General features: G+C 42.2%; 3 protein-coding genes across 6 annotated transcripts; 2 read left to right on the top strand and 1 right to left on the bottom strand.

Annotated features, from left to right (window-relative positions):
• Positions 1-18,410: 18,410 nt before the first annotated feature.
• LOC120105176 lies at positions 18,411-19,784 on the bottom strand. Its single transcript, XM_039117415.1, has 2 exons — positions 19,121-19,784; positions 18,411-19,012 (listed from the first exon to the last, which is right to left on the bottom strand). The coding sequence occupies exons 1-2, from the start codon at positions 19,782-19,784 to the stop codon at positions 18,411-18,413; spliced, it is 1,266 nt and encodes a 421-aa protein (XP_038973343.1).
• A 4,050-nt stretch (positions 19,785-23,834) lies between these two features.
• On the top strand, positions 23,835-62,905 carry LOC103713295 (NAD-dependent protein deacetylase SRT1). 4 transcript variants are annotated; one of them, XM_039117418.1, is made up of 14 exons: positions 23,835-24,241; positions 31,572-31,601; positions 31,733-31,825; positions 33,889-34,008; positions 36,455-36,555; positions 36,763-36,871; positions 44,254-44,333; positions 45,511-45,622; positions 49,972-50,025; positions 52,261-52,359; positions 57,588-57,668; positions 60,896-60,963; positions 61,075-61,177; positions 62,325-62,905. In XM_039117418.1, exons 1-14 carry the CDS (start codon positions 24,143-24,145, stop codon positions 62,616-62,618), a joined length of 1,443 nt encoding a protein of 480 aa, XP_038973346.1. In that variant the 5' UTR covers positions 23,835-24,142; the 3' UTR covers positions 62,619-62,905. The 4 variants fall into 4 exon arrangements, with proteins under 4 accessions (XP_038973346.1, XP_038973348.1, XP_038973347.1 ...); XM_039117420.1 differs by having other exon boundaries at positions 23,836-24,241; positions 45,544-45,622; XM_039117419.1 differs by having other exon boundaries at positions 23,836-24,241; positions 52,261-52,354; positions 57,586-57,668.
• A 3,081-nt stretch (positions 62,906-65,986) lies between these two features.
• On the top strand, positions 65,987-70,776 carry LOC120105175. The gene is made up of 2 exons (XM_039117414.1): positions 65,987-66,079; positions 69,723-70,776. Exons 1-2 carry the CDS (start codon positions 65,987-65,989, stop codon positions 70,512-70,514), a joined length of 885 nt encoding a protein of 294 aa, XP_038973342.1. The 3' UTR covers positions 70,515-70,776.
• The last annotated feature ends 1,129 nt before the right edge of the window (positions 70,777-71,905 follow it).

Below are 71,905 nucleotides of genomic sequence, written 5' to 3'. Positions count from 1 at the left end.
ACCCTGAGACGTCAGGATGCCCCAATATATTGGGATGCCCTGCCGCAACGGGATGCCCCGATTTGTCGGGATGGCCCGAGACGTCGGGCAATGAGTTAGCGGTCCTCTCTGACCGGACGAGCTCGGCTCGTGCTCCACCGGCTATGAGTTAGCGGTCCTCTCTGACCGGACGAGCTCGGCTCGTGCTCCTACCCTGACCACGGTCAGGATGCCCCGAGACGTCGGGATGCCTCGATCCGTCGGGATGCCCCGAGACGTCGGGATGCCCCGGCTATAGGGATGCCCGAGACGTCGGGATGAGTTAGCGGTCCTCTCTGACCGGACGAGCTCGGCTCGTGCTCCATCGGCTATGAGTTAGCGGTCCTCTCTGATCGGACGAGCTCGGCTCGTGCTCCATCGGCTATGAGTTAGCGGTCCTCTCTGACCGGACGAGCTCGGCTCGTGCTCCTACCCTGGCCACGGTCAGGATGCCCCGAGATGTCGGGATGCCCCAACTATAGGGATGCTCGAGACATCGAGATGAGTTAGCGGTCCTCTCTGACCGGACGAGCTCGGCTCGTGCTCCATCGGCTTCAGCCAACAAGTTCGGCCCGCTTTTCGTCATTGGATTTCTCTGTCGACGCCCTCCAAGAACGGAGTCCGAGCAGAGAAGCGTCTTCAGTCGCCTCGGCGCCAGGACGCACACGGTACAAGGTACCTATTTATTTAATGTCTTTACATTACCTATTATTGGATTTCTCTGTCGACGCCCTCCAAAAACGGAGTCCGAGCAGAGAAGCCTCTTCAGTCGCCTCGGCGCCAGGACGCACACGGTACAAGGTACCTATTTATTTAATGTCTTTACATTACCTATTATTGGATTTCTCTGTCGACGCCCTCCAAGAACGGAGTCCGAGCAGAGAAGCGTCTTCAGTCGCCTCGGCGCTAGGACGCACACGGTACAAGGTACCTATTTATTTAATGTCTTTACATTACCTATTATTGGATTTCTCTGTCGACGCCCTCCAAGAACGGAGTCCGAGCAGAGAAGCGTCTTCAGTCACCTCGGCGCCAGGACGCACACGGTACAAGGTACCCATGTATTTAATATTTCTACATCATTTTATCTATTTCTCTGCTGATGTCCTCAAAGAACGGACACCGAGCAGAGGAGCGTCTTCGATCGCCTCGGCGAAGGAGTGCTCATGACACCGACACATTATTGTACTAAGTCCGGTGAATCCCCGTCACGAGCTGACGAGTATTCAATCCATTTGTAAGAGAAGAATCCGGTTCGCCCCGGCAACCCGAGGCTCGGATTCGAAGTTCGCCGCATTAAGAAGTCTAAGTCCTAACGACCGCCCTAGGGCTTGGTCGAATTCTGGACTAGGCTCGGAAAAACTCTCCGAGCCCAAATCCTTGGTATAAGCACAAGCGATGCTATACCACTAGTCGAAGAACCGAGCAATGGAGCTCGGCAAGCCAAACTTAAACTCAAACCCTGTGGCGGGAAAAGCTGAGGCCCTAGAGCCCATATCCTCGGAACCTAAAACGGATCCGAGCAGAAAAACTTAGGCTACGACAGACGAGTTTCCAAAAAAGAAATGTATATTCATTTCAAAAAGGCCCGTAGGCTAAGTACAAAATCCGGGTTTGGCCCTTACAAGTATGGGAGGCCATCCCGGCTTTACAAGAAATAACAAAAATTACATTAAAGGCTCGAGCTCGACCACCTCGGCCTCGGCAGTACCAGGAGTGGTTGGCTCGGCTGCCGGGACCTCTTCGATGGCCTCGGCAGCAATAGGAGTAGCCTCGGGAGCGACCTCGGTCACTTCGGGGATAGCTACGGCCGCCTCCACCTCCGGAGTTTCTGCCTCTGCCTCCGCCCTCCCTGCTCCCGGCTGGAGCAGGTTAACATCAAAATCCAGGAGAAGTCGCCGCAACTGGTTGCGGAAATCCCGGAAGCCTTGGATTAGCCCGTTCACGCCCTCCTCAGCCATGAGTTCGCGAAACTCCTCCGACTCGCGGAAGAGCTTCACTGCGTTTTGGGCGTTCTCCCGGGCCTCTATCTCCCGGGCCTCGTGGTAAGTGGCTCTCCGCTCGAGGCCCCTCAGCTCCTGCTCGAGCTCCGAATGTCGGAGGCAGGCATTCCCCAACTCCTGCTCGCGGGAGGCCAACGCCTGCTCGGCCTTGGCCAATCGAGCCTCCGCGGCGCGCAGCTCGGACCTTACCAATGCGTGCGCGCCCTTCTCTTCATCGAGCTCGGCGGTCAGAGCTCGAATCCTTTCATCGGATGCTCCGACCTTCTCTTGGAGCACCCGTTTTTCGGCCTCAGAGGCCTGGTACTTCTCCTCGGAGGCTTGGTACTTCGCCTCGGCGGCCATGTACCTCTTCTGGGCCTCCTCGTAACTGCGCTCGCACCTCCGGGCCTTCCCCCGGTATTCGTTGACTAGGTACATCAGCATCTCCGTCTCATGCAAATACTGTAAAAGAGACGAAAAGGAAAACATAAGGCGCCGTTAGTAGAAAAACTATACAGATTACATAGGCGAAAAATCTTACTTACCCGGACGGAGTTGCAGTGCGTAGCGTCCATGAAAGCGTTGTAGCTCATGGACTGCATCATGGCCCGGTCGGCCGGGAGCAGCGCGAGCCGAAAAACTTCGCGCGCCACTTGCGGGTTTTCGAGGGCCGAATCGCCCTCGAACACCGACCAGGTGGGTGCGAAGGGCACCCGTTCTTCCGAGCTCAAAGGGCCCGGGAGGCCAGCGTCATCTGGCCTAGGTGGAGCCGACCCCGAGGCTCCTTGACTGCTCCCCGGCTGGGAGCTAAGGGACTGGGGTCGGGCGAGCGACCGATCTAACCGCCGCACAACTATAGCGGGGCGTGCAAGCACGGGACCCGCTGAACTCCTCCCCTGGTCGGCAACTGGAGCGTCCTACCGACCAGGGACCTGCGTCAAGGGTGCCGGGCATGGGGGCGCCATCGGGGCTCTGGAGCCCGAGCCCCCGGAGCCCGCGCCCTCTCTCCGATCAGCCTCAGGGCGCGCGGGCTGAGAAGGCCCCGCCTCGGAGTCAGCGGGGCGAGAAGGCCCCGCCTCGGAATGCGCAGGGCGGGAAGGACCCGCCTCGGCCACCACTGCCGCCGAGGGAGTCGAGGTTGCCGAGACCTTCTGCTTCTTTCTCGGCTCCGCAGGCTCCCCCGAGAGCTTGGCTGCCCTCTTCTGGAAGCGGGCGTAAAGGACTTCGCTCTTGGTCACCATTTTTGCGATGTCTGTAAAGATAAACAAAATTAGAACATTTGAACAATTAGGAAATAAAAAGTTGCTGCAACTATCCTTACCCTGAGGACGTGCCGAGCTCAGGCCCACGTTCACCAGGGCGTCCTCTCTAATGAGGCCGTTCAGCAAAATCCCGTCCCCAAGGCTGCGGATGGTGTCGAAGATCTCCTGCTCACGCGGAGAAAGCTGGGGGAGCCTGTTGATGGATTTAAGCTGGGCCGGCCTCCACCTGGGGTCAAACCCCCAGGACCGTTCAGAGCCCAGGAAGAAGAATTTCTCCTTCCAACCATGAATGGATGAGGGGGCACCATGAAAAAGTGGCCGACCCGCCCGGAGGGCGATGTAGAGCCACTCCCCGTCTTCCGGGTTCGACTTAAAAATAAAAAGTCGCCGGAAGACGTTGACAGAGGTAGGAATCCCCTGCAGTAAACACAGTGACAGGAAACCCATCACTGTCCTCCAAGCGTTTGGAGTGAGTTGCGCCGGAACCAACTGGCATACCGCCAGCAACTCATTCACAAAGCTGTGGAGAGGAAATCGGAGGCCGGCCCAGAGTGACTCCGAGTGCACTCCGATCCGGCCTACCGGAGGATCGGTTACCCGATCCCTTCGCCTGGCAGGTTCCAAACGGAACCCGTGAAGAGGAAAAAACCACTCTTCGGCCATCTCGACCTCCAGGACACTCATGGTGGACACTACTTCACTAGGCAAAGAGCCCATTGCAAGAGAGGGAAATCAAAAAGAAGGGGGACCTGGGAAAGATGCCGGAGAGAAGGGACTTCGGTCTGAGGAAGACTGGGAGAATAGGAAGCTGGAAGCAGAAAGCAATAGAGAGAGAACAGGGGGCCGGGGGAGAGTTTATATAGACCTCCCCAACGGCCCGGATCAGCGAAGAAAGCGCTGCGTCCTGGTTAGATGATAACACGTGTCGGTCTAAAAGACAGAACGACGTGATAGTCAACTTTAAAGACCACGCAATAGCACGTATCTAGTAGGATAGTGATTACGGGTATCGATCCACAGGGATTGGGGTACAGTTGTTTTTCTTTAAAAATAAAAATATTTGAAAAAGATGAATTTGTAAAGACTATTAAAATAAGCAATTTAATAAAAGAAAATGCGATTAAAGTGATATCAATTTAGGAGAACCTAGGGCAAGGAATTCACCGCTAACATCGGAACAAGGGTTATTTATATTTTATTTCATTCTTGGATTAACATGCAAATTGGCTACAAGCCTAATAAGCATTTAAATAAAAATTCACAAAAGTAATTTGGGCATAATCCATCTTCAGTAGGCATGAAATGTCTACCCTAATCTAAGGTGGCAGCACATCGCATCTTCCCTAAGCATGGACTATCTTATATTTACTTAGTGATCATGAAGAACAGTTGTACGAACATCATACTTAAAATCACAGAAATTAAATATGATTCAAAAGAAGATATCCATTAAAAACAATAAGTTCATACAACCCCAAGAATATAAAATAAAATATAAAATCCTTATCCCTTTGTTAGGGCTGCATCCAGCCCTTAAAGAGAAGATCAGCCCTGCATGGAGTTGGAGACGGCAGCAGCAGCACAGCAGCGGGCTCCCATCTCTCCCTCTTGCGATTCCCTTGAGAACGGCTCCTTCTTAGCTCTCAGGGGAAGTTATTCCCAAAATAACCAAGAAATCTTCTCTCTCTTTTTCTTTCTCTCATGTTTTTTAATTCTCCCGTGGGAACATAGCTGTGAACCCGAGCTCTTCTTCTTCCCGTCGTGAATTTGGCCTCTGAGGAGATGGGAGAAGCCTCCCCCCCCCGGTGGGGGGAGAAGGAATGGGATCAGCCCCCTCCCCTGGTGGGGAAGAGGAGGAATGCCCCCCTCTGATCAAAGTCTTCCCTTTATATAAGCGGCCCATCTCCCTCTCTCTCTTCCTTGTGGCCGTTCCGGATAAGGTTGTGGATGCTTATCTTACGGGAGGGAGCTTGGACTCGGTTGTATGATGGAATGATCTGGAAGTTGGGAGGAAGGAACTCGGGATGAGCGTGGGAGCTGTCCGTGAAGAAAGGGAACGGTTGGGTAGTTGGGATCTCTGTTCTTCCGTGGCGGATGCAGAGGATTGGAGTTTATCCGGGTTGTATTTGGACGTGGAGATCACATGGGATCCGGCTTTGGGATATAGATTAACGGGATGAAGGCTGGGATTCATCACAGATGATTCGGGAGGATATGGCTCATGAACGAGATGCACGGAGATTCGTGAAAGGAATTTGTTCGGGATGAGCTCAATGTTGGAAAAGAAAATTGGGCTCGACTCTAATTGGTTGGAAAGATCCAATTCATGGGGTGTATGCTATTTGGGTTCAGGGGTCATCCCAGATGAATTTGATTCGACCTGCATACATTAGATGGACCAATAAAATCAAGCAAAATCGAATTATTTTTAATAATGCAATGATGAAGGGGAACACGTTTTCTTTAGTTAAATTTATAAAATATGTGAATTAAAATAATGATAAGTGCTATGAATAAGATATTAATTTGTACATTATTTAGCACTTATCACACCCCCCAACCTACATTTTGCTAGTCCTCAAGCAAAATAAAAACTAACTCACTTTCGCAGGAATCGCGATTGCATTTACCGTATGCAATAAGGCTTTAAACCCCTAGGTGGCCCTAGTGGACGAGTTTTGTCTCGTGAGGGTTTCCGGCTCAGATACCCACAAACTGCTGTCGAAAGAATTTATTGTTTTATAAAATCTAATTTCAAATGCATTAATGCCAAGAATTTCAAAAGCACACAAAGTTTTAATTACTAAGTCAGCCCAAATCCTAAGTCAGTATGCAACTTAAGTTGAAGTCATTAAGTTTCCGTTAGGGAGTTGTAAGACTTCTTTATACTTGGGTGCTCGGTGACATCTGGACCATACACCAGCTAAGGCTTTAGATCCCCAAAATACTGCTAAAGCTAGTAGTTTCCAAGAATTGGTCAGATAAGACCTAATCACTGATTCAAAATCATTCTATCTTGCAGGATTTCGAGAGTTGTGGATGTTTACTTTAATACCTTATGGGCTTTATCTGTAATATTCCAGTTTACTCGAATTTTTACAACGATGGCTTTCACACTATCGTCTTTTTCAAGGTTAATATTATTTTCTCTTTTCTCTTTTTTTTTATTTTTTTTAATTATTTTTTATTATTTTTTATTATTTTTTTATTTTATATTTATTACGCACTTTTACTCTTGTAATGATTCCTCCATGTAACGAGCATTCAGTCAACACTCCCACGCCAGATGGCATAAGGTGTTGGGCATCAAGACTCCCCTACGGACCTATGCTCGGGTTCCTCATTACGAGCCCGCTGACCTTTGACGATAGGTAGCCCTTTTCGATGTACCTGACTAAATTCACCTTTTTTTTTTAAACAATAAATATGGGATAATAGTGAATTAGATAGGAATGATTCATCAGGACTCAAGGTTGCTACTAGACTTAGCAACATAATGTTGAACCTAATCCTTAGAAGTGCAGGCCATGTGTGTTGTGAAATTCCAAAGTAAAATTATCTTACAACTTGCTAAAAGAATTTTTAATGAAAAGAACTCAAATTGACTTATTCCTGACTAATCATTGGGCTTTTTAGATTTTATATACTTTGTGTATTTATCATTTCAGCACTAAAGCATAGAAATTAGGTTTTTTTTTTTTTGAAATTCACTTAAAAATGTGAAAATTTGAAATTCACTTTTTTTTTTGAAATTCACTTTTTTTTTGTGAGATTCACTTAAAAATGTGAAAATGCGAAAAAATCCTTCAAAAATTTGAATCCTATACCCCCCAACCTAGATCAGACATTGTCCTCAATGTTTTTTTAATATTATATTATTATTTTTATTTTTTTATTTATTTTTTTATTTATTTTTTTATTTTAGTTTGGACGAAAATATGATGCAAATGGAGGATAGAAGCATTTTACCGTAGTTGCATCAGTAATATGAGGATACCTGAAAAAAAACGACAAGAAAATATGCAAAAATAACCTACGAGAATTGGGTTGCCTCCCAACAAGCGCTAAGTTTAACGTCTTCAGCCAGACGCAGTGCATCCTTATCAAATCATACCGGGTATAGTTGATTCTAATGTTCTGATCTCAGCTCGAATATTCCTAAGGGTCCGTTCTATTTCAGGGTCAAAAGGTAATAGTTCAGGAGATCTGGAACGACACCCTAGCATGTACTAATACTTTTCAGATCAGTCACGTACAGTCAAGCATGCACTAAAAGAAAAATACATCAAATCCTTGTATTCGCCCTAAAATCACTAGACAGCTCCTAACTGGTTTGAAGATGGCACCTAAGCCTCCAATCCGGTCTAATGACTGAGTTGACCAGGTAAGCTCCCAGGTAAGTGGGGGGTCACGATGCGTTGCAAAGGTCCCACTTAAAAACCACTTGCCTCGAACAGATGAACTGTCTCCCTTGGGACAAAGCTTGCCTAGACATCAACTGAGCCACAGAGCGAAATTGGTGCAACTTTCGGTGATCTTCGTCCTATTGAGCTCGAATGTCCCTAGGGGCCAACGTCTAATTGATTTTAATTAAGGTGATAGCTATGTGCAAATTGGTTCACCTAATTTGGGCAAGAATCTGGTGATGAAATCCAGTTCTTATCTTGATGGGGTGATTGCCCTTACTAAGTGCGGATTAATTGGTGTATGTGTATCAAGCATGCATTCACACTTTTACTAAAATTAAAATCAAACAATCACCACAAAATTTCAAGCAAACTGGGAATCAATTTCAATAAGAAAGGTTCAGATGTTACCAAAGGGAATTTCCTCAGCAATTTTTTTATTTTTTTTTCTTTCGGCAAACCTCTACAGCAGTTCCCTTTTTGATCGTCCCAGATGTCCTCTTCGATTCCTGATCAAGAAAAATCAAAAATTAGTGAGAGAAAGGAGATAAGAAAAGTATCAAAAATAGAAAATATTTTTATTTTATTTTAGATATATATATTTTTTGAAAGTTTTTTTTTTGAAAGTTCTTTTTTTTTAATGAAAAGAAAAACAACTATGCTAACAATCCCCGGCAACGGCGCCAAAAATTGATAGTCAACTTTAAAGACCACGCAATAGCACGTATCTAGTAGGATAGTGATTACGGGTATCGATCCACAGGGATTGGGGTACAGTTGTTTTTCTTTAAAAATAAAAATATTTGAAAAAGATGAATTTGTAAAGACTATTAAAATAAGCAATTTAATAAAAGAAAATGCGATTAAAGTGATATCAATTTAGGAGAACCTAGGGCAAGGAATTCACCGCTAACATCGGAACAAGGGTTATTTATATTTTATTTCATTCTTGGATTAACATGCAAATTGGCTACAAGCCTAATAAGCATTTAAATAAAAATTCACAAAAGTAATTTGGGCATAATCCATCTTCAGTAGGCATGAAATGTCTACCCTAATCTAAGGTGGCAGCACATCGCATCTTCCCTAAGCATGGACTATCTTATATTTACTTAGTGATCATGAAGAACAGTTGTACGAACATCATACTTAAAATCACAGAAATTAAATATGATTCAAAAGAAGATATCCATTAAAAACAATAAGTTCATACAACCCCAAGAATATAAAATAAAATATAAAATCCTTATCCCTTTGTTAGGGCTGCATCCAGCCCTTAAAGAGAAGATCAGCCCTGCATGGAGTTGGAGACGGCAGCAGCAGCACAGCAGCGGGCTCCCATCTCTCCCTCTTGCGATTCCCTTGAGAACGGCTCCTTCTTAGCTCTCAGGGGAAGTTATTCCCAAAATAACCAAGAAATCTTCTCTCTCTTTTTCTTTCTCTCATGTTTTTTAATTCTCCCGTGGGAACATAGCTGTGAACCCGAGCTCTTCTTCTTCCCGTCGTGAATTTGGCCTCTGAGGAGATGGGAGAAGCCTCCCCCCCCGGTGGGGGGAGAAGGAATGGGATCAGCCCCCTCCCCTGGTGGGGAAGAGGAGGAATGCCCCCCTCTGATCAAAGTCTTCCCTTTATATAAGCGGCCCATCTCCCTCTCTCTCTTCCTTGTGGCCGTTCCGGATAAGGTTGTGGATGCTTATCTTACGGGAGGGAGCTTGGACTCGGTTGTATGATGGAATGATCTGGAAGTTGGGAGCAAGGAACTCGGGATGAGCGTGGGAGCTGTCCGTGAAGAAAGGGAACGGTTGGGTAGTTGGGATCTCTGTTCTTCCGTGGCGGATGCAGAGGATTGGAGTTTATCCGGGTTGTATTTGGACGTGGAGATCACATGGGATCCGGCTTTGGGATATAGATTAACGGGATGAAGGCTGGGATTCATCACAGATGATTCGGGAGGATATGGCTCATGAACGAGATGCACGGAGATTCGTGAAAGGAATTTGTTCGGGATGAGCTCAATGTTGGAAAAGAAATTGGGCTCGACTCTAATTGGTTGGAAAGATCCAATTCATGGGGTGCATGCTATTTGGGTTCAGGGGTCATCCCAGATGAATTTGATTCGACCTGCATACATTAGATGGACCAATAAAATCAAGCAAAATCGAATTATTTTTAATAATGCAATGATGAAGGGGAACACGTTTTCTTTAGTTAAATTTATAAAATATGTGAATTAAAATAATGATAAGTGCTATGAATAAGATATTAATTTGTACATTATTTAGCACTTATCACGACGCATTTAATTAGGGCTAGCGCTTCGAACGTCGAAGCGCCCCATCGGATCGTGCGGAAAGGCGTCCGCAATCGAAGATCGTGCGGCCCCATCATGAGCCCACGACGCGAGGACGCTTCGCAAAAGGTGTCCCAATAATGAGGCTTTTCGGGAAAGAAGAGACGCCGCCTATTAAAGGCACCTCGAAGCGTTCGATAACTCAAAATGCGCAACGAATTAAAATTTTCGGAACCCGTAATACCCCAACTAAAACTACTTCCCGCGCTCCAGCTGGAAGCCAACTGGAACTCGGAAGTCGGGGGGTAGTGTTGGGGGAAAAACCCCAAGTCATGCCATAACGGAGGCGCTCGGCCAAAGAGTGCCGACCGGAAAGGCGCCTGGCCAAAGAGCGCCGACCAGAGAGCTGCTCGGCCAAAGGATGCCGACCGAAAAGGCGCCTGGCCAAAGAGCGCCGACCAGAGAGCTGCTCGGCCAAAGGATGCCGACCAGGAAGGCGCTCGACTAGAGGGCGCCGACCAGAGTACGCGCCAAGAAGTGCCCAACCAAAATAAGCTGCTCGGTTAGAAAGTGCCGACCAAAGACAGCGCCGAGGCGCTCTGCTAGAAGGTGCTCGCCTAAAGGGCGCCGACCAGGAGTACTCAAAGCAGCCCCGCCACAGGGCGCCCCATTGGGCGACCAGCTCGGCTCGGCACCCTTGCCGAGCCGATGCCTTAACCAAATGTTCAACCTCCGCCTAAAGTCCAAGGGACTTGACAACTCCTACGGCTTGCGACCTGCCACTATCTCCAAGCCATCAAGGCATAAGATCTCCGCAGGCATTCGGCACGACCTGCCATTAATGCATGAGACTCCCTCAAGTCTCCGATGCACTCAGGCATTTAATGAACACGGCCCAAGACGATCTCCGGATCACTGGACCATCAGAGCGCATGGCTCTACCTGACCGCCGGTTCATTCGGTAATAAATGCACTTACCATCCACAGACCCCAGGCCCGCCACGGCCTGCGGTTCCACCACTCCAACAGGTCCGATCGACCGTGACAACTCCCTGGTTCCGGTCTGATTCGGCCCCGTTCTCCACTACGCCATAAATGGGCCAAATCGTGCCCAATTATTACGGACAGGGACAAATCCCCCGGTCACCTCCCAGGTAACGTAATCCCCTCCTATAAAAGGGAACCTGGGGAGAACTAAGGGGGGAGGACAACAAAAAACGGAAACAGACCCCCGGGACTGAACCCTCCGGGAAGCACAGACACAATTGATGACATCATTCCCTTCGTCTTCTTGATCTGATAAAATACTGTGTCTTCTCCATACACTTCCTCTCCCCCGCTCTCTCCACATACTTGCCCCCTCTGACTTAGGCATCGGAGGGCCGGCGCCGGGGAGCCCGGCCACCGGTTTTCCTTGCAGGACTTGCACACCCCCCGCGGCGGAGGACGCAGCCAGCCGGCGCACCGCCGTCCGCCTCCTGCAGCAGCGGAGCTCCTCCTTCTCCGGCTTCACGGCGGCCCCCGGGTCCAATTTCCAGCAACACTTACAAAAATAAAAGCTCATTTTGTCTCAAAGTTTTGAATAAGATTACAATATTGCATGCTTAGATACAATGTATTATGTTCCGCTCTAAAATCTTGGACCGTATAATATGCATATCGCATTAATTAAAAAAATAGATTACTCCTTATAAAAAGATAATTATTCTCAAATTTAAATGATTTTTAATTTTTCTAATTTTTTTAAACACACAAGAGTTTTTATTTACAACTCAAGCCTTGTTCACATATACTAAACCATAGCTGAAACAACATGAACTTGTGATAGATCCACCCACTGTGTCTACTTTCTCTCTTAATAAACATAATTCATCAACCAAAACAAGGAGTGTATTTATAAATTTGACTGCAAACAAACTATATCTATTATCCAATACTTCTTCCTCTTGTAAGTATAAAATGCCAACAATATATTTGATTCAAAATCTCATCATAGTTGTAGTATCTTTAAAAAAATGATGGGAGGTGATGTAACATCACACTTGTTGCTGGAATTTGGACCCGGGGGTGACCGCTAGGCCAGAAAGGGGGAGCTCCGGTTGGAATCGAGGATGAAGGGCGGCGGTCCGTCGTCGGGCGGCGTCCTCCTGGAGACCTGCAAGAAGCCGGTGGCCGGGCTGTCCGGCGCCGGCCCTCCGATGCTTAAGTCAGCAAGGTGTCGATATGAGGAAGAAGATGGAGACGGTGCGGGAGAGAGAGAGAGAGAGAGATAGAGCCAGCCCCCCCTTTTGGGTGGAGAAATTCTCCTTTTATAGGGAGGACCGGGTTACCTGTGGTGTGACAGAGCAGGTTGTCTGTTTGTACAATTGGTCATTAATGCTCGATCATGTAAGTCAATGCTATCATTGTACAAGATCAGGCCGAAGCCTTAAGCCGTCGAGGAGTCATGCCATCATTTGTAGGCTTGCGTATTTGCCGTAAGAGGCTCGATGTTCGTAGGTGATAGAGGCCATACGCTTTAATTGTTGAGTGAATCAGGTGTCTGCATAGCCCATACGCATTAATTGCTGCCAAACATAAGACGTAACCTTTCAACCATCTGGAGAGAAGGTAATCTCAAGCCATCAAGGGGGGTCTGCTCGGTCGACCTCCGTCCGAAGGGGTCTGCTCGGTCGACCCCCGCTCGGGGGGGTCTGCTCGGTCGACCCCCGCTCGGGGGGGGGGGGGGGTCTGCTCGGTCGACCTCCGCTCGGGGGGGTCTGCTCGGTCGACCCCGCTCGGGGGGGTCTGCTCGGTCGACCCCCGCTCGGGGGGGTCTGCTCACCGAAGTATGGCGATGTTTTTCTCCTTAACACTACCCCCCGACTTCCGAGCTCGAGCTGCTTGGGAGTTCGAGCGCGGGAAGTAGTTTCGGTTATGCTTTAAAAAAATTTCGAATTATCGCGCGTTTCCAGGTGCCTTAAATAGGCGGCGCCTCTTTCTCCGAAAACGTTTCATCAGGGTGCCCTTTCGTTTTTCGAAGCATCCTCGCGTCGTGGGCTCATGATGAGACTACACGATCCGACGCGACGCTTCTGTATTCGGGTGTCGGTTCGGAGTGAATGCGGCGCCTTTAGTTTTTAGGTTGACGCGTGTCACGATCTGAGCGGGGGGCAGCGCTCCGGTTTGCAGATCCAGACTGTCGGCGGGGGATATATATATATATACATCCCTCGTCGGTCGCCTCCCCCTGTTGCCTGCATCTCCCTCCTTCCTTCTTCTCAGTCCGAAGTAACCGATCTCCGGTGAACCTCTGTCAGGTCTTTTTCGTTCGTTCAGAGTTTTCTTTTCCTTCCTTTCTTCTTTTCCAATGGGTTCTGGTCCAGGCGAGCTTGGGTCTACCATGGGCGAGGTTGAAGTCGAGATGGTCGAGGAGTGGTTTTTTCCTCGGCGAGGGTTCCGTTTGGAGCCCGCCGGATTGGGGGATCGAGTAACGAACCCCCCAGTAGGCCGGATCGGAGTGTATCGGGAGGCACTCTAGGCCGGCCTACGGTTTCCTCTGCATGGGTTCGTGAACGAGTTGCTTACGGAGTACCAGCTAGTCCCGGCGCAACTTGCTCCGAACGCATGGAGGACAATCGTTGGGTTCCTGTCGCTGTGCCTGGCGTACGGGATCCCGACCTCCGTAAATGCCTTCCGGCGACTTTTTATGTTAAAGTCGAACCCGGGAGACGGAGAGTGGCTTTACGTCGCCCTTCAGGCGGGTCGGCCACTCTTCCACGGTGCCCCGTCGTCCATTCATGACTGGAAGAAGAAATTTTTCTTCTTGGGTTCTGAGCGGACGTGGGGGTTTGACCCCAGGTGGAGGCCGAGCCGGCTCAGGGCTGTCAACAAAATGCCAAGGCTTTCTACGCGCGAGCAGAAAATCCTCGACGCCATTCGCAGCCTCGGGGACGGTATTCTCCTAAGCGGCCTCATAAGCGAGGACGCTTTAGTGAATGTAGGCCTGAGCTCGGCGCGTCCTCAGGGTAAGGGCAATAGTAGGAAGCTTGTCTCCTTTTCTTTTTTTTTTTTAACGTTCTGGGTCTTATTCTGCTCGTCCTTGCAGATATCGCGAAGATGGTTACTAAGAGCGAAGTATTATACGCTCGGTTCCGGAAGAGGGCGGCTGAGCTCGGAGGGGAGCCGCTTGAGCCGAAGAAGAAAGCAAAGGTCCCCTCCCCTCGAGTCGGCTCTCCTGAGGCCGCTAGAAGGGGAGGGTCGAGCTCCGAGCCCGCAGGCTCGGAGGGGGCGGCGTTGGCACTTGCGTGTCCGGCGCCAATCTCTCAGATCCCTAGTCGGCCTCCCGCCCAACCTAAGGGGCCGGCACTCGAGCCAGGGAGCAGCCAAGGGGCCGCGAGGCCAGAGGCAGGTGGGTCCGGCTGTCCCGACCCGGCGGGGAATCAAGAGCGGCGGTTCTACGTCGTGGAGTGGACATTGTTCGAGGACGAGTCGGCCCTCGAAAACATTGAAACGGCGCGGCAACTTTTCCGCGTCGCGCTCCTCCCGGCCGACAGGGCGAGGATTCAGGCTATGAGCCAGAACCAGTTCTTGGACTCGGCCCGCTTCTCCGCAATTCGGGTAAGTTTTTGTTTAGTATTTCCTCGCACAGTTTTTTTTTTTTTGTCCTCCCTTGGCCTAACTTTTGCTTTGTTTGCAGCATCTCCATGAGAACGAGACCCTGATCGCCCTCAATACGGACTACCGAGATCGGGCTCGTCGGTGCTCGCAAGCATGGGAGGGGGCCAAGAAGAAGGCGGCGGAGGCCGAGAAAAAGGTGGCAGAGCTCGAGCTCCATAAGAAGGAGCTCTTGCTCAGAGTAGGCGCCACCGAAGACGAAGTCAAGCTCCTGTCGATGGCGCTTGATGAAGAGAAGGCGGCCCATGCTCTGACTAGATCAGAGCTGCGGGCCGCCGAGGCTCGCCTAGCCGAGGCGCGGTCCCTGCTCGTCGTCCGCGAGCAGGCAATAAGGAGCGCAGAGCTCAAGGCCGAGGAGCTCCAAACTCGGCTCGGAGCCCAGGAGAAGGAGGCCCAGGAGCGGGCTCGGAACGCCGTCCAGCTCTTCCGTGAATCGGAAGAGTTTTGGGAGTTGCTCGAGGAGGAAGCTGTAAACGGCCTTATTCAAGGGTTCACCGACTTCCGCAATCAACTGCGCCGGCTTTGCCCCGACTTCGATCTCAATCTGCTTCAGCCCGGAGCCGGAGTTGAGGGCCTCGAGACGGAGTCGGCCGAGGCGACCGGAGAGGTTGCTACGGAGGCCACCACGGAGGCCACTCGGGGAGCCACTCCCGAGGTCGTGTCTAGAGGCATTGAAGGCGGCGAGCCCGAGACCACTGCCGGAGGGACCGAAGCTGGGGCGTTGAAGTCGAGCCCGGGGAGATCTCGACCGGAGATGCCCCCACGGCCGCCTCTTAGTCGTGCTTTTTCTTTTCCTTTTTCTTTTGTAATGGAGTCGGCTTGTGTCTACCGCACGGCCGAGGCAATTTTGTACTTGGTCTTGGCTTTTGAATGAAAGTTTTTCAATTTTCGTTGACTATAGTACACTTTCTAACCATCGTTCCTCTAAGACTTTGTTGCTCGGACTTCCGGGCTGCTGAGGCGCTAGATCGAAAAGACGCCCGAGCCCGTCGAGCTCTTAGGTCTAGGTTGGAGTTTCACGGCCGCAAAGCTCAGGGCCTCGGCCGTGGGGCGCCTTGCTCTAATCATCGTATCAAGCAGCTAGCTTGCAGCCCGAATCAGACCCTCCGAGCTCGGGGTTACATTTCACCGAGCGGTCGAAAGACTGACCTATGGCTTAAGTAGGCGCGTTCAACTATATTTGTAATCGACTCGGCGGAGGACCCCGATATTGGCCGGAGTACTTCCAGTAAAAGCATCCGACACGAAAATGAACGAAACGTGTAATGAACAAGGTAGGCGCCAATCAAAACGTACCTTGTTGGGGCTGCACGCCCCGAGCCGCGAACTGTTCGTAGAGGGCGGCCCCGAGTTTAATCCAACGCACGGGGCCGTAGCCTTTTGAGCTTGCACATGGAGCTACCACTGGCTTCGGGGTGCCCGGATCAATGGTCGGCGAGGACCGAGCCGAGCCCGATAATCGGTGGAGATCGAGCCGAGCTCGATAGAGGACCGCATCTCGAGCTGTTGGATGACCACGAACATTTTCGGGGAGACCACGAGGGTGCTCCATCATCCCAAAGTATCGGGGCATCCCGACCGTAGTCGAGGTATTTGATGGAGATCGAGGTGAGCTCGATAGCTGATGGAGATCGAGCCGAGCTCGACGGTTGGTGGAGATCGAGCCGAGCTCGATGACCGATGGAGATCGAGCCGAGCTCGATGACCGATGGAGATCGAGCCGAGCTCGATGGTCGGTGGAGATCGAGCCGAGCTCGATAGCTAATGAAGATCGAGCCGAGCTCGATGACTGATGGAGATCGAGCCGAGCTCGATAGCTGATGGAGATCGAGCCGAGCTCGATGGTTGGTGGAGATCGAGCCGAGCTCGATAGCTGATGGAGATCGAGCCGAGCTCGATGACCGATGGAGATCGAGCCGAGCTCGATGGTCGGCGGAGACCGAGCCGAGCTCGATAGCTAATGGAGATCAAGCCGAGCTCGATGACTGATGGAGATCGAGCCGAGCTCGATGGTTGGTGGAGATCGAGCCGAGCTCGATACCTGATGGAGGTCGAGCCGAGCTCGAGGACTGATGAAGATCGAGCCGAGCTCAATGGTTGGTGGAGATCGAGCCGAGCTCGATAGCTAATGGAGATCGAGCCGAGCTCGATGGTCGGCGGAGATCGAGCCGAGCTCGATGGTCGGCGGAGATCGAGCCGAGCTCGATGGTCGGCGGAGATCGAGCCGAGCTCGATGGTCGGCGGAGATCGAGCCGAGCTCGATAGCTAATGGAGATCGAGCCGAGCTCGATGACTGATGGAGATCGAGCCGAGCTCGATAGCTGATGGAGATCGAGCCGAGCTCGATGGTTGGTGGAGATCGAGCCGAGCTCGATACCTGATGGAGGTCGAGCCGAGCTTGGCGGAGATCGAGCCGAGCTCGATAGCTAATGGAGATCGAGCCGAGCTCGATGACTGATGGAGATCGAGTCGAGCTCGATAGCTGATGGAGATCGAGCCGAGCTCGATGGTTGGTGGAGATCGAGCCGAGCTCGATACCTGATGAAGGTCGAGCCGAGCTCGATGACTGATGAAGATCGAGCCGAGCTCGATAGATGATGGAGATCGATGGAGATCGGCGTTCTGAATTTTGGCTGAGGCGCCCGGCTTTGCTTGGTTCTATTTGTGCCCAAGCAGGATCGTATATACGAGCTGGGCCGGGTCGTCTGGAAGTCAGCATGTAGACATCAGGAGAATTTTATCACAACTAAGCAATTGCGAATAAATCATTGTAGCAAGGTGAGACTTATAATTGATACGGAGGACCCTTTGGGACACTATTGGTAGTACACCCGGAGGTTTTCGGAACTCCAGCTGTGTGGAATGGGAGTCCCGTCAAGAGATCTCAGCTTGTATGCTCCAGGTCGCTGGACGCGCGCGATCTGGTAGGGTCCCTCCCAGTTCGGGGCCAGCTTCCCTCGCTCGGTTGGTTGGGATGCTTCTGCCCTCCTAAGGACAAGGTCCCCCGCTTTGAAGGATTTAACCTTGACCCTGGCGTTGTAGTATTGCGCCATCTTTTGCTGGTATCTTGCCATGCGAACTCGGGCAGCTTCCCTGGTCTCCTCGATTAGGTCCAGATTATTCTGAGCTGCGAGGAGCTGGAGCTAGCGTCAAAATGCTCCACCCTTGGAGAGGGAAGCCCGATCTCCAGGGAGATGACGGCTTCTGTCCCGTACGTCAGATTGAAAGGAGTTTCGCCGGTGGGTACGCGGAACGTGGTCCGGTAAGCCCACAGGATGTTGTACAGGTCTTCGACCCACTGCCCCTTGGACTGGTCGAGTCTGGCCTTGAGCCCCTGCAAAATAGTACGATTTGTTACCTCGGTTTCTCCATTTGTTTGTGGATGCGCGACCGAGGTGAAGCGGTGATCGATGCCAAGCTCGGAGCAGAATTTTCTGAAACGGGCGTTGTCGAACTGACGACTGTTGTCTGATATGAGGACGCGGGGGAATCCGAATCTGCAAATTATCGACTTCCAGATGAAGTCTCGCATCTTCTGCTCGGTGATCCGGGCAAGCGGCTCGGCCTCCACCCATTTAGTGAAATAATCGATGGAGACGACTAGGAATTTCCTTTGCCCGGTCGCCAGGGAGAACGGCCCCAAGATGTCGATTCCCCATTGGGCAAACGGCCAGGGGGAACTGATCGAGGTCAGCAGGGCCGAGGGCCGGCGTTGGACATTGGCGTTCCTCTGGCATCGGTCACACCTTCGGACGAAATCCAGAGTATCTTTCTGGAGTGTTGGCCAGTAGTAGCCTTAGCGCAAAATCTTGTGCGCTAACGCTCGTCCCCCCAGATGATTCCCGCAGATCCCCTCGTGGACCTCGCGCATCGCATAGTCCACCTCTGTCGGGCGAAGGCACCTGAGGAGGGGAGAGGTAAAGGATCTTCGATAGAGCTTACCCTCGTGCAATATGTACCGGGCAGCCAAGCGCTTCACCCGGCGGGCCTCATGCTCATCGCTGGGGAGGGCTTCATCCTGCAAGTAGTTGACGAGCTCATCCATCCAGCTCGGCTCAACTTCGATGCAAAGGGCCGGCTCGGGCTCCTCTGTGCTGGATTTTTGAAGATACTCCAGCGCTGCTGCCTTCGGAAGCTCGCTCATGCGGAAAGACGCCAGCTTTGATAGTTGATCTGCTCTGAGGTTCTCCGTTCTGGCGATGTGTTGGATGTGGAAGGAGTTCAGAGTCGAGGTGAGATCCCGCACTTTCCGAAGATATTCTTGCATCGTGGGCTCTTTGGCTTCGAAATCACCCAAGATCTGGTTCACGACCAACTGGGAGTCGCTGAAGGCCCTTAGGTCCTTCACTCTTAGCTCCTTGGCCAACTTGAGCCCGGCGACAAGTGCTTCGTACTCTGCTGCATTGTTGGAGGCGGAGAATTCGAAGCGCAGGGCCTGCTCGGCGACCACTCCATCTGGACTGGTGAGGATGAGGCCCGCTCTGCTACCCCCCGAGTTCGAAGAACCATCAACATGCAGGGTCCATGTCGAGTTCGGAATCTGCTCCGCCGGCGCTAGCTCGGGCTCAGGCTCGTCCGGCACGGTGCACTCGACTATGAAGTCGGCGAGTGCCTGTGCCTTGATCGCCGGCCTGGGTCGATACTCGAGGTCGAACTCCCCAAGCTCGATGGCCCATTTGGTAACCCGACCGGCACGATCTGATCGCTGCAGGATCTGCTTCACCGGTTGGTCGGTCAGTACGGCCACAGTGTGAACTTGAAAATAGGGTCGGAGCCTCCGGGCTGAAACGACCAAGGCGTAGGCTGTCTTCTCGAGCTTGGTGTATCGGGTCTCAGCATCCCTCAAGACCCGACTTGTGTAATATACCGGCTTTTGGAGCTTGCTCTCCTCCCAGACCAGGACCGAGCTCACAGCTATAGGAGAGACGGCTAAATACAAGTAGAGGAGCTCGCCCTGTTGAGGCTTCGTGAGTAGCGGAGGAGAGGCAAGAAGACGCTTGAGCTCCTCAAAAGCCTGCTGACATTGGGCCGACCATAGAAAGTCTTTTGGCTTCTTGAGAGCCGCAAAGAACGGGAGGCAGCGCTCGACCGATCGGAAGACGAATCTTTCGAGGGCTGCGACCCGGCCCGTAAGCCGCTGCACTTCCTTCACTGTCCTTGGCGGCGTCATCTCCTAGAGCGCTCGGATCTTCTCGGGGTTGGCCTCGATTCCCCGCTGTGTGATTACGAAGCCAAGGAACTTGCCCGAGGTGACTCCGAACGCATATTTGGCCGGATTGAGCTTCATTCGGTACTTTCGGAGTATGGAGAATGCTTCGCTGAGGTCGGCCACATGGTTTTGCGCCATTTTGCTCTTCACCAGCATGCCGTCTACATAGACCTCCATGTTTCGACCTATCTGATCTTTGAAGATTTGGCTGACCAGCCTCTGATAAGTTGCTCCAGCATTCTTTAAGCCGAAGGGCATCACCTTGTAGCAGTAGGTAGCCCGCCGGTGATGAAGGCCGTCTTTTCCTCGTCCTCCGGTGCCATCCGGATCTGGTTGTATCCGGAGAAGGCGTCCATAAATGTCAACAGCTCGTGTCCCGAGGTGGAGTCCACGAGCTGATCAATGCTGGGGAGTGAAAAGCTGTCCTTCGGGCAGGCCTTGTTCAGGTCGGTGTAGTCCACGCACATGCGCCATTTTCCGCTGGCTTTTTTGACGAGGACCACATTGGCGAGCCACTCCGGATAGGATATCTCCCGGATGAAGCCGGCCTTGAGGAGTTTGTCGACTTCCTCGGCGATCGCTCGTTGTCGTTCTGGAGCGGTGCTTCGCTTCTTTTGCCGCACGGGCTTGCAGGGCTTCACCTGAAGCCGGTGGACCGCGACCTCAGGGTCTATCCCTGGCATATCTGCAGGCGACCAGGCGAAGACATCCATGTTGCTTTGCAGGAAGCTGATGAGGTGATCCCTCTCGCGGGTGTCAAGGCCGGAGCCGACCTGCACAGTTAGTTCGGGGGAATTTTCTTGCAGGGGAATTTGAACGAGCAGCTCGCCAGGCTCTACCCTATTCTTCTGAGGGCCGACCCGTGCCTCTAGGGTTTCGGCCGAGGACTTGTCTGTTGTTGAAATCGACGCCTCGGCCGGCTGCCTTGCCTCATGGGTCGCATGTAGCACCGTCTGGCTACCGTTTGTTCCCCACGAACTTCGCCGACTCCTTGGCTGGTGGGAAATCGCATGAGCAAGTGGCGGGTCGAGACTATGGCTCGGAGAGCGTTGAGCCCTGGTCGCCCGAGGATGGCATTATAAGCTGAGGGCAGGTGCACCACGAGGAAATCCATCTTCACGGTGCTCTCCGGGGGGCGAGTCCGACCGTGACTAGGAGGTCGACCTCGCCCTCTACTGGGACCGAGTCCCCAGTGAAGCCGACCAGCGGGGCGTTCATCCTCCGCAGCTGCTTTTCCGTCATCCCCATTCTGGAATAGGCATCAAAGTACAAAACGTTCGCCGAGCTTTCATTATCAATCAAAACACGTTTTACATCAAATTTGTTCACAACCATAGAGACGACCACAGCATCGTCATGGGGAGTTTCAACTCCCTTTAGGTCCTCATCTGAGAATGAGATGGCCTCCGAGGCGCGCAAGCGCTTCGGGGTGGTTCCTCCCTCTAGAGCTCCTCCAACCGAGGCCCCGCCTCGGATGGTGTTGATGGTGCCGGCGATGGGCCTGTTGGCATTTGGATCTTTGGGCTGTGGGGGATTCTCCGCTGGCCTTCCTGCGGGCCGGTTCCGCACGAACCGGTCGAGCACTCCTCGGCGAATGAGTGCTTCAATCTCGTCCCGGAGCTGGAAGCATTCCTCCGTGTCATGGCCGTGGTCCCGGTGGAAGCGGCAGTACTTTCGGAGGTTACGCCAGGCCCCGGGATCCCGCCTTGGGGGCGGGGGTCGGAAGTAGTCCCGGCCCTCGATCTCCATAAGGATCTCGGTCCGGGGAGCAGTGAGGGGAGTGTAATTTTCGTACCTCCCGTTGGGTGTGCGGGGCCGTATTGGTGGCCTCAGGCGAGAAGGGGACCTTTGCCGAGGCGGTCCTTGCAGCCGGGGTAGGTGCTTCAGGCGAGGCGGGCGCTCGGCTCGACGCGGGGACGGGCTTCTGGGGCGGCCACGGTCCTCACGACGCCTTTTCTGTTTCTTAGATGTCTGCTCGACCCCGCTCCGCCTGGAAGCCATCGCTTCCTCGGCTTTTGCGTACTTTCGCGCCCGAACCAACATCTCTGTGAGGTCAGTGGGGAAGTTCTTCTCGATGGAGAAGAGGAATCTATAAGACCGGGCTCCAGTCTTCAGTGCCGACATGGCAATTGACTGGTCAAGCTCCCGGACTTCCCATGTTGCAGCAATGAAACGGTCCAGGTATTCCCTGAGAGATTCTCCCTCCTTTTGTTTTATGTCGAGGAGGGAGTCGGAGGTCCGCCGCTGAGGTCGGCTGGCAGCAAAAGTGCTGGCGAACTGCCTGCCGAGCTGTTCGAAGGAGGAGACGGTGCTAAGCTTTAGCCCAGTAAACCAGAGCCGGGCTGCTCCTCGGAGTGTTGCTGGAAAGACTTTACAAAGAGAGCCTCCGAGGCTCCCTGTAGGGCCATTAAGGCCCGATAGCTTTCCAGGTGGTCGAGGGGGTCGGTCCTGCCGTTGTAGGGCTCCACCTGAGGCATCTTGAATCTTGGCGGGACCGGCTCATCTTCAATTTGCTGGGAGAAGGGGGACCTCGTGGTGAACTCGAAGTCACCATTGCGTCCCGCTTTCCTGCCGGGTTACCTGTGGTGTGATAGAGCAGGTTGTCTGTTTGTACAATTGGTCATTAATGCTCGATCATGTAAGTCAATGCTATCATTGTACAAGATCAGGCTGAAGCCTTAAGCCGTCGAGGAGTCATGCCATCATTTGTAGGCATGCGTATTTGCCGTAAGAGGCTCGATGTCCGTAGGTGATGGAGGCCATACGTTTTAATTGTTGAGTGAATCAAGTGTCTGCACAGCCCATACGCATTAATTGCTGCCAAACATAAGATGTAACCTTTCAACCGTCTGGAGAGAAGGTAATCTCAAGCCATCAAGGGGGGTCTGCTCGGTCGACCTCCGTCCGAAGGGGTCTGCTTGGTCGACCCCCGCTCGGGGGGGTCTGCTCACCGAAGTATGGCGATGTTTTTCCCCTTAACAACACTCATATATAAAAAAAAAATCAGTTGTATTTCTATCCACCTATCCCTAATTGGATGACAATTAATGCAATAAGAATATACTTCATCTAAACAGGCCAACAAGAAATACCGATTGTTGATGCCACTTCAATTGTCTCTGGAGAGTCAACATTTATCTCTAATCATCCAGCATGAATTCCAATATGGCTCGGAAAGCCCATGCAATCAATTATAATTTACCGTTCTTTCAAGCCAATAAGTTTACTAATTCTCATCCAACATATTGGCCGCGGAGAAGTGACCTCTCCCCTTTCTCCAACAACTCAAATCAAAAAGGATATTCAATAATAATGATATTAGCTTCTGAACCAACTTTCAATCAAATCAAAAACTATTACATAGTTCAGAAAATTCTCCTAAATTGAGCGGTCTCCTCATAAATAAGGTGTAAGCCAAGCCATGATGCACCTTGTCTGCATGCTACATCCTTAAATGGAGAAACTATTTCTTACACTGTGTATTAATCACAGTTGCTTAATTTTATAGCGATGCACCGAGATACATGCTTGATAAATAAGAAACATGAAAACAAACAGTGTAGAAAAATTTTTTTCTATAAAAAAATTTATAAAAGATTAAAAAATAAAAATATATTATCTATCATGCAAGCAGCTAATAGCAACTGTTAGTTTTTATGGACCCTATCCGTCAAGAATGTAATTAAGTTTTCACAAAAGAGATCGAAAACAGAGCTTCCAAATATATATTTAAAGAGGCCAATAGAGCTGTCGACTGGGTGGCTGCCTATGCGGCTAATCATTCAGTGTATATCTTATGGTTAGAAGAGGAGGAGTTGCTTCAGGCACTATGTAAGTTCGTAATTTTTGATTTTATTAGATGTATTTATGCAAATATTGTATGAGGAACCACCAAAGCCGAAAAAAAAAAAAAGAAAAAAAAAAAAAAGAGAAAAAGAAGAAAAAAAAGAAAGAGAGACCGGTAAAAAGTCCCCACCCCTCCCCGACGACGCAACGCCGCCCATTCACAAATGCCGTCATATCTCCCCTCCCCTCCCCTCCAAGAAACGACAAGAAAACCTTCTAGAAGAAGTTTTTGTGGAAAAAGGCTCTGAACGGGGCTTGAGCGGACCGGATCCAACCCGTTTCCGTTGTATGAATTCGCCAGCCGGAGTCTTCCGGTTTTCCGGGCGGACAGAGCCTAAGTGAGAGGAAGAAACGGAAGACCTTCGCCTCTCTCGTCCCTTTTCCGAGCTTTCCCTTGGGAGAAGAATCCAAACCCTAGAGAGAGAAGGGTTTAGCGAGATTTTTGAGTAGAGAGGAGAAGGGGGGAGAGAGCCATGTCTTTGGGTTACGCGGAGAAGCTGTCGTACAGAGAAGATGTGGGTACTGTGGGGATGTCGGAGATCTTCGACCCACCGGATGTTCTGCAGCAAAAGGTGGTGTTCTTGACCCTCCCATTGCTCCAACCTTCTTGATGGATTTCAGTGCTTTTTATGCTGTTTCTTTCTTTTTGTGATTGTCTTCTCATTGGGCTTTGTCCGAAGAATGGACGAGTGTTAATGGTGTTAATGGTTTGGCATTGATGTTTGCTTGGCGAAAATTGGACGAGTTCTAAAATGGTTTTGATCCAAGAAAGACTCAAACTCGTTACAGTTGATTTGAGGAGAAACAGTTTTTGGCGTTGTTGCGAGGATTCTGTGCTGGGTGGATTGCTTGAAGGAAGATTGTTATGAGGATTGAAAAGAGAGAGAAGGGTTTTCAACTAGGTGCTTTTTTTTTTACCGTGGATTATTGGATGGTTGTATAGGAAAATTAGGGATTTTACCATGATTGGCTCTGTGGTTTTTGATTTGAAAGTTTGTTTGGCGTGGAGTAGTTGTTTTGTTTTGGACCAACCTTCTATAGGCCTCTAACTTGAAAAAAATGGTTACAAAAAGGCTGAGCTATACATTTTTCTTGTCTAGCTGTCCTCTTTTGAATTGTAATCCTGATAAATCAGATTGTGATATGGTTAGTCGAAGCATGGTATTACCTAAATACCTTTGGAGGTCATGTTCATACTGAGGGGGATCGAGGTCCATTATCGCAAAGTAGGAGTTTTTATGGCTGAAGAGTGATTAAAAGAAGAAATTAAATAGGGATTTCATTGTTACAGATACAATATCAGCCTATTAGGCAAAGCCTTGTGAAGAATCACTAGTTTATTCCTTTATGGCTTGCTGCTTTATAATAAATGATTTATGCAGATGAAAGATGCCAGAATTAAAGGATTCATGGGTTCAATGTTGTTGCTGGAATCTGGGTAAGGCTGTGAAAAGAGAGATGTGGTGATACCACTGCCAAAGAAACTAGAGTTGCAAAGATTTTCTTTCTATTATCAAGGGTTATGTAGCTGTTGTAAAATGCTGTTAATTAGGAGATGTCATTGTTGCCTTGATAACAATGAAGGCAAGGAGTAAAATCTTGATATTGGTACCATAGTGACAGCTGGCTGGTATGATACGTTTTGCATTGCACACCACACTGATGAAGAGAATTGATCCATACAATTTGATATGGCTGGTCCACCCAATTTAGGGACTGTTTCAATCTTCTTCTTTGTTCTTTTCCTCATGTCTTTGATGCTGTGTTTCTGCAAATATTGATTTGAGTGTGTCATCCTATTCAAAATGTGTGTCAAAGCTTCTGCATTGCCAGTTTATCATGCAACGTTACACGGCTTGCAGTTAAAGATACATAGAAAGCATAACCATGTCAAAAATAAACAGTTATTTTACTAGAAGCCAACCTTTTAGGGTTCAACCGAAAACCAAGTTTTTGTGATTTTAGTCTGAGGTTCATGCTCCAAGTCATGAATTCAGTGATTGCACATTAGTAAATCTTCCTTCAACATAATCCTTAAAATATTTTCCTCAATTTAACAATGATTTGATCTTGGATGTTTAAATAACTAAAATAAGGGATAGAGAGAATGTTTACCAAGCTAGTAGCTTGTACTATCCTGAAATATTCATAGATCTCAGCTTGAATTGTCCAAAATCAGGTTGTAGGGACCTCCACCATTCTCTTTTTGCTTGTTCCCTTTTCAAAATGGTGGAGAAGGGGGTAAAGAAACCCCTTAAACTGGCACTCTTTTGTGGTTCAGAGCTAGTTTGGGATTAATTGACCTTAATATAGTTGACAAGGTGGTTTGGTCCTGATTTGTCATGACTGGGGCTGATTGGTCTGTCACGTACCAGCTCAAGGCTTGTAAGACCATTATTTGATTCCAAGGTGCCGAACATCCAATGACAACATGTCAACATGCGGGAGGGAATGAAAGTAGTTGGCGAAAGCTTTTCAAGCATGGTTTGCTGTACCACCCCGTATAATACCGGGAGAAAATTGGTACAAAACTTAATTTCAAGCGGGTACAAGCTCCATACCGTCCTGTACCGCCCTGCACCTAGGCCCATACCGGTCCGTACCGAGGCATACCAATCTGTATTGAGGCATACTGAGATAAGAATCGAGAAAAATGGTTAGAGAGCTATTTTTGTACAGGGGTGTACCGTACCATAGTGAACTGATAAGATTTCGATACAGTACCCGATACCGAGATTGCAAACCTTGCTTTCAAGTTTTAACAAAGTCCATGTTGGTATTCAGAACAATGTGGTCAAAGAATATACAATAAGAACTACGTAGTTTGTCTTCTAGTGATTTTACTAGGTTGATAATGGGATGATCTTTTGTAATTTAGTAAGGGGCTTTAAGGGAATTTTGGGGATTGATGAACTAATGCGTTCCAAAAAGAGATCTTGGTTTGGTGAATTTTTCTATTGAAGTGTAATAGACTGATTGGTGATTGCATTTTTGCACATTTGAGATACATGATGTGCAGAATCTTGTCTGTTTAATGGCTATCTTCAAAACTAATTAAATTTGTATATCTTCATCTCACTCTTTGCTTTCTTCCTTCTTAGTTTGGATTTTCTAGGCATAGGAACCTCTAAGGTTGCTCTTTGATTCATGAGCTTAAACCATAACTGATAGGTAATGGCTTTTTTAAAAGTACCCCCACAAAAAAACCCTCAATTTATTAATCTAAATTCCTAGGTGACAGGTCCAGTTGAGGACCGGATATCATATACAATACCCATGCCAGTTAAGGTTTTGCATGATGCACATCACCTCAACATTTGATATCTGTTGGTAGGACAATATATTGAAGCATATAAAAGGATATGGATGTGTGCTATTCTTTCAAGCAGAGACTAAATTTTGTGTTTTATATTTTCTAATAATAGAAATTGAGGATCGTAAATTTTGCTAGACATTTTCACTTATAATGAAAATTTTTAAGCATATGTTGCATGAGTCTTTATAATTTGTCGTACAAACTAATATTAAATGATTTTATTCAATATGAACCAATTGTTAAGCACATGTTGCATGGCTTCTTATATTTTTTTTGTACAAACTAATGTTATTCAGTATGAACGTTTTAAAAACAGCACAGATGAGCTCAAAATTCACGATAAAAAAACTGTAGGCAAATATGGAAGTATGTTTATAAACTAATAACCTTTATAGAAATGTTAAAATTGTCTAACTTCATGTGGAAAGAGTACTCTTAATGAACAGAAATATTAAGGTAATTAATGCACATATCCATTCAGCCATTTAAGCATCTATTTATATTTAATACTGAAATAAAGTTAAAAATAAATGTACTCTATAAGTAATATTTAATGAGCGATAATGCTGCCATTATGTCTTCATTAGCATGTAATTTGAATTGGTCTATCGTAATTATTATTAATTTTATTTTAGAAGTTTTGAATTTCATGGCACTGTGTTGATGGAGGTACAGAGAGGTTGAGTCAACTTCTTGTAGCTTTTAGTCTAGAATTTGGACTTGATCTTATTCACTTCTTCCATCTGATTGTTTCATTTTCTTAAAGGTTGTTCTGCATCTCAGGAGCTAGATTTGGTATTTTGAAATATTCGCTATTGTTACCAATTGGATTTATATAAAGTAACATGCCTGTTTTTTGTAATCTGGGTCTTACTTTAGGATCCAAGTTTAACATTGTTTTCTTATTCAGCTACTTGTTGGTTAAGTTGCATGAATTATGAGACTAAAATAACCCCCTTTTCTGGTACTGTAGAATAACCCTTCTTTGATTTGAATATCCTGATCTCCTTTTTTTTTTTTGTTTCTAACCAAAGAGGATTATTGAAATCTAATGGCATACTTTTTGCTACTTTTGAACTTAGTGATTGATATGCAAAACTTCTTCATTTGTAATACTTAGGATTAATATTTTCTTGTAATATCTTCAAGAAAAGGGAGTGCGAAATTGGATCTGATATGCATTCTATAATTGCTAAACATGAGAGAGAGAGAGAGAGAGAGAGAGAGAGAGAGAGAGAGAGAGAGAGAGAGAGAGAGAGAGAAGCTTCTAATCTCGAAGAGGAGCAACACTGCTGATGTCCTTCTTGGCCTTCTATTTTGATTATTTTCTAGGCTTTGATGTCAAGAAGGAAATAGAAAAGAATGAAGAAGAACGGAAAAGAGAATTAAAGAAAAAGAAGGGATTTCTGACTATCTAAATTTAAATATAGGAATGCAAATTGAGTACCTAAAGACAGTTATGATTTTAAATTATTCTTAACTCAACCTGGTTAAATTTCATTGAATTTGGAAACAGGCTAACCCCATCTATGCCCACTCTAAGTAAATAATATATTTAAACCCAATCACATAATCAAGTTGAATTTGCAAAAGCTAAGGCTATGTTTGTTATAGAAAAATGTTAGCTTAAAATAAATAGGGTAGCTTGCTCCTAACACTTTTTACTCCGGAATAAATTACCCCACCATGTAGGGTGGAGTAGTTTATTCTAGGTTAAGTGAAAAAGTGGCTATGCTTACTTTCCACAATATTTTTATCTTAGAAAAGCTATTTTTCTAGCATTTAGTTGGTTAAAGAGGAATCAGTTGTGCAAAAGGGCCTTATTTATAGCCTAATTGGCAATGCAATCATAAATCTTTAATTTGCTTTTCTTGGACATGACATTTGGATGACATTTTGTTTGTGCTACCATGGTTACTTAGGTGATGGAGTGAAAATTCATTTAATTTCAAATCGAAGCAGTTATACTTATTCATTTTCAGTGTGCAACGTTTCTTAAACTAAGGATACATATGACTAATTTCTTAGGAGGCAATTCTTTGATTTGAAGTCATTATAAATTCAATTTGATAGAACCATACAATTACATGTCTTAGTATAATTTTAAACAAGCAAATAACTGTCTTAAGTTTAACTCTATGTTAATGATTTTTCAATGCAATAATATATAATGTGATATTAACTTCATTTTGCTTAACCAACATTGGCCTATATATGTACATATATAAAGTCCATATGCATGCAAATATGATTTATATACTAAATAATTATTTGTAGATATATACCAAAGGATTTGTCACATGCATGGCACTGCGATATACTAGTGAACTAGAAATGTCATACACATACCGTTGGTAATGCTGGAAGCTTATACTCTATGATCTGCACATTGGCTGTACTCTATGCTCATAAATGTGTTATATTTTACTCTATGCTAATGATTTTTTAATGCGGCAATATATAATGTGATATTATCTTTATTTTGCTTAACCAACATTGGCTTATGTATGTACATATGTATGTATTATGTTTGTTTTTATGCATGTATGTATGTATGTATGTACATATGCATGTAAATATGATTAATATACTAAATAATTATTCGCCGATATATTCCAAAGGATTCGTCACATGCGTGACATGTGCAATATATGAGCGAACTAGAAATGTCATAAACATACCGTTGGTACTTGGTAGTGTTGGAAGTTTATACTCTGATCTGCCTTGATTTTATCATTGGTTCCTGTGTAGAACAATAATCTTATTTCATGCTGTGTTCATACTAGTCATCAAACCTTCACATTGTTAAAAAAAAAAATAAAACTTCTAGATTTTCTCTGTAGAAATATAGCTGCTTAGGAGATGGTCATGAAGGTTTCTAGCTCTGGAAGAGGAGGCCAGGAGGGTAAAGCTTTCTCTGATATATATTTGTTCATACTAGTGTATATCACTTTGATACAAACAAATACACACCAATATAGGTTGGTATAAATGGTATAGAGGCATGCACCCTTGTATCATGTCTATAAACTTTTGGCATGGCATGTATCATAGATGTGCCATGTTATAGACAGGAACTTTAGTCCTTTCCAATAAGTTGGATGTTCTGCTTACTGATGGGCCTCTTAATTTTTCTGACAGGTTTCTTTTTTGCCTATAGTTGCCTCAGCTAAGAATACGAGACTGTTTCATCGATGTTGAGAGTTGACATTAGATTGATAGTTGCTCTCAAGACACTTAGACTTCTATGGTTCATAACTTGATGAATAAGATAGAACAGTTACAGATGGGATGAGCCTTGTTAACTAAGGTTAAAATCTTTAGACTGGTTATAATGCCTCGCACTTTGGAATGAGTTTAGGCAAAGCTAAGAAGGTATATAATTTGGAAACTAATTAAGGTTCGCTGTCTCAGTACTAGACTCCGTATCGGTGCCACACCAGCACTATGTCGGTACGGTATGGTATGTGGTCTTTTCGGCATATCGAATATCTGTACGCCACCTATACTGGGTATCGGTACTGAACTGGTACGGTATAATACGTTCCATACTGCCCAGTTTGGGCCGGTACGGCGAACCATAAAACCAATCCTTTCAAGTACCATAGAGCTTATCCTTTTAACTATAAAGATTGTCTAATTATGGTGTTCCTTTTAATCACTCTATTCCTCTTAAAGGGAGGAGCTCATTGTGATATTTGAATTTAAGAAATTCTAGCTTTATGCAGTGAGGTAGGCATGAATACTTGTTGATTGATAACTTGATAAACAGTTGTTAATGTGGACTTATTGAGTGCAAGTTGGTTGGGCAGTGCTGGAATCAATGCAAAGCCAACAAAAATTAGCCCAATCCATACCTAGATTTTAAATTCATGAGTTAGTTATGGGTTGCACCATCCTTTAGAGATTGTCACAGCAGCAAGATGAAGATGGATAACACCGCAATCATGTCATTTGCTGGTACTTGTCATTAGACAATGTCATGTTGATATGCTACAATGAGCTAAAGGAATATGGGAAGGAACCGTGGAAGTTTAGACAGTCCTTAAGTTTTGGGAGAGCTTTTTCTGGCCCAAGCTAATGTGCCCAAAGTTCAATTGATATCCACCTGAGTAGCGGGCTGGATTTCTTTGGGGTGTCCTTGCTGGAGGTATTCTGGCCAGATATGTTCTCGGCGGAAAGCTGATCTCTTTGTTCATAGCGTGGGCATTGTTGTTCATAGCTTGCTGGTCATCTTATTTGTCCTTGGGTTAATGCTTTTATGCTCCTATTTTGTTTTATTTTAATTTGACTATTTTAATGAAAATTATGATGGTACTGCAGCAATGGCTCATCTCTGTTCTATAAATGTTATGATCATCATTGTAAATAATTCATTTTTCCAAATTTCCTTTTTGGTTGACATCCCAATAGCATTTCTCTCTCTCTCAATTATTCTCAGCATAGAACTGACCTTGTGTGCTGGAGTTATTATTGTCCAGACTTAGCTTTATATTTATTAGGTGAACCTTTTCATCCTTACATAGATCCTGATATCTTCTGGCTTTATGACTTCTGATATCTTTTGGTTTGGTTTGTGATTGCAGATTGAAGAGCTTGCTATCTTGATACAAAAGGTAAAGAATTATAGTATTGCCACTATATGTGCCATTTGTTTATGTTCGAATTTGATCATTAAGATATTAGCATCATTATGTTGATAGCTGTTATCTAACTTTATTCAAAATTTCTGCATCCATGATTGCAGAGTAAACATCTGGTAGCATTTACAGGGGCAGGAATATCAACTTCTTGTGGCATACCTGATTTTCGAGGACCTAAGGGGGTCTGGACTCTTCAGGTAAATGGTAAATGCATTGTTAATGTATGCATAATGATCCAACCAACCAGCCTAATACAGCTTGAACTTTCGGTTATTCTTCCATTGTGCTAGTATCGTATTGGCTTGGCATTTGCGCAACACTTATTGTGCTATGCCAGTGTTTGGCATGTTTTGTATGTAGTCAATATCGTGCCAATGTTGCCTGTGCGTAAGGCATTGGTGTGTTATGTATTGTGTGGTATCTTGCATGCTCAGACACCCTAGGGGGAGTTTGGTATGAGGTGATCCATCTAGGATCAAGGGTGATTTGACAGGAGGTGATGAGATCACTATGTTTGGTTTCACCTTAGTAATCTTATATTACAGTGATTCTAGATCACTCCCACTTCTCAAATCACCGTCCAACCCACTGATTGGAAGCCCATCCTTGAGGACGGGTATCCAAATCACCTCAGCTTGGTGATCTTGGTTTAAATTATGTTGACCAAAATGCCCTTCATACTTGCCATCGTAAATCTTTTCCTTAGTTGAGTCCCAGTCATATTTCATATTTTTTCCAAGCTTTAGAGTTAAGCATACCTAGTAATTTAAAGCCTCGGAACTGGAAATTACATGAAATCAATACTTATTGCTTGTTTTGCTACTATTATCTAAGTCATAATGAAGTGGTTATGATATTCATCCTCAATCTACTTACCTGTTTATTACAGATTTATTCACTTTTTAAGATTATTTTTAGAGAACAAGATGCAAATTGCAAATTGCTTCACCCCATGGAAATACCTGAGGTCCTGAACCATCTTACAAGTCAGTTTTATAGATGTGTCTAGTAACCTACATATTAGCATGGTTTGCAGTTTCACTTGGAGCTCCAAAACTGAAATCATAATGTATTGGTTTTGGTCAGAACTGATTTGAAATTGGGCCTAGTTTTGGAAATTCACGGAAACTAATGGGGCTGACTTCATTATATGTATGATTTACTATACCATTTCTTTTTTCCCGGCATTTCTCTATTTCCTTTGGGAAGAACTTTTAGTATACCTAGATTTGTAAGTTTTCAGAAGATATTTGGAATCATTGCAACATTAGGTCCAATGAGATTCAAATGAAAGTCTATTATTATGGCATAGGCTTGCCTATTTCCACTAGGAATTTAGGCTGTTCGTTTTAGATTGCTGCAGAGAATAAAAAATGATAAACTATACCTAAACATGCTTTTTTTTAAACATATTTTTTTGAATGTTTCTATGTAAAACCACAAAATCAGTCCCAGATGACATATTGTACTTTGGAATGATGTCTTCTTAGGTTAGTTTAATTTTCTTCACTTCTATATTTTGCTAATATTAATTAGGTATTTTTTAAATAATTTTCAATCAAAATTGCTGAATCTAAAGAAAAACCACTAAAACTGCTGAAACTGAATGATTTGGTTTGGCTAAACTGAGTTTTGAAGCCTTGATGTTCAGCCCCTCGCGGCAATGGACCTTACTTCCGGACCTTACTTCAGCCCCTCGCGGCACTGGATCTTTGAGTAGATAATTGTGAGCAGCCATTGTGTTATTCCAGACCTTACTTCTCCATTAGAAGATGCACGATTCTCTCCATTTTGTGGGAACAGTCTAAAATGATCTTCATCATTTTTCCGCATTTCCAGACAGCCATTCACAGGACTGAATTCTCTTTCACTATGTGGCAAAAAACTACTTGTAATTGTCATTCTGATAGTTATGCGAGTTTTTTGGCAGCTAAGACTTTTCTCAATCTTACTTCGACACAAAGTGCTGGACCTTTATTGTCCAATAAAAAGGTTTGCTTCTTAAGGATAAACAGATGAATGTGGCGTTAATGCTTGGTACAGAGAAAGAATGCTTAACAATCTTTAGCAGATGCTGGAGTGGTAATCAAGTGACAGTTGCAATTACTTATCATTCTTAACATGGCCTGACCTTGATGTTGTGATTTTTTCTTTTTGAGAGTTCTGCTATATTTGTCAACAAATTAATTTTTAACATAATTTTGGTAAATCTATGGATTTATTCTGTATGATTTACTAATGCTCTGATTTTGAGCTGCAGCGTTCTGGCAAGGGTGTGCCTGAAGCATCTCTACCATTCCATCGTGCATTGCCAAGCTTGTCTCATATGGCATTAGTTGAATTGGAAAGAGCTGGCATCTTAAAGTTTGTTATCAGCCAGGTATGCTAATATGTCGCTTGTTTGAAATGTCTTCTAATGTTCAAAATTTCAAATCATATATCTTTAATCTTCTTTCTTGGTCAACATTTAAGATAAATCATGCAATGGTCTTGTTATTAAGAAGAAAATCTTTTCCTTCTATCTGGGAGTGAAGTCATCGGTGCATTCCTTAGCACTTATTTGAAGTGGCGGTATTGGTAAATAATGCTTTACAGGTTGGTGCAACGGAAATTGATGTGAACTGGAAGTTAGAGATTCGATGACTGTATTGATGTGGCCAACTAGTTGACTATTAACATGTGTTTTGAATTTATATTATCATGCCTTTTGATGCTGCAGTGAATATTTAAGATAGTCCATGCTGTAGTTTTGCTATTGCCGACTAAATCTTTCCCGCCAACTTGGGTGACAAGTTGCACATCCGTGCTGCTTACAGGCTATATTTGCTGATTTTTTTTTGGCTGAAGTTAACTATCAGACGTTGGGTTAGTGGAACTGGATGTGATCTGGATGGCAGAGAGCTGATGTGCAGCTGGATCTGTTAAATCAAAACACGAAAGAAATGTTTCTTGGATCAGATCTACAACAGAAGGAAACATCCTGTCAGATCATGGCGCAAATGAAGGAGATTATTGGTTGAAACTAAAAAAAGGAATCCAAATTTCAGTTCCAAAACTAATGGATCATCTTACTCAAGTTGGAGAAGTGTGACACGAATGGGTGAAGAACATTATCCTAAAGCTTTTAACTTACATATCCTTAGAAAAGAATGAAACTTGGAGGTGGACAAGAGGGTGAGGAGGGGGCAAAAGCAATGGAAAGAATTTGGTGGAATTTGTAGAGTCACCGAAACTTTTCTTTTACTTGACACACATAAAAAGAACCTGGACCAAATTCAGACCAAAGATGAGACAGCAAAAAGGAATGAAAAAGAAATTGAAGAGTTGGGAAGATTTGGAATAAATCGTATTATATAGAGGAAACGAAATAAAGCACACACTTTATTTACCATAGCATTATAGCCCTATAGATGTAATAAACCTTAAATATGTAATTCTCAAAGTTGTAAAAGGATTAAAGGGCAATGACTCTTTAAGTAAAAACCTGCTTAAATCCGTAACAAAATTGTATTCATTATTCAGTATAAAATACTTTGATGTGAAAATCTTTCTGGAAGATAAGCTATCTAGTATAAACTGAAATAATTCTGAAGTTCACATGGATAAATAGCTGAATAGCTGTTATCCTTCTAAAGACAAAATTGCAGACTTGCAAGATTGTCAATTACTTAATTGATGAAAACAACAATACTTGTTAAAAGAAAGACAATTGAATTTGATGCTTCACCATTGATCCTCCATAACAACTTCTGTAATGACCCAAGACCTCACTCAAAAAATCTAGCCAAAAGGTATTAACTGGGATCCATGGCGTGTTCAAGTACCTAAGATCTCCTCAACACAAAATGATCCATCAAAGGCTCTCATAAACTCTCCCTATTTCAACTCTGGTGAGGGCCAATTGTGGTGTTTGTGATTGGATGCTAAGACTTAAATATGGGGAGTTTGTGAGGATTTGCATGGGTGTGTTTTTTTCTGCATCGGTTGTGTGTTGGGGAGATATTGGGTACTTAAACAGGGCTGTGGATTCCAATTAATACTTTTTGGCTGGCCTTTTTTTGTGAGGTCTGGGCTTGTGACAATTCTGGACACTTTGACATGACATTCCATAGCACTCTGAAAATGGAATGTAATGCTTACATCAAACTTGAAATGTTAGTTCCTGGCATGACATTGGGGATTGATCCGTTAGAGGAAGTTCAGTGGAAGTGATTGCAATTCAACTTTAAATATTTTATATGCTAAAGAATTATTCTTGTGAAGTGTTTGGCCACTTTCTGTATCAGATTTTTTTTATTCTTTTTCTTTTTTGGTAATGTCTTTCTTCTTTTTCTTTCATGCTACATTTCATGAAGACACGCACATACGTACATACATACGTACATACATACTTACGTATATATGTATGTATGTCAAAACAAAAAGTGCTGCTGACCAGTCCATTTAGTCTAATAGGTGAGATATTGATATATTTGTAAGTTGTATTGTATGGAAATGTCTGAGTTTTGGGGGCTGAAACATCAGGAACTTAGGACAATTACACATTTGGCATATATCGCAAGTTCTTAGGAATGCTAATAGCCATATTAATCGCTCACGTACTTTAGATATTACCTTTTACTCCATTGGGAAAACTATGATAAAGAGTGCTACTATAGACACTGTATATTCTTGTTTGCTTGAAGGGCTCTTTTGGTTGTAATGTGTTTTTCCGTTTATTTTATACATTGGTTCTAAAGTTGTTGAGACCATTTTATGAACTTTATGTGTTAGGCATGTAAGCTTTCAATTTTGATGGCACTCTTATCTTTATGTGTGTTTTCCAGAATGTAGACAGCCTTCATCTTCGATCTGGTATACCAAGGGAAAAACTTGCTGAATTGCATGGAAATTCCTTCAGAGAAATTTGCCCTTCATGTGGTACCGAGTATGGCTTTTAACTTTGTTCTGTTCTATAAAATTATGCTTAGCATTTAATGGCTCTTTATGTCCTTTTTCATAACCTTTTTTGCCTTCTGCAAATCCTACGTTTCTATACTCATATGGTTGACATTCTTTATACTTGAGTGACTGAGTCAAACATGAAAAATTTGTTCTTCTCACTCTTTGATGCTACTATGTTCTATGACTGAAGGTACCTTAGAGATTTTGAGGTTGAGACTATTGGAATGAAAGAGACACCAAGACGTTGTGCTGACACAAAGTGTGGAGCCAAACTTAAGGACACGGTTCTTGATTGGGAGGTGACATGCTGTTGATCTAATTTGTTGCATTTCATTAGCCAACATGCATAATGTAGATGCATTTATTTTGCAATTTGGAATGATTCTTAATGAAAATGTCTTTTCAGGTTATTCTTGATAACTCCAACAGATCATTAGAATTTATATTATTTGAACAAATTTTTCTTCTAATTTAATTCAGAAGGTCATCTTAAAGTAATCAGTTAGTTATTTGAAATTGATTTTCAATAATATATGTTTCATATGCATGTAATTCAGCAAGAGAATTTTTTTTGTTACTCTATTATTTTGTTGAGATTTATGGAAGGAAATAATCAGCTTGATTGTTTTAACAATTATAGAATTGGTCTTTGACATGATTTTGAAGAACCAAATATTTCTTAAAATGTATGAATCTAAACATCTAATCGCATTACTTGACAATTTTTGTAGTACATCGAGATGACCATTTCTTGGATGTTTTGGAAGGAGTATCATGGAATTTATTTTTGACCATGCAAATGCCATCTTGGTTGGTCATTCCTTTAGAGTCAAAAACTTGTGGATTTTGCTCTTGGGATCTCAGAAGTTATTCATGTTCAGTGGGTTTTGTTAGTGCATGGGGATGTTTGGACATGGTATTACTTTTGAGAGCAAGGTTTTAAAAACCAATGTCGGGCCTGATACCCACTTTGCCTGGATTGTTATGGTAGTAGGCCATCTTGTACCAACACATGGCACAAGACTTCATAAAGGTCCCATATCGGGATGGCTAGAAATTGATTTTTTTTATTTTGCATGAAATTTTTGGTTTTCTTCACCTAAATATGAACTTGTTTTGCATCAGTATTCAAGAATTATTTTTAATGGATATGGATAATTAAGGGTTTATAATGGTATGGTCACTTGGTTTTCAATTAATTAACATCATTTATGAGTGAAGAATGGAAAATACAATGTAGTATTGTAAAAGGAAAATCATAGTAACTGATTTTGATAGTCTTAATCTCATGGAGAATGTTGATGCCTCTTGTATGCATCTGGGTCTTGCCGGTGGTTCGGCATGTTTATTGTCCCCATCCTTGTTGGTCATAAGATGTCGGATAATGGCCTATTGTGACTCCTAATGTCGTGGATGTGTAGATCTTGTACTTTTTAGAGCCTGACCATTCGTGCTTAGGATAATAGGAAGCAACATCATACTCTGATCCCTATCTATACTCGTAAGGTGCAGAGTCGGATCTCACAAGATATTATAAGTGGAAGAAACCAAATGGATTGTATGTGGATGGAGCATAATGCCCACTCTAACTATCTAGTGAGCCGAAAGATCCACCTTCAGTTTACGATGAGATCTGTTGTCGACTATAGCTATCTGATGCATAGACTGATGTGTCACTGATGTTGACTTTGTCTAATTTATGTAACAGCTCCTTTTTTCTCATGTTTGAGCTTTTCCATCAGCTTAGCTTCTAATGTGCCAGGTGCACATATAATCTTCTTCCCTTGAACGTAGCTTTTTGCAATTGAGCCTCCAACCTCTTTAGATATCTATCCCCATAACCTTGATCCTAGGTGCTTTGGCTGCATCACTCCTGGATCCTCTCCTTGTGCAGGATAGTGTCTTCTTTTTAGGTCTAGTTTGAGTCTAGGCTCTATGGTCCTTATCCTACATGGCATGTGTAAACTCTACCTCGCTAGTTAATGGACTAAGCCTTGAGCACCACCACCTCCTCCAAACTATCCATCATATCCACTTTGGTCTCCTAGACCCATCACTCGAACTATTATTATCATTAATGTTATTATCACGAGACGACCTAGGCAAGCTGAGATTTGATGGCTCTGGAGCCTCATTGTCATCTTCTCGGATTCGTGTGTTGTCTGGATCGATGACTAGTGAGTGCCCCTTAGACTTGCCTTTCTCACCATGCTGACTAGCCTTGAAGGCTCGTATGCCATGTTATGACCCGAACATCTAATGATCGAGTCGCTGATTAGAATCCTCATACTAGAATCCTCATACTCCATTCGAGTCTCTTCTATCGGGTCTAACTCATGGTGGGTGAGATATGCATCTCTACCCATTTGTCTACATGATGCACCCTCAACTCCTTTGCCATGGTTTTGTCCAGTCATGGAAGAGCCCTTGGCTCATTTAGCATCTACGTCTCTTGAGACAACTGATCCAACACCAATCCAAACATCGGATCTTCCTTGTTATGAATGAAGTCATCTACCAATGGGTCTTCCCGTTTCTTTTCCTTGCCCTGATTCAAATACTTCTGTATCAATCTCATCTTATAGTGTGTGAATACCAAGTTGTGCAGCCGCTTGCTCGTTAATCAATTTCACACTTTATTATGGATTAAGGACAGGCTGCAATGGGACTCGGATGGCAATCTTCCTTAAGATAGGTGCATGGGTGCCTCACTGCACCCAGCACTCCCTTGCTAGGATGACAAATCTCAGGGGCAATAAAATTTTATGATTTCCTATTAGAATAATTTCCTAAGGGTGCTTGGAGACATCCTACTTACTGATTGTTGAGCTCCATTTTCCACAAAACTTCGCATTTTTTGTGGAATATTTCCCCTGATCAGATACATAGGACTTCATGTTAATGCCATTTAAATGTGAAATATAGTGCATTTCTATGTATATTACCTCACTAATTACTTTTGCAGTGTAGCCATGATCTGGGGACATTCGCTGCATGAGTGCCTTGACTACTCAAAGCAGCTCCTTATTGAAGCCTAGCACTTCTTCCACTGGTACTTCGGATTCAACTTGTAGGTTACGTATAACAAAGTACAAAATTTGCAATAATCAAGATGTAAGAAAGATTAGTTAAAGTAAACACTTCACTTAAGATCATGTATATCTGCCAGGTGCAACTCCTTGTCCATCTGCGGTCCCATCTATCCTCATTCCTCAATAATCTGAATGTAAGGGGACGTTTCCTTATAGCCACTGCATCAATAATATGTTGCTTGGCATCCCGTATCTTTGGATAAAGAAAACCAATCCATGGAAACTTCTCATGGTCAACCATTCGCAACTCCCTATGCAAAGTCTCCACTGCATTTACAACATTTGCACATCAATCCTAGAATGCATTGTTCAACACGATCCCCTTGATTCTCATGCCATCAACAGAGTTACGTACTTGCTTGTCTTCCACTCATTGAATGTAAACATAGTTTTGAGACCGACTTTATTATTAAAGAGGCTCCTTAAAGCTAGGTAATATGTGGCAACTAAGTCACCCCTGGCCATGGTAGTTCCTCACCTACATGTTGCCTCATCAATGCAAGGACGCATGTGTGATTGTATATATACTTTGAGATAGCCTATCCGTACTCTACAACTAACTTAAATCGTGGTAGGTCCCCAATATCTTTTATCATCAGATCAATACAATGGGCTGCACATGTTGTCCAGTAAATATGTTGCATGTCCTTCATTATATTCTCACCTCCTTATTTGTACTAGGGACCATTATCTGTCACCACCTAGACGACATATTGTGACCCAGCATCCTCAAATATCTTCTTCATCAGACCCAGTATGTATTTAGAATTGTGGATTCAGTTAGATGCATCAATTGATGTCTAAAAGAAAGTATACTAGGAAGTAAATGATGCTCTTAGTCAACCTAGACCATCCTTCACACATCAGTGTCATGCCATATAATTGATATTGTTGCTTATATCTATTAATGCGCTTCTTCAAACCGTCAAGCAAGCTCTATCTTCAAATATAGCCTGTGTATCTCATACTGAGTGGGAGGCTCAATATCTGGACTTTGCTTCTAGACTTAGGTAATCATGTTTTGGAAGAAACCACTCATTGCAGCCTAAGTCGGTATTTGATAGTAATCAAACCTGTTGGCTATAATGACCCCTATCATCTGCTGCTTATCCTTCTTGATATAGTCATCTATTCGAAGATGTGTAGCTAATGGATTTGGGTGTGTCGCCCGATCGATGTCGTAATTCCTTCGCTTTCAGAATTGTACTAAATAGGTTTTTGATCCCGTAACAGTCACCTTTGGTTGATTGAGTCCGGCATAGCTATGTGCCTTCCCCTGAATATACCGGACCCACCACCTCTTGCATAATGTGAAGCCCCAAATTGTTTATGATGCCTCATGTTCTCTTCGTACTTCCATTGTGCTTGCTTAGAGGCCTGAATATCCTCCTACATCTCAGAAGCCTCCATATCATTTGGATCAAACTGCTCACTCCCACTACCTTCATATTCCTGCCATATTGACTATTGGCCTCAATTGCCCTACGGTCCTGCGAAGCCCGCTTATGTTTGGCCACTTACTTTGCTTCCTTTAGAATTTGCCCTCATTGCTTATTTAACGTCCTCGAACATGTTGGTACACTTTTGCACATCACTATAGCTATTTGCTAGATATTATTTGAATCAGGTGAGTCCCACCTCCTTTATTGTCCATGCCACAAGGATTATATTACCTAATGATGTCTCTCCGAGCCCATCCTTCTATGGCGCTATCTGGTATTGTGCTCGTTCTAACCTTTTTTGTTAGAAGCCATTGGCCAACCGAAAATTTGTGCTCCCTACTTATCATCCACTCAAATCAAGTTTCACAAGACATTTTTTTGATGCCCGTTTTACTTTGCTAGAATCTTATCATATATTATTCATGATTCATAAATAACTTTTGATTTTTTATTTTAAAAATAATTTTAAAATTATGTTTTTTTTTGTCGATGAACAAAATGCAAGGTAAGTAGTCTAGTGTTGTTCTCACTAATTAATGTTTGTTCCATGTTTTTAATAATTAAATCATTTTTTAATTTTAAAGTATTTTTTCTAACATGTTAATCAATAAAATACAAGATGGTAATTCCATGTCTGTTACAGTTAACTAATCTTTCTCAAATTTTTATTTATTCTCCATTAATAATAGTCTAAAAAGCATGAAATATCCAATAATTATTGAAATGCATGATAATATAATTTAAAAATTACATTGATACTTTAGGACATCTGGTAATAGTATTTCAGATTTTGAATAAATTTGGAAAATATTAAATTATTTTATTAAAAACTAATTAAATGATTATAAATTAAATAAATGATTATAAATTAATTAAATGCATCATGCTGCAATTTTTTCACACTAAATTCTCATATGTTTTATTTTTATTAATATTTTGATGGAAAATATGTAATTCATAAAAATATATTGCCAAAGAGAAAAAATAAATATCAACATGTTGTAGGCTACTCTCCACCCTACAACATATCCAAAATTGAAATAAAAGAATTTGACATAAGTTCCTCCTTTTTTTCTGATTTTCGCCTACTTTGGGAAAAAAGATCAAAGGGCCTCACCCAAATGAAGTGCCTTTCTCTTGTTAATCCGCTGGTGACCCCTCCCTAGGGAGAGCAAAAACCACTCTCCTTTCCCTTCATCCTCTCCTCTCCTTTCTCTCCTCTCTTTCTATCTTGGGGTCAAAAGTTTGTTACAAGATGCCTAAAGGCATCAGAGTACCCAACTGCCCCCCGCTTTTCCCACATTTCTCTTTAAAAAGAGATTAAATGGGGCATCTTCATTGGGATGCCTTGGTACCAGTAATGTTGGGTTCAGTACCATTTGGTACCAACCCGATTTAGTCTAGGCGATGGATACCAGCATCGTCCCAATTGTGTTGGCCACTACCGAGCTGTCCTGATGGGACACCTATCTTAGGCTCATTTTGGTGACCTAGGCCCTATCCCAGTAGGAATCCCAACAGAATGGTATGGTACTGGTGGTACCGTCCTATTCTGCAAACATATCTGAAGGAGATACTAAAAAGTTGTGACATTTGTTAATCTATTTCAAGGATGAAAGGTGTTAGATAATTTTATTACTCACTATTAATGAAGTAGCTCTACATTGGTGAAAAGGAAGCTATTAAGGGGTTCTTTTTAGATATTGAACATCATGGGTAACTTAAAAATATTCTGGTGGTGGACATGTTTTCATGACTTATGAATGCTTACGATTAAGCATTTGTATGTGATGTTTAAGTTTTAAGTTTACATGTTGTTACCATGAATATGTCAAATCTGATGATCAGAGGTGAAAGTGGAATGAGGTTTCAATCAGTTTGGTGCATGTCTTGCTATGCATAATGATGAACCCAAAATGCTACCCAAAATGTTTCTAATATAGTTCAACAACTAGCTGATAGACAACCTCATTTCTATCTTGTGTGGTTTCTTGTTGTAGACTCTTCACATCAAATGTTCCCCATGGTGATTGATCCCCTTTTGACAGCTCTATCATACAAGGTTTGACATTTCCATCTCCCACCCTGACCATATCAATTTAACTTTCTTCTGTCATAATGGTGTAGTAGTTTAATGAGGAGCTTTTGGTTGATGTTTTATCTTGAGGTGCAAGGTTCACATGTCTAGAAGTTTACTTAAATATCCATCAATGTGAATGGATGAATAAGTCAGTTTTTTTTAACCTCAGTCTAGTATTTGGGTCTCTTAGATACTGCAGGGTTAGTAAAATCTATCAACCAATGGACTTGACCAGCATACCAACAAGACGAGTCATTATTGAGCTAAATTAATGCAGCATGGGTCTAATGGTTAGATTTCATTCAAATTTCAGTAAGAGTAAAATTAGAAGCTCCAGAAAAGTTATTTTCCTTTCATGAATTGATATGTGATTTGCATGAGAATCTGAAGACATTACTATAAATTTTGGGAAGCTGTCAGCAGTTTCTTAATGGACTTATAATTTGATCTGGCTTCTTTGTTCTACTGGTACTTGATAATCTCTGGTCATGAATATTAATAACAAAACGATGCATTATTTCCTTTTCAGGTGACTCACTTCTATGGAAAACTGAGCTGATATTTATATATGAACAAATTTGTAGAACATGTATCATTTTTTGAGCATACTGAAAATCTTAAAAAATTTTGATCAAACCTGAACTATTTTATGTGCATTGCCTAAGGTTACTAGTTGATGATTAAAATATCTGAGTCTCTTCTCTAGGTTCAATTATATTAGGAGCTTTACAACATTCCACAAGCATTCCATGCTTCTTTAAAACTTTAGTGGTCAATTGATTTTCCTAAGAACATCATCTAACAACGGATTAAGATTTCTTGAGTTCATAGAATGAACTGGAGAACATGTGTCACTTTTGATATCTGGACATCAGATATGTGCAATTAATGCAGGCATTCAATCTTGCCCTCTTTAAGCTTCAAGAAATATGTGTATATGTGGATGTGCATTAGTTTCAGTCTATAGCTTCTAAACATGTTATACGACATATATTTTCTGTGTGCATGTCAGGTCTTTCCTGCCTCCCCACATGCGTCAAATATGAATATTCTTACACATGTTGCAGGATGCTTTGCCGCCAAAGGAGATGAATTTTGCAGAGAAGCATTGTAGAACAGCCGACATTGTGTTATGTCTGGGGACTAGGTAATGGTCACATTCGCACTGGAGCAACAATATTATCACTTATTTAGTGATCATTTCCTGGTATCTGTTTCCATCATTTGAATCATTGAATACAATCTAATTATTCTCCCTAAACATTATGTAAGGAAGTTTGCATTGAGAATTATCTGATAAACTCATAGTGAAGGCGGCTTAACTATTAATTTCCAAGGATTTCATGTTATCATCCATGTTATCATCCTTACTTCTATCTATGACCTTATGGACATGCGTTTCTCATAAAGAAGCATATAAACATGATAAAGTGCATGTGTACCAGTGATGGGAAACCAGCAAATGCATTATATAATTCAGAATCAAAATAATTCTGTTTGACAAAATGAAAAGGATTAGGTAGTAAAAGCTGATGGTTAAAAATGCTGGTGAAGCTCAAAAATTTCTTCATATAATAGTGAAGGAAAACACATTATATTGAGATGCTGGATGGAATCAAAAGAGATGACAATGTCAAACCAGAATTTGCCATTTTTGTCTTTTTATGTTGTCAAAAATAGCTCCAGTTGTGATGTACCTTCAAAATTTTTCTGTAAACATATTTTAACCTTTTCATTTATAACTGCCCTAGTATAATCTGTAAGACTACTCAGTATAAGCTAGTTGAAATATAACATTGCACAGTCTTTCATTCTTTTTTTGTCTCAAGGCAACATGGAGGTGTTCACCAGATTATGTGAAGTAGTTAATCCAAAAGGATATGGAGATAGCATATGAAACAAGCAGTACTCAACCCAACAGAAGATGGAGATACTGAAGCACCTTTTAATTGCACTTACTTAGAAGAACGCATGACCTGATTCAGAGTTTGAGATGGTTTCCAAGTTAGGGAAAAATATAACTCTAGTAGTTCTAGAGGAGCATATGCTCAATTACTGGCATACAAGATGTATTTTCTTAATGAAAAAGAAAAGAAAAATGATATTCTACCTTATCAATTATCAAGTGTGAATTGATTGGCCCGGCTGAAATATAGTCTTTGGAGAGCTCGCAAGATGCTTGACTTTCTGCTATCCTTATTCTATCTGGCCATTTTCATTTTTAAAAATATTTTCCTATGGCCTACACTCTTTATTATGCATAAGAAGTTTGCAGTCAGGTGTGACCCATGATGTCCTGCACTGCTGTTTTGATGCTTTCTCAGGCAACAGGGCCTTACGAAACCTACTCTGTGCAGTTTGCAGATCACTCCTGCTTGCAACTTGCCTCTAAAAACTATCCGCAGTGGGGGGAAAATTGTGATAGTAAATCTTCAGGTATATAAGCTAGCATTTCTGTATTTATGTATCAAATAGTATTAGGCCATTAATGCATTGCAGCAGTACTCTATATTGAAATATTTATGCATGAAGAATGCTGTATAAAATAAAATATTGAGATGTAAGGCTTACATTTAAAGATAAACTGATGTGCATATGACAGTATGCAGGGATAAGCTTCTTTGTTTTCATTGGTTGTCTCAAGACATTCCCATCTACATATCTTAATTTTACTTGCCTATGATTTTAACGCAACTTTTTCCATCATGATCATATTTTCTCCTTTACAACAATAGGATAGTTTTGTATGTTCAGGAATATTGTCTCAGTGGATAAGCATGTGAATAATCTGCGTGCCTCCACCATGTAATAAATCAAAGCATCTGTTTGCTGTGGTGCTGCAAATTGTCTATCAACTGATATTGAGGCGCTTCTGCAATAAGTACTTTAGAAGTGAGGTTGGCAGAAGCTTCCTTATGTCACTTTTTGGTTAACATGTTGCTGCAAGATTGGCAGAAAAGAAGTGACAAGTTGTGCTTTAGTTATGTTCAATCTTCAGTTAGTACTGACTTCTCCTAATTTGATCATTAACTAGTATTCTGCCTATAATTAGACTCTGCTATCTTAAAAATGAGATTTGTACAAAAGATGTAGTTACCTTGAACATGCAACTAGAAATATGTAATCTAAATTGTATCATATTCATCTTTGTAACCTGCAAATTCTTGACATAAAATGATATAGTAAAATACATAAAATAAAAGACTTTAAAGCACCATGTAAAAATAATATCTGAGGCCACTTTATGACAAGATGGATCCCCTAAGGAACCTGATAACTGGCTCTTATCCAACTTGACTAAAATCAGAAAATCCTATTTAAGAAACAAGTCTACTGCTTGGGCCCATGCTACTATTCCGTATACTGTAATATAAACTGTGCCATGAATATTAAACCTTGCAAAGGAAGCTCCATATACAAAATAGAACTTGTTACCATCATCATAGCCAACCATTCTTTCCCCAACTAACTGGGTTTGGCTTTATGGGTCTTCATTTGCCGAGCACTCCCATGTAGGCTGACTTCTAAAGTTTTAATGACTTAATTCAAACATCCACCACCATCAGGTCAGGTTGTGGTGTGTCACATAAAATAGGAGATGCCCTAGCATTCACAAGTATCAATTTTCATTCTGTTTGATATGCGTTTCACAATTGTCTCTGAATGTAATGTCAAACTTGACTTTTATCATCCTTTTATGACTTAATTTATACAAAATAAAACTCTCTAAATCTATAGAAAACTTGGGCTGTAAGTCAGTCTCTTTTTGTTCATTGATTTTGAATTTTTGATGCTCTAGATGCTGAGATTTGCCGTCTCAGTATCAGATCCCATACCGGTACCATGCTGAGACAATGTCGGTACACTCAATAAGGGGGTTAGTTTGGCATACCGGGGCTTGGTACGCCCCCGTACCGAGTCTTGGTTCGGTATTGGTATGGTACGAAACTTTTAATACGGGGTGGTACACAACTGGTGGGCGAACCTTGCTAGATACTCGTGTACTTCAATGCTTTGGACAGCTAGATATTGTTCTTGATCATCATCGAGCTTCGTCCAATGGGCAATTTAAGCTCTTGACTACATGATTCCATAATTGCAGGCGTTCCTATGCATACACAATCCAGGAAGCTGCTTTTTATAAACAGTTCCATCCACCTTCTCATGCTCGTCGTGCATCTAGTGCACGTGCATCCCTGATATTATGTACTTGATGAAGCTGCTTTTTGTGAATTTGTCAAGGCTATCCCAGTTTCTTGTCCAATTGCAACTTATAACACGAATTGTTCCTAGTCTTCTCGTTCTGCAGTGAATTCAAAATGTTAGTAATGTAACTATCATGCACTCGAATTCTATTGAAATGAAAAGGGCCAAGTTCTTCGATGAAAAGGCCTATGGAATCATCTGGGAGCAGTGGGACTACTCTGCATCTGTAGGTCATCAAAACATGTAGAAAAAAAATGTGTATTGATTTCTTACAAGGTGTAGCATAACTGAATCATCTTATAAGTTGTTTGATTTATATAAATAATCTCGTCGCCTATATCATGTGTTTATCTTTGAACTTTATTGGCAGCATTTTCTTTAGTAAACTTCAATGTTAAAGAAATTTGAGAGGCTACATTTCTAAACATGCTTGGATTTGACATGAGATGAAGCTTTGGCATGTAAATGTAAATATTCTATCACAGTGTTTCAAATTGCCTTTTTGCTTATTATTTGTGGCTTAGAGATGAGCACAATTCTCTATGCAGAACCTTGTTATCCTCTAGGCTAGATTCTTCAGGCAAAGGGAAATTTTGGAAGGTAATTTCCAGGATGGATGAGCTTAAAATCTGACCAGCAACTCAGCAAGGTAGGTCTCCGTACCGGCTGTCCTTACTAGGTTTCATTGCAGGCCCCTTCCTTGCCTGCAGTTTCCTCACCAAGGGATTTAATATTGATTCTTAGAGTTCTGACTCCAATTTTATAGCCATTTGTAGATATCTGGTCAGCCTTCCATGAAACATTCTCCATCTAGAGTTGAGTGCACATAGAAAATTTTGTCGGCAGAAGGCTAGAACAGGGGTGGTGATGATGGTCAAAAATCATAATTATATATACACACAAGTGATGATAGTCGCTTGTGTGTGTGTGTAGATTTATCCATGTATTTGTTTTCTCTGATACTGATTACGTTCGTTCATTTTCTTTTTTTAAGAGCACATTGATTTACAATGTCATGGGTTGATAGTTTTTTGAAGCTTCATCTTTAATTCTATTAAATACTGAATGTATTATATGCATTTGGTTTTAATTTTTGTACCTATTCTAGTTGCATCTCCTTTTTCTCCTCATTCGTTGATGTGGGCGCTCAAATGCTTGCACTAGTGACTGTTGTTCATTTGGCTTTTGTTAGATAGCTAAATGGTCCTCTCTCTCTCTCTCTCTCTCTCTCTCTCTCTCTCTCTCTCTCTCTCTGAGCGCTAAATGATCATTCACAAGCAAGAACACAATTTGACAAATAGGAAAGATGTTTTCACATAATGTGGACTAAGGTACGCCATCTCGATACCGGAGTCTGTATCGGTGCCACCCTGTTACTATGTTGGTACGCCCGGAACGGAGCTGGTTCAGTGTACTGAGTGCCCCCCTCTCCCCCACCCCCCGCACGCACGCGCGGCGTAGTGTGTACTAGTACTAAACCGGTATGGTAACGTATGCTACATACTGCTTGGTTCGGTATGGCATGGCATAACTTGATGTGGACTATTATGGTAAATCTCATTAGCACAGATTATAAGATGAGCTGATTTTGCATACTATCGGATCTACCCTTCTTTCCAAATCCTTTGAGCAAATCCTAGCTCTTTCTTCATCAAGGTTCTTATTTCTTTGTTTGCATTGTTGCAGATAATTTGATTATCTCAACTGCTTCTTTACCATCTCATCCTCACGCTGTGCACCTTTGTATTCCTCCATTACACTTGTTCCAAATTGCATTTGTAATTATACTAAACATGTTCCCTGACTTCATGCATGTAGGAGATTTAAGTGTTTGTAATTGCTTCGTCATCATTTTTACCTCACTCAACTAGTATCTTAGCCTCTTTACATGCATTTGTCATCATTTTTACCTCACTCAACTAGTATCTTAGCCTCTTTACATGCATTTGCCTTGATTCTGTCTTCCTATTTGTACTACATCCACCTCAGTTTCAATTTTAAGCCTTTTGTTATTCTCTGCCTTTGATGTGCAATCTTAAAAGGATTCAAAAGTAAATTTCATATTGCCAAAGATTGTGGTTCAAATAGAAGGGAATATTTACAAGATTGAAATTTTAATTACGTATTGTCAAAAATTGTGGTTCAAGATGAAGGGAACATTTGTGGATGAGTCGCAGAGTTTATCAAAGAGTTAAATAAAATTACGTAGGAAGTAGGGGAACTTTATGGAGGATATTGTTAGGAAATATAAGAAATTTGAAATATGGGGAAAGCTGCAAGCTGCTGTCAAATATACAAAGAATTTATCTTCAAGCAAAGTTTGATTAGAAGATGTCTTAAAGAATTTTAGCTGAGAGAACTTTACTAGCTTGCTTGCTCTATATTATTTTTCCTTTGAGTTGATTATCCTACATCCACTCAAGAAAATTAAAGGTTACAAGAAAAAATATATTCATTTCTGTGTTTAGTTCATCGACATTTTAATCCAAATTTTTTAAGCCCTAGATTAATGAGAAAATTGTATTTGTTAATGTAAAATTTCCCAACCAGTCTTAGGTATCGTATTTGAATTTTTGCAGCCAACGCCAAAGGACAAAAAGGCTAGTTTGGTTATCCATGGGCTAGTAGATAAGGTATGTAGTTTTATGATTATAAAGAATCTCTTTGGCTATCTTTTTCTCTGAGCTCTGTGTCTCTCCTAATGCAGGCTATTTATTGTTATTTTGTTTGGCAATTTTTATGCTTTTATAAGAGAATGCACTTTAGCAAGGTTTTAACTCCGTACTGTTTTTCCATTGGAACAGTACGATATCAATATGGTACTGATGTGGATGGTACATACTGAAACTGTCACCTTCAGAAAAATTGAAAACTTCTCGATATTGACAAGTATGGTCGGTACGATATTGCCTATATACATTGGTATGGACTGGTATAGATTAGTACAGTTGGTAACTACCAATACAGCTGTTTCAGCATCCCAACATTTATACCAATGCCAATTTAGCGCTGAAATGATACAATGCCGGTTGTACCATCCCATTTTGGCTGTTTTGGAAACCATGCACTTCAAAATATCATTTTGCTGCATTATATAGTTGAAAACATTTAAGTGCATGCTTGAGGAAGTCTACCTATGCTTACCCATATTTAAATGCTCATGTCAAAGAGTAAAAAAAATTAGATCATTCATCTGGTTTAATTAGTGTGCAATTGTAGATGGCAAAAGAATCCTTGAGTATGTTAATGCAAATTTTCGGATTGCCATAATCAGATAGAGCTAAAATAGGATTTCTGACCAACAAAGTCAATCTACAGTAGTTAGGTCGTTGTTTGAGAAACCAAATGCACCTCTCCTTTGTGGATATAACCATCTGCACTTAAAGCAAGTCAAGAGTAAACATAGCGGCTGCCAATTGTCAGTACTCATTATATGGCAATGCTTTTACTTAGAAAACAATTATTTAGTGCTTATCAGGTTTGCCTCATTGTTTGAAACATATTATGTTAAAACTTTAAATTGACAGAGATCTAACATGCTGTCACTATTCACTAATATGGAAGACATTAATCTCTATCATCTCCAGGTAGCTTGGGTGTCAGGAGCATATTGCAGTTGCTATATGAGTTTTTCTAAAGCATATATTAAAGGAGTATACCAGAACATAAAAGAAAAGATATAGTAAAAGAAAAGTTACAGGAAAATTCAGTAAATTTGCCATTCTGCAGCAAATGGCATTTTTCATGGGGCATTTATGCCTGGGAGTTGTACCATCGAATGGATATTTTATGCCTCCACAGTTCATTTAGTTTATGATGGATGAGTAGATTAACATCAGGAACAACTAAAACCGAGATTTGTAGATTGCTCAGCTTGGTGCATGCACCACCGAGCATATCAATATACTTTTTTTTTTACCACTCTGCTAGTGCACAGATTAGCTGGATTGCCTTTCCCAGATAAGACAAATTAAAGCAAAAGAATAAAAGATTCCTCCTACTAGTGCTCTTCTTCCTTCCCCTTCCTCTGCATGTGCCATGTATTCTTATCACTTCTCCCAGTACCATCTTTACCTCTTCCTCGCCCTCACCCTGCTTCCCTCTTCCTTCACTGCTAGCATTTTGCCTTCATCACCACTAACAAACCCCCGGGAGGTGGCCACCAAGGTTTTGGTAGTTGTAGTCAATGGGGGCACTTGGTGGTGCACTTGAGGGAGAACCATTGATGTCAGAGTTGTCAAACGTGGAGAACCGCACTGAAGGTGTCGAAGGTGGGTGCCGCACCTGAGGTGTCGAACGAATCTATCGATGGTAGGAAAGTAATTAGAAAAAGCTTTCCATTTCTTTTTGAGTTAAGTCAAACCGACATAGGAAATAATTCGCCATATCACTGCTCCCTCTTTTTTCTCTTCCCTCCTCCCAAATCTCCCACGATTGTTCCTGCTATTTTATCATTGTTCAACTACGCCAACTTACTTATTGCCACACTCCATATGTCGATCTGTCCCGTGGGTCCGTGCCAAGCTGAGTGGCTGCAAGATATTGGTTTTAGTTGTTTTTTATGTTGGTCTGCTCATCTAATGGTAGAGGAATGAGGAGGGCAAAATCGTCTGCCTGACAATATGGAATTTGCTGGCTTCAATGCGCCGTAAAAGATGCATTCACGTAAGAATGACATCTTGACTGAATTTCCCATATTTTCCCCTTTATTAATGCTACTTTATAAAGATTAGACTTTCAATTTTGTCCCTCTTTTCATTTATCCTACTATTAAAAAAGATGATCAACAGACATTGCTGAAATTTTCATTTTTATTTGGTTTTTTTTGGATTTTGTTGCTTTATTAATGATGGAATGAATCATAACAGGTAATTGCAGGTGCCATGCACCTCCTTAATCTCCGGATTCCTCCTTACATCCACATTGACTTTGTCCAGCTCAGTCTCTCTCATTCCCCAAAAAGTAAGGTTAAACTCTTTTATTCTTATGTTCTAGTTCCATGCTCAGCTTATGTTTGAGGATTTATCATTGTCATATGGCTAAAAGTCGACGGCTTTACAAATGTTTCAAGAATGCTGGTTAATAAAAATCAGGGTATGCCGTACTGGCCCGTACTGGCCGGTATGAACCGGTCCGGGCTGGGACCGGTATATGATCAGCGTGGGATCCGATATTGAAAACTTTTTATTGGGATCCGTACCGGCCGGTATGGACCGGTATCGGTACGGCGGACTTTGATAAAAACTGCAATTGACCACAAGTTGTATATAGTTTCTCGGTGAAAATTACTATGTATAATTCTATGGCCTTAACATGTGCAGCCAACATTGTAGTTACATGTAACATCCAATGCAATGTAAACAACTTGTATTTCACTCTCTCTGATGTCCGCAACTCGCATCTTTTTATTGGTATGATATTGTGATGTAGCATGAACCAAGAATTTGCACAATGATGAATTTACTCTATGGCATATTATAGTGTATAAGAATGTAAGAGATTGATAGAGGATAGAGGGAGTGCAATGACTGTCTTGAGAACGATTGAATAGAAACATGCCATTGCATAATGATGAATTTACTCTATGGCATATTATAATGTATAAGAATGTAAGAGATTGATAGAGGGAGTGCAATGACAGTCTTGAGAAAGATTGAATAGAAACATGCCATCGTGTTGGCTAAAATTTAAGATGATGATCAAAATCCATAGACAAATGACCAAGATAATGCCTGTCAGGAACTGCCGGATGGAAGTTATTGATGTTGATTGAGTTAGCAGCATTACTAAAGACAAGCTATGATGCAATAGGAAACCAAAATTTGCATAAATGATAATAGTGATGTGATTCAAGTTGCTGTTAGGGAAGTCCATTATTCAGTGAATAGTCAGCCATGTGGAACTGCTGCTTTACATAATTGATGAACAGAGTTGGCATCAAGGTGTAAATGCTAGCAAACTTATCAGGCAGTGAAGATTTGTTGATAAAATTGATATAGCAAGATAAGCTACCATTCGAGGTTTAGAATTGTAATTTGAAACCATAACCATATGATGTCTAGTATCTACCTAGAGCTACCATGAATAGGAAATAGTGAAAAATGTAGCTTAAGTTTATGAATGACTAATTAAATCCAAAGGCTAATACGGCAAGAAAGGAAAACATGTAGAAAGTTATGACTTCAAAATTTGTCTTCCTCAAAAGAAATGGGTGTGTGCAAGTATACTAGTCAAACAAGCTGAGCTAAGGGCAAATTGATGAGTTGTGAAGTAGGGAGGAATATCAAACTTGAGAAATGAGACAATTGCTAGGCTTGTGTTGTTGTATTAACTTGAAGAAGCTGAAGGGCATATTGATAAGTCAGATGCTATATGGAAGATTCGGATTTAATGAAACAAATATGGGTTTTACAGATTCCTAAGGATGGCAAGGGATATAATGAATGAGAACAAACTGTCAAGCAGGGGGAACTTGGATATGCACAGAGGTTCTAAAGTATTGGATGACCAAGTAGAACATAGGTCTCAAAATATTTAATGTTAGCAAATTAACAAAAATCAAAGAAAAAAGATTTCGTGTGTGGGAACGAATAAAGATATTATAGATGCCAAATACTAAACACAGAGTGGACCCAGAATATTGAATGAAGTTGCAATCTCAAAATAGGGGACTGTACAGACACTTGGTATGCAGATACATACTAGTTCAGTGCTGGTTTCCTTTTTTTCCTTTTTTTCTGTTTTTTCAAGTTTTTGGTTCTTAAGGTTATTTAAGGTTTATAAATATTTAAATTATGATTTTAAGGTGTTTTAATATTATTTTATTTCATATTGATCCGAGAGACTATATGATTGCTTAATGGATGCAGTTATAATAATTAAACATTTGACTTGTAATAATTAAATAGACAATGCACTTTATTACAGCTCTTTTGCCCTAACATGCATTCATAGAATGTGTGCAGCCACCTATCATATACTAAATTTTTCTTGGTATCATTATTGATCCTACATTTCCATGTTACTTAAGAAAGACACGACTTTTAACGAGAAGTTGACCTAATTTATCCTACTACTTTCCCAGTGTGTATAGGGTTTTCCCAACTAAATTTATCAGTGATCCTCCCATTTCTACTTTCTGCATCTATTTTTTTCTCCTAACGCTTGTTATACAATCTCAAGCATATGAGAAATCAATAATATGATCCTGTGATTAGACAAACTATAAAATCTCTTGTGGTGTCACTGACTTTGAGCGAATCTACTATTCATCCTTGATATAGTGTTGAGCATTTGGATATCAAAAATATGATACCAAGTTTAGGCAATTTCAAGCCTTTTATGGTTTCTCTTTCTTTGTACACATTTGCTATATACCTTTGCATATCATTGTATGACTAGTTTTAGTGATCTACATCTTTCTTTCAGTCGTTATCTTCTTCATGAACTCTTGCTTTTGACTTTTGACATCCTCCCATTCTTTTAACTCTAATATTTTTGCCTTCGTTTCATGCATTTATATATGCTACATTATTTCGATATAGGTGGACAAGACACCCAAGGGTCTAGTTATTATCTTGCTAGTAGGCTTATGGTTGCACCTCTCTGTGTTTCTCTCTAATTTTTGCTATGTGATTTACAATTAAAGTATACTAGAGAGACAGTGGTTTAAACTTTAAACAAACAATCTTAGGGTTTTCTTAAGCTTTCATTTTGTTTATGCAACCATTCCCATCACGAGTTAAACATTATAGAAGGCTTCTAAGGCTCCTAAATGACAAAAAGCTATGGCTAAGTTGCATTATATTCTTGGACATGCTAAGAGCTTGCCTTCTCCAATCATTATTCATAGAAAGTGTTCATTTTTTGATGGTTGAATCAAGCAACACAAAGCTTAGATGGTGGTAAGTTGTTTTATTTAAGGGCATGACATTGCTTATGAACAAGAAATGCTGAACCGGCCCATACCGAACCGGTCCGGTCAGAAGTACCAAACTGGTACGGTCTCTGACCGGTCCAGTTTGGTGTAAAAAAATGGTTCCAGCCCTTATGGGGTCGGAACCCAGCGGTACTAGGCCGGAACCGGCCTAAACCGGCCAGTACTAGATGTGTGCCGGACGGAACTAGACGATTCCATCCGGTATGGCTAGGAACCAGTGCGAATCGGTTTGCACCGACTTCGGTGCCACAACGGTGCGCTGTGTTAAGGTGACCGTTTCGGTACCGGGCCGAGCCAGTATCGAACCAGTCCGAACCAGTGTCAAACCGGTTTGGTGGCCGACCGGTATGCCTACTAGTACCGACTTAGCGATCCTTTCTTATGAAAAAGTTTATTAAAGGCAGGAAAGCTTTTATTCAAATGTTAAATTTTGTGGTTGTGTATTCAATAGTCCCTTGTCTAGATGAACTGAAGAGAACCTCTTTCATAGGGATCTATACGAGATCTACATGTCGGATTCTGCCATTCTCTACAAATTTAGAAACTGATTATAATTAGGGCGATCTCCCTTTCAATGCCTCTTAATTAGTGCAAGGATTTTGAATTTTTATCATGGACCTATCTTATGATAGAATGTATGAGTTTTTTCTTACAAAACCCATCCTTCCCTTCAAATTTGAAGAGATGAGAATGGCATCTTGTAACCTGCTCCTCTCTTTTTGGTTATGGCATGGCCAGAATCAACCCGAATTGCTTTGAACCAAGTGGAATTGGGCGGTTTCTCACGGTTCAGAGTTGTTCAGGCCGGTTTTCGCCGGTTCTTGAACAGAGAGGTCAAATGGAACTGGTTGCATACTGGTTCAAGTTAGTATGTCCCAAACCAAGCTCTTCGGGTTAGTTTGGCAAACCATGGATTGAAGGCTTCAAAGCTCTCAAGTTAGACTAAAAGAAAAAGGAAATCCATATTTTGAATTAGTTAGGCTCAAGAAGATATAATTAGCAACCAATGGGATGAAATTGGGTGAACAAATTAGGGGACGAGAAGTTGCTTTCAGGATCAAGAGTAACATAGAAAAGTTAGCTTATGCAAATTGGTTGAGCAAGCAAAAGGAAAATGGATAATTCCCTAATCAATATATCCAGCTTGTAAGTTTCATCAGGCGGGTGAAGAGCACATTGCAATCAAGGAGAGGAAGATCACCTCAAGCACTTTGGATGATAAGGTCTTCCATATAGTTTTCTCAAGCTTTGTTACAAGTGAAGAAGTGATCGTTCATAGGGGCTCGTCAGATCTTCGCCATCCTATAGCATTCATTGACTCCATAATAAAGTAAATGTAAATGATCTTTAAATATATATGATTGAAGACCACTAATGGACTGCTCTCTTAAAGTCTTATGATTCAGATTGATTTTTAAAAACTAGTTGTTAGGCGTTCTGCTAACGAGTCTACTTGTATGAATGATGTGGACTACTAGTCTCAAACAATCTTCAATCTTTGAAGGTCATGAGATGGTGATACAAACTGTGATTCCATGAAACTTGAGTGGCAAATATTGATTGTATACACTAGGTCATTGTGACATTAAGTGAAATATATTTGTTAAAGGACTCTCATCTTATCAGTCGGGCACCATACAGAGGAAATTGTATTGTAGAACCTACATACAGACTCTGATATATAATCCATTTATAGGCATTTACTGGATGAATAAATCTGCACTTAACAAATATGCCAGTACTACAGGAGTTTAGGTTACATTTTTCCTTTCATGGTCTACCTACTGTATCTTCTTCTGGAATTTGCATGAGAAACATGTATTCTTGTTCTTATATGTTATAATTTATTTTCATTTAATGTTTCATCAATTTGACTTTGTGTATCCTTTCAAAACAATTATGAATCTTGATGATCCCACATTTGCTTGAAGTTGCATCATTGGGTTTATAAATATGTTGCAAATCAATAAATGCTGAATGTTTAACAAATTTTCCTTTCTTCCCTGGACATGTCATGCTCAGATAATTTCTATGCACCCAAACCTTCTTTTTTTTTTTGTAAGAATTTTTTGGCAAATTCCTTTCTGTGCACATCTCGTTCTGCGATTCTTCAACTTTCAACTTTACTGAATGTTTGTTGGTTTCTTGAAAAACTTTTGGTTTTTCCTGATTTATATCAAGAAAGGTGAGAGATCCTCACCTGACAAATTTGTTTTTATTATTTTATTCAGAATTTTATTCATTGAAAATGCAGAGAAAACTTATGTTAAATGGAACCTCAGAATTGCAAGCATACATGGACAGAGAGCCCCATTACCATTTCTGAAGTCAGTTGAGGTAAAAAGTAGAAATAATGTACATATTTGTACAACTTGTACACAGACGCACACACACATGCATATTTACATTCAACATACATGTTATATACCTATATAATTAAATATGTGTTTATATATGTATCTATATTTGTTTATTCTTGTAATGCTAGCTAGGTTTTTCTTTGTTGTCAGTGCACTTTCTGGACTCCAGGTGCATTTCGTTTTTCTTTTGATTCTTGCTGATAAGTGAGGTTTTGGAAGTAGTGTTGTACTTATATAGACAACTTAAGTTGCAGCAAACTTTCTCCTTGTGTGCATGCGTGATATTTGAAATCTGAAAATTTCATTTTTTTCAGTTTCTACCTATTTAATAGAGAAATCTGAGTCTATCAAAAACTGGCAAGAAAAATTATTGCGAGGGTCAAGTGGGTTGCTAGTTCCCATGGATACCACCACCTTCCACTCCGAAGGCATATTGTTTGCTGCAGGTCCAGCTTGGAGAAACTACCATTGTAGTATTGTCCCATTCTCGTGAAAGAGTGAAGAAAAGCTGGACTATGCAACTAATCTTGCAAGATCAAACTCTCTGTAGGGCTTATGATTTCCTTGAAAACATAAAAGTTGAATGGTGATCAGATGAACTCGAGATGTTGTACCTATGTTAGTCTGATTGTCAATAAATTGTTAGTAGATCTTATATTTGCTTGCTCTAGTCATGATCGACCGACAGATCAAATGGAATGATAGCGGTTATGTTGTTAAAGAAAATTTTGAGTAATGTGTAAGTTTATGTTGAACACAGCATTCTATCTATGCATAAGAAGCAAGAAAAAGTAAATAATATATTCTATTTTTAGTTGTTTACTAGGAGGCAGGGGACTTATGCTATGCTGTATGATGAGTTAAAAATTTTGAAATTCCTTGCTCTCTGATGGATCAACAAGTAATGACATCATTGACGAATCAGCATCTTTTGATGTGAGCTGGAGTTGAGAACTTGAGATGCTGAAAGAATGAAGGTGCTAGAGATGACACCATAATACCATGAATGCTTTGAACTTCAAGAAGTTGTTGACAAAGGAAGCTCAACAAGTTGGAATGATATGTTTTTTTTTTTTTTGAAACGTTTGTAATGATGTAATTTTGTGTTGTTTACACTTATTTATTGCCTTACTTATGTCATTTACATTTTATATGAAAGGGTTTGGCTAATTGTAATCTTATGCATTGGGTTTTGCCTATGGTCGGTGGAACCGTCCCGACTCGGGCGGTTCTACCCGTTTCGAGTTGTACTGGTGGCTCACCGGTACGGTTTGGGTTCGGCACGCTACCGGAGAAGGAGAAGAGAAAGAGAGAGCGAGCGAGGGAGGGAGGGAGGAGAGGCGGCGGACGCCGGCGGAGGCCGCCGGGGTTGAGGCTGCGGCCGGTTTTTCTGTTTCGAATGAAACAGGGGTTCGGCCGCGGTTAATTAATTTCAAAATTTTTAAGTGAAGTCGGCAAGGCTGCAGCCTCCGCCGCCCCCCCGCAGCCCTCCGTCAGCGTCTGCTGCCTCTCCTTCTCCCTTCCTCCTCCACTCTCTCTCTTTTTCTTTCCTTCTCCGGCTCCGGCAGCGTGCCCTCTCTCGGTAAGGGCCTGACATGGTTCATACCAAGGTCCGCCGTACCAGTACCGGTCGGCATACCGGTGGCGGCCTGGACCGGTACGAAACCGGTCCCGTACCGGTGGCGTACCGGTTCTTCAACAATAAACTACCGGTACCGGATTCCATACTGATCCGATACCGGTCCCAGACCGGACCGGTACGTACCGGCCCATACCGGCCGGTACGGACCAGTACGGTAGACCATGGTTTATACCGACTCGTCCCGCTAGAAAATCGGTACGGTGCCTGATACTGGTTCCTCTGACCTTAGTTTTGCCTAATTTTTTGGACGATTGCATCATTACAATGCATCCAACACTTGTTCTATATATTTTAAAGTATCAAATCCAAGATTTAAAATCTTGGTTGTATACCAGACTGGGATGGTACTACTACATACTCTACCTTACTGACACATTGATTGTTCGTTCCGACACCAAAGCTGGCATAATTCTCTTTTGTTTTTTTTTTCTTGCACCAGTACGAATGGCGTTCCAATTATCGATCCTTCACTTGTTTGGTACAGTCAGTATGTTCTGGTACTTAAAATCAAGGATCAAAACTCTCTGATGTTTTTCAATATATCCCAAGTTCTCAATCGCATGTTCTGACTGTTCCATCATCCCTGTGCAAATATATTTCTCTGAATGGTTTTTGGCTGTGCATTTTGCTGAATTGTTGCCAGAGCAAGTGATTTGAATGCCAAGAAAAACTAATTGTTGCTGGTTTCTTGCATTTCTTTAGGGTTTTCTGTCCATGGCTCTTTACTGATATCATATTGGTTGTATTTTTGATGATTAGAGTAAAATGTCGGGCAAGGTTCGCTATACCGGTCGGTACCGAGCGTACCGTACCCGTACCGATGGGTACCGGTATCGGTACACCAATATCGGTACGGTCGGTACCGAGCGTACGGTACCGTACCGACACTCGGTACGCCTATACTAGTGCGGCACCGGTACGGGGTTCGGTACCGATACGGCGAACCTTGAATTGTCGGGTTTGTGGGTTTCTCTTTACATCAACGAGCTGCAATATGATCAACATGGACAAGAATGTATTTTCTGACTCCAGAGATGAGTGGGCTGATGCAGTAGTTTCCCAGTATCTGGATATGACAACATAGGGGTGTATGTGGACAAGCATGGGTGTTTTAGCATGAAATAGACTATCATGTGAATGTCATAATATTTTAGTACATTATGCATGTTTTGGCGCCTGCATTGACCTTGCAAACATGGACATGCATATTCACCAAATCATATCCTGTTACTACCATTATCCTTGGGAGAAAACAAACTGTTTACTGTCTATGAACCTTCAATAGCTTATAGCTTAATAGTATAACTAGTTTCCTATTGCTTTTGTTTACCTTTCTGTTTATGGATGTTGTTTACCTTTCTGTTTACTGTCTATGAACCTCAATAGCTTAATAGTATAACTAGTTTCCTATTGCTTTTGTTTTACCAAATTGTTGGCTGCTGAATTTCCTTGTTTAAATGGTTATGCAATTAGTATTTTGATTGTTGTCATAAAAATACATGGTTTCTTAGTCTTGCATAATTTTGACCATTAGACCCTGACATCAACTTAATTTCTGTAAGGTTTCCTTTCCTGAGAGACCAGACTTGAAGACTGCTTTCCTACACGAGCAGCCTTTTTATTTGAAAAGGTTTCTTGAATAAGTTCATTCAGTGGACAACTTAGTTTCTTGCTCAGGTTTTGTATAGAATCTTTTTGATCCATTAAGATATATTTTCTTGACCTATTGTTTATATTGTAGAGAGACATTGAGGAAAAGACCATTCAAAATGCTGTTGACATTCAACTTTAGTGATGGTTGCAGCTGTCTATGTACTACAATTGAGTGGCCCATCAATTTTCAGGTGAGAAATATAGGTTAGTCCGTTAGATGTTCTTTGCTAATTTACATTTTCACTTCTGTTTGGTGCTCCTTTGAATTAGAAAGGCTAAAATAATTATGGTTGATTTGTTACTCTTCTGACTTATTGTAGCATCTATTCAGTAATCTCTTGTGTCATTCAACCGATGTACTCTCAAGTATTTTTATTGAAATGCTTGCTTTCCATTTTTATGTGTCAGCAGTCTGAACACATTGACCTACAATGAAATTTCTGTTATAATGATCTTGTTTAGATCCACCTATTTGACAAGATGCCATACTAATGGACCATTAGAGAGTTAATGTCTATTAAGTATTATTGGACTTGGTTCAATGTCCTTGTGTGCTCCTTTTTTAAAATGCCATGGAAATATTTTTTAATAATATTGTTTTAATTGAATTTTAGACTGAAAAATTGACAAATTTTGCTTGTGCTTTAGGAACCTCCTTTTTCTTTTGGTTTATATATAATAGCATATAAACTGGTTTTCGGATCTTTATACTAATTCTGTGGGATCGCTTTTAAACATAAAATGTCTCTGACATGTATGTTATTCTTATCTTTGATAATGATGATAATTACATACCTCTGGAGTATAATCAAAGCACCTTATAGGAAATATAGAATCTGAGAAAGATGCAGAGATATTTCTAGTCTCACCTTGCTGGTTTCTGGGGCCAGCTTTTTCATTTTAGGAACCAAGTGCTTCCACATGTTGAATTCAGGAAATGATGAATGTCAAAACTTTGAAGAAGTTAGAACTAAAACTACTGGAAAACAAGAGGTTAAAACTAAACTGTTTCTTATATTTTTGTATTAGTAGAAGCAGTAAAATATGGGCCTGAGTTAGTTTATACTGCCCTTTAGTTTGGGCTACACATCTCGAATTAAGAATTATGCTTCTAAATTTGTATTTGTTTTTCATATTTTTGTGGAACTTCAACATGGTTGTCTTGCCTTGAGTTTAATTGCCTTCGTAACATTGTCGCTTGCACTTTGTTGAAACATGCATGCCTGGATATATCAGTGATGTTAAACTAATTATTGTCTTGGAAAGAAAATGCAAAATAAAAAAAGAAAGTGCAAACGGAATTTAAATTGAAGATGTGTAACACTTTATGCTGTGCAGGTTACAAAAGACAATTTAGTTCGTGAGAAAAATGAAGTCCTTCGAGAGCTCAGGGATGCAGCAGACAAGGAATCTCATTGTGGGCAGCATGCTGTTTTGGAGAGAAAGGTCAATCCCAGGTCTGAAGTCACCATATATGCTATTGTGACAAACATTCGTAGGTATAATGACCCAGAAGAGGCCAATGGAGTACTAGAGATCACCCCTAATAGCAATAGTAATTTTATGATTAAGAGGTGCAGTGAAGGTGTGAATGGCAGCCAAACGTCTCAGAAAAGACCCAAGTGGTCGTAAGCACCTACCTTTTCGCTTCTGGCTATTTGGTTTTGTATATAAGATGATGTAGATACTAGCATTAGGAAAACTCCAGTAGACTGATCTATAGGTACTGATAGACTGGAATTTTGGTGCATATACTTGGATAGGTTGGGTGAATTTGGCATACCACCACCTAAACTGCAATTGCTGAAAGGGAAAAAAAAATATCTTGAAATATACTGTCCTGTAAAGTTTGTTAGTTCTTACAAGCTATATTATATTTAAGCAAGGGTACCCAAATTTAATTTAAGGATATTCTTTCATTTTGCTGCTGCTGCTGCTTGGATGTGAATGGCGAAATGAGTAATGCTTAGTTCCATTACCTTAAAAAACGTTGATCTGTGCATCCATCACCACCTTGTTTTTTACTTGCTAACTGGATGAAGACCTAAAGTGCAGCCATTTTATAATAGATTGACTTCATCGTTTGGATCGAAGTACATTTAATGGAGCTGGAAGATGTGGGTGCAGAATACTGCCTCTTGATTCACCTCACCTCCTCTTGGTCAGGAGCTATGCAGGGTGATCATTTAGCTCCAATTTGTTTGATCAATTAGAACTTGGACTAGCGTTGATTTTGCAGTACTAGCTACAGTTGGGATCGTTCCTGTGGTTGCCTAAGAAAACCGGTTCCAATCCTAAACTTGTTTAATTGCAGATCAAGCCTCATTTGACAAAAAATAAATAAATAAATTGTGGGCATAATTCTTGAGGGCTGAAGTATCTATCACAGCTGCGGTGCTTATTCTGCGTCTTCTTTCTAATGGTTGGCTTCTTGGATGTAAGGACCAGTGAGTTAATTTGATTTGTTTGAACTACTCTTGCTCTTAACCTTACCTTTCATCCAACTCTTTAGCCTCTCTTTTGGCACTGTATCAAGTTCCAGCCATCAAAGCTGCCCAACCAACCAAAGTATCCAGTAGGGTGTAAGGTGGTGATGCTAATCCGGGAAGAGAGCTACAGAGGGAGGTTTTAGTCTTCAGAGTCGTCTCCTGCTGTGGGAAGAATGTGAGGCCTGTAGCCCTTGGCTACTGTCGTGCACGGCTGTACTCGTGGTCGAGACGGCTGGACTGGTTCTTGAGAAGTGTCATGGTGTACGTAGCTAAGTTCCATAGCCTACAGCTAAAATTAGGGCTGGAAATGGATTGGTAGATCCCTTTTTGAAATTACTTCGGGCCACCCTGAACCGACATTAGGCTGAGATTTGAAAACATGACCTGTTTCTTGTATTGATTCAATTGGATTCATAGATTTCCATTGACTTTTAACCTTCTATAACGCATGATGACTCTTGTGACCTTTGGCCTTCTACTTTTTTTTGACGTTGTCTTGACTTTTACTCTCCAACTAGAATGCTAATTGGATGCCACGTCATCTTAGGAATCAAGTTTATTATGATATAGATTCTGCAGTTTCTTGGTGACTAGCCAGGTGAGAAAAATAAGGAGCAAGAGGAAGTTAAAAAATAACCACACGATGCTGATGCTGCCTTGTAATTCCCGAGTGCTGCCTGCGCCGAAAGCCATCGCCAATGTGAGCAGACCTGCAATCACAGAACCCTGGAGCGCTATCAGCCTCTTCTTGGCATGGAAGAAGCTCGGGTGCAAGAGCATCATGATGGTGATTATCGACAATGTAAAAGCGGTGGCGTTGGCCGCAAAGAAAATATTGTATCGAGTCGGACTTTTGTCAGCCAACACCGGATTCCCAGCAGTGTGTGCTTTAATGCTGCTAGGCTGATAGGTGGTGGTGATGTTGGGATTGCTGGTATTGAAAGAGGAAACCGGAGATGGCGTTAATGAGTCGTCCTGCCAGAAGCCACCAGGCGGGTTTAGCCTGGCGATGTATGTTACGGAGGCGATGAGGGTGGCCACGACCATAAGCCAGCCTTGCATCTTCTTGAGCCATTCTTCCACCTTTTCTATTTCTTTTTGGTTCGACCTTTCCCCCTTCACTATGATCACCGTGTCGCCACTAGCTGATGACAAGGAGCGTGATACGTACCGTTTGAGCGTGGATTTCGGTTGCTGCCGCAATCTGATCGTCTGCCGCTAGGAGGGTCGGTGGGGAGGAGAAGTAGAAGAAGAAGACGAAGGTGGCAAATTCGTGGGCATTTTAAGGCTTGGGTCGTTGCGTTGGTGGTGGAGGTTTTCGGAAATATGGGGAGGCTTTGAGCCAAGCTCATGGTGACATATCCATGACATTAGATAGAGTTCTCGGGCTCGGAATCTCGGGCAACTTGTACTGTTTTCAAAGCATTCTAGTAATAATTTATTTTGTTAAGTTTGCGCATTCTGCAAGGGGAGAGAAATTTTAGCTCGAGATGAATAAAAGTAGTCGCTAATTTTTTTAATGGCTTGTGGGCTCCTAACTCGCTTCCTATACTTTATTACCTTGCGGTCTCTTTACTTTTGCCTCACCGAAGGCATCTCCTTATTCCTCTCTAGCAAACATGTTTGAACCAGTCCTAACACAAACATCCTAGTGTTCAAATTAGATCACCAGCCCATGGTTCATGCCCTTCACTTATGTCACCATAGGGGAGCATGGGTATTGGCTCATCAAATCACTGCAATATGGTGGCATATTAACTGGATGGTGGCACTTGAAGAAGTTATTTGGATGCTGGGGAGGACCACCTCATTCCTCTATGGCATCACAGCGACCATCCTAAAGTTGCTGAAAGTTTCTAGGATGGGCTTCGTCTGCTTGGTGGATGGACTCAACAGGTTGGTGGTAGATGGGCGAGTTAAGGGTCTCGAGCAGCCATTGTTCATTTAAATTCTTCTATATGAGCTGGCTGTAGCCATCCATTTGCCCTTCTATGGAGCCCTTTTTCAGTCTACCCCTCTCTGTTACATTTCTCTTCCTTGGTCTTGCAATGTTGGCATCTCTGCTAACTATAGCATAAATCACTTGTATCAAAATTCCAGCATTAAAAAAAAAAAGAGGATATGTAAATAACTCTACTGTTGTAATGGTTATATCTAAAGCGATTAATTAACTGCTTGTGTGGTCCTTGCATAGCTTCACAATCCTGAGAATAATGGTATAAAGAGTCTAAGCACGTCTTTAATAGCATTTGCTGGGGTCATGTTATTTCTGTAGCCTTTTATGCTGGATGAGAGAGGCAAGCCAGGCATCCATCCATCTTTCTTTGGTTTTAGTACTGGGGGAATAAAAAAAGGCATCCATCTCTTCCCTTTGCTCTTTAGAATTGAAAGCAAAAGTTATTAATCTTATATATTAGCAGGTGCCCTTCTCTAAAGCAGTATTAAATCTTAATCAAGATCATAACCATCTCCTACCTTCACCAGGGTGGAGAGGGAGAGAGAGAGAGAGAGATGGCGGAGGACTTTGTGACAGGGATGGCGACGACTGCCATCGGTGCCCTCTCAGAAAAACTGTACGTCAGACATGTCATCAGAGATCAACATGTCTGGACTCGTGCGTCAAGATGTCCAATTTGTCGAGACTGAGCTCAGTAGAATACTATGTGATAGTGGACTATTTAGTGGGTTAGATACCTTGAATAATTTTTTATGTTATTTTGGTTTTGTAAGAGAATATATATATATATATATATATATATATATATATATATATATAGATAGATAGATATATAGATATATATATAAGGGACATGGATGTTTCGGTTCTTGTAGCGTTGCTGACAAAACGCATTAAGAAGGAAGAAAGAGGAGACCGAGGAAGAGCTGAAGAACGAGGAGACTTGAGAAGCAGCCAAGGGCCCGGAGAAATAAAGTAAAACTACGAAACGCATGAAAAGGTGGAGTCGATCGAGCACCCGTGCGGACCCCTGCGTGGAGCTGAGCTCATATTACTTGGGAACAACTGACGAGCGAAAACAAAGAGCTCGGTAACTCGAGACGAAGGCCCTCTTAAGAATTGGCATTGCCTCCAGTCTCATATTACTTGCTATCGAAAGGAATTAAGTAGATATTAACAAAGTTTGTTTTGTCTTGTACGTTACCACATAATGGCATCATGTATGTGTACTTCTTTACGCATGTTTTTCAGGATTATATACGACATGATGCCTTTGTTTGGTTGAACTTCATGGATGTCATCATCATGGCTATCTGGCCATGAAACTGAATCCACTACATGATAGCTTCATGTGCATATGTAACACTTGGTACATAACATATTTTTCATATTACATTGGTATCTTCCCTGCGTCATGGAATTGCATAATTTTGATGAGAATAATTTGGCGAATACAATGGAATAAGATGCAACTAAGGCTGTCTAGGTATTGGTCATGTGCGAGAAAAAGTAACCAGAGCTGGCAATTGTCAAAAAAGAGTTGCGACGTAAGATGGTCTACTACTTAAGTGATCTCTATCTCTTTACGTTAAAAAAAAAAAAAGGTGACGGTAGTGCTTTGTTGAGTAGGTCCAACGAAGCTTTTGCATGAGGTTCTTGACTCCATTTAACAAAATATTTGATTCATTCAAAATCCAACGTTCGTATATTTGATCTAAAATTAAAGAAGCTGGTCAGGTAGGAGAAGCTCGCAAAGCTGAGAATTCAAAAGAGTTCTGACGTAAGCCAGTTCCTCTTTCGAGGAATGCTTTAATTGTCGTGCTTTAAGCGACATTTTAAAGTTTTGTTATTGGGAAAAAAACAAAAAGCCCATCAGTTTTTTTTTTAAAAAAAAAAAGAAAAAAGGGGGGCCCGAAGAGGAATCATCAACTTTTATGGAGAGGATGAAACGGAACAAAAAGAAAAAGGATGTATGCAGGTCCGCTAGGGACCAGGTTGAAAAATACAAACAGAGAGAAGAGATAAGAGGGAGATGAGGGGAATGCCTTCCCTCCAACTATGCCATGCTCATCATGCAAATTAGTCATGAAGTTAGGGCAGAATAGAGAGGTTCAGGGATTGTATGAGAAACTAATGCATGGAAATAGACCTCGAGATGCTGGAATATTATCAAGTAGCAATGGTTGCAGAATAAATTTTGAAGAGATAAGGAAACTTATTCAAATAATTAAGTTTTAGATGTAGTACTTATTTTGTAGAATATAATAGAAATTTTGTGCATTTGATCAAAGGGGTAAGTGTATATATTTAATATATATTGAATTTTATTATAATTTAAATTTTATAATAAAGATGAAATTGCCCTCCCACTATTATGTATGTTTAGAGAGTAGATGAAGGTATAGAATTGTGTACTTATTTCGTAAGGTTAAAATAGAAGTGAGTTGGTATGTATGTGAATGTATACATGATGATCTTAGCTCATGCATAGATGACATTTTATGAAAGACTAGTGCATCAACGTGGCATTCTAAGGAGTGCATAGTGTTCATGATAATCCATAAAGAAATTCATATATATATATATGAGTCGATTAAGGTGAGAAAAGATTAAAAAAGGAGGATACAACTCAAACAAAACTTTTTTTTCTTTTGAACTCAACTCAAACAAAACTTTATAATTCTGTTGCAGTGCTACAGTTCCCTTCCGGGCTGCAATTCTTTATCAGCACTCCAACTTTGTGATTTCTTTCCAAGCGTTCATAAATTCCAACCCCTCGCAATATCTCTTTTTTAGTGACATCACTCTCTTTGTACAGGCTACAGCATAACGTGCCCATGAGTAAGGTTTTAGTTTTGTGAGCCTCACTGAATTTTTTCTTCGTTGTTAGCCGGATTAAATGTAGCAGGGATTAAACTATAAAGCCAACTTAGGTGTTAAACAAAAGGACGGATGCTCTACTTGCATAACTAAAAATAATTTAATGAACTGGCCACAAAAAACACTTTTATTTGTGAAGCAAGCTAATTCCATAGTTTGTAAATTTGAAAATTTGTCAACTATCATGTTTATCCAGCAAATTAAAAATGCTTGGCTTGTTGAATTTTGTTTCCCCCATCCGATAAAGTAAACTTTCTTCATGACGTCGTTTCTACGGCTTCACCCTTCTAAAAGTGCCACGCGTATTTAACTAACGTGTAAGGGCATTTTATAGGAGCCTCACTCCCACAGAATTCACCATCTCCACTCGCTCAGTGAGACAGAGAGAGAAGAGAGAGAGCAATGGCAGGAGGTGGTGATGGCATCCCAATCTTCCCACGGCTACCAAGGATCAGCTCTGGTAATGTAGAATAATATGCTCATATATAGTACCGATGATGAGTCTTACTCATGTCTTGCTTTCTTCTCTAAAGGCTTCCACTTTGTTCTCTCTCTTTCACCAAAGCCCACACGCATTTGCATGTTCACTGAAAACATTTTCATCTTCGGTTCCTGAACTGCGCTAATTTCCACGGAAGTCTTGCCAACTCTCTCTCTTCCCCCGTTTCTCTTTCGTGTGTGTGCTCTTCCATCGAAGCACACACCCATGGCCCGTCCTTTATTGGGTGTTTCTATTGATCTTCTGTTCTCTATTCTATCTCATTTCTAGTCCTAGTAGTCTCTTTTTTATATATATATATATATATATATATATATTATTTTTTGCTAAAGCGAATATATCATATATGGTGGGTACAGCTACATCTAAGAAAGTTACAAAATAATAATTTTCGGAGCGCTTCAGATAAAGTTCTCCTCTAGTCAAAGGGTCTTCCTAAAATGGTTAGTCTAAGAGGTTACTCCGTCCGTTGGCCTCTCATTTTATAACGAGATAATTTTTTTGTCTTTTTTTTTTTCCCTTACCACGGTTTCTTTAACATCCTTCGGTCAACAACCTTTCCCCCGTCAATTTCCATCGGAAAAGCTCGAAACCTTTTCAAGCAGGCAACCTAACAACTGGCCACCTGTCCTCATGCAAACAGGCCTGCCGCAGGCCTGCGCCTTTGTAGGCTCGGCAGCCAACAAAAGATCGACGCATAAAACTAAGTGAGCGGGCACCCAAATGCCTTCGCCGTGTCCTCGTGGACGGGGTTGTATGTTTCGCAGTGCCAAGGAAAGTGGGCGAGGCGGAGTTGCCGAGTGTTGTATGATACTTTTGCTGTCAGAAACAGAAAAGAAGAAGAAGAAGAAGAAGAAGAAGAAATCCTTCTTTGGGGTGGAAGATGCAACCCCTATCCCTTGTCCCCATAGGACGGGGATACACAAGCGGCGCTTGGAACGCCTCTCTTCTCTAGCTTCTTACCAATTTATTCCTTTGCTCTGACTGGACTGTTGCGGCTTGCAGATACGGCCAGGCCGTTCGCTGGCGGGATCAACGCGAGCCAGGCCGGTCCTTCCGGAGGAGTCAACACCAACCTGCAGACCGGTTCAGCCACTCGGACCCCGGTCCGTCCCGGCGGCGCGGCCGCCCCTGCAGCCCACCCCCAGCTCAACCTCCGGGAGATGGAGCGTTTCATGCCGATCGCCAGCGTCACCCGTATCATGCACAGGGCCCTGCCATTGCATGCAAAGATTTCCGATGATGCTAGAGAGACGATCCAGGAGTGCGTGTCGGAGTACATTCGCTTCATCACTGGCGAGGCCAACAAGCGGTGCCGGCGGGAGCAGCGCAAGACCATCACTGCCGAAGACGTGATCTGGGCCATGGGAAAGCTTGGCTTCGACGACTATGTCGCCCCCCTCAGTCTGTTCCTGCAGCGCTACCGAGAGAGTGAGGGTGACCAGTGCATCGGTGAACATTTTCCGATCGTCAAGCATCGTCGCCACCCGCAGATGAGTGACACCATCTGCGCTCCACCGGTCCTTTCACGGCCTCTTGTAATATGCTTGTCGACGCTGCCGCTGCCAACTCCATCGGGCCTCATCATGCCACCAACTGCGCCCCCTCCTCGCATCAACCATCTCGTTGACAAAGGCTCGGGAGCAGGCTACTTCCTCGGGATGCACGGGGATGGGGACGGTGCCGGGCCTGTTAGAAATTAAGCTAGACCTTTTATTTTCCCAAGTCATTTATGATGTGTTGTTTCCCTATGTTTGTAATTTCTAAGCGTCAAATGTCTTTTGGTTTCCCGAGTGGCATGGGGAGATGGTTTTTCTCTTTATTAGGTGGTTATTTGATGCTTAGGGAATGCTAACGAAATTAATACTCTTAATTTCGGATTAGCTTTGGAGGGCCTATATAAGGGTCATGTAACTTGTTGTTTTAAACATATGAGAACCTGAGAAGAAAAGTTCATTTGTAGTACAACCCATTGGCTTGCTATTTTCACTATTCATCAAGAGAACAACTTTCTTCTCTTGTTTTCTTCCCACAAAATTTGTTTGATTCCAACAAATTGGTATCAGAGCTAGCTTACAAGTTTATCTTGATGTCTTCCCATATGTTGCAACCACAACTTCCCAAATTCACCGGAAAGAATTATAGCCAATGGAGTCTTCAAATGAAGGTTCTTTATGGATCCCAAGAATTATGGAATATTGTAGAGAAGGGTTTTGTCGACTTCGATAATGAAGCCTCTCTTACTCAACAACAATTGCATGAGTTGAAGGACAATCGCAAGAAGGACAAAAAGGCGTTGTTTTTTATTTATCAAGCTGTTGATGAGGTTATCTTTGAGAGGATTTCTCAAGCTACCACCGCAAAAGAAGCTTGGGAAATTCTATATGTTGCCTATAGAGGATCTGAAAAAGTTAAGATGGTTCGTTTGCAAACTCTAAGAAGTGAGTTTGATATGTTGCGAATGAAGGAGAATGAGACGGTTGAAGAATTCTTTAACCGTGTCACATCTATCATCAATCAAATGAAGATAAATGGTGACCAAGTTGAAGAAAAAAGAGTTGTAGAGAAAATTCTACGAAGTATGACAAGAAAATTTGATCATGTTGTTGTGGCCATCGAAGAATCAAAAGACTTATCCACTCTAACCATGGAAAGTCTTTTAGGTTCTTTACAAGCTCATGAGCATCGTATTGTTCAAGCTACTCCACCCTCACTTGAGCAAGCCTTTCAAGCACAAACTTCAATTCGAGGTGGCCAACGTGGGGGGCGTGGAAATCTTGGAAGAGGAAGAAACATTAGAGAAAGAAATCAAGTACAAGAATATGGATCATCTTTCAACACAAGAGGAAGAGGAAGAGGAAGAGGCAGAGGTCGATCTTCTCTATCTCAAGTTCAATGCTATCATTGTCAAAAGTTTGGCCACACTATCAAGTTTTGTAGAAAGAAAATGACAGAAGAAAATAACAAGGAGACAAATTTCATGCAAGAGAAAGATCAAACTCAAGAAGAAGGTACTCTCTTTCTTGCCTGTTCGGCACAAGAATCTAATTCTCTTGATGTTTGGTATCTTGATAGTGGTTGTAGTAATCACATG

This window comes from Phoenix dactylifera, unplaced genomic scaffold (assembly GCF_009389715.1).
Source record: "Phoenix dactylifera cultivar Barhee BC4 unplaced genomic scaffold, palm_55x_up_171113_PBpolish2nd_filt_p 000217F, whole genome shotgun sequence".
Taxonomy (NCBI): domain Eukaryota; kingdom Viridiplantae; phylum Streptophyta; class Magnoliopsida; order Arecales; family Arecaceae; genus Phoenix; species Phoenix dactylifera.
This window is presented reverse-complemented; position numbering and strand designations above follow the sequence as displayed.

Bases quoted from the DNA above. Each gene is read 5' to 3' on its own strand.
- LOC103713295 (XM_039117418.1), top strand. From the start codon at position 24,143: ATGTCTTTGGGTTACGCGGAGAAGCTGTCGTACAGAGAAGATGTGGGT. The intron at 44,334-45,510 runs GTAATGGTCACA...ATGCTTTCTCAG, and splicing joins GTGTTATGTCTGGGGACTAG to GCAACAGGGCCTTACGAAAC. The intron at 60,964-61,074 runs GTTTCTTGAATA...TTTATATTGTAG, and splicing joins CAGCCTTTTTATTTGAAAAG to AGAGACATTGAGGAAAAGAC.
- LOC120105176 (XM_039117415.1), bottom strand. From the start codon at position 19,784: ATGACGCCGCCAAGGACAGTGAAGGAAGTGCAGCGGCTTACGGGCCGG. The intron at 19,013-19,120 runs GTTCTTCGAACT...CCAACAATGCAG, and splicing joins ATGGACCCTGCATGTTGATG to CAGAGTACGAAGCACTTGTC.
- LOC120105175 (XM_039117414.1), top strand. From the start codon at position 65,987: ATGGCGGAGGACTTTGTGACAGGGATGGCGACGACTGCCATCGGTGCC. The intron at 66,080-69,722 runs GTCTGGACTCGT...TTGTCCCCATAG, and splicing joins ATGTCATCAGAGATCAACAT to GACGGGGATACACAAGCGGC.